The 72089-nt window shown below is 35.7% G+C and overlaps 1 pseudogene; it reads right to left on the bottom strand.

The window, feature by feature from the left end:
- Positions 1-23122: 23122 nt before the first annotated feature.
- Positions 23123-56523, bottom strand: LOC112854402 (nucleoside diphosphate kinase A pseudogene; annotated as a pseudogene).
- Positions 56524-72089: the final 15566 nt, after the last annotated feature.

The following is a 72089-nucleotide window of genomic DNA, read 5'->3' as shown; positions in this document are numbered from 1 at the left end:
ATGTTTATTGGGTTCAGTAAGATGGTGGAGAAATACTGCAGTTTACAACTTTCTCAACTGTACTTTTAACAGGTATGTCAAGTTGATGTGCAATAAAAGATTATTTCCAAACTGCAATGTTCAAAGAAAGGGTTTTCATTTTCTTTTTCTCTCTAGCCCATCTACAAGCACGAGGTAATATATATGCTGGCCATGACTTATTACGGTTTTAGAGATCACTGATTCTCCATTAAATCATACAAGAAGAATTTTTTCTTCCCCTGAACATTACCTCAGGCAGGAAAAGGCAGGGAAACTTTTATTACTCTGGTTGAGTATACTAGACTTCTGTCCTATATTCGGTGCAGTTGATTAGCATGAACACAGTACTAGAGATTGTCATGGTAGGAACATAGATAAGCACTGTGGAATATGCCAAAATAAATTATTTACACAAAGACTGAGGACCGTCTCATCCTTTGGTGCAAATGCAGATTGGCTTGGTTCTTCCCGCTGATAACTCAAATGTCATTTTCCTTAAGGTCTTCTTTGTGTTATCACATATGCATGAAGAAATAACACTGCATCCAGTACAAAGATAAATGTACCTGTGGTTGACACATCTATGTATAATATTATAGAATTTATATAGTTGTGCTACTTATGTGTCAATATCTATTATTTTAACTTTCCATTGCAGATATCCCAAATTTTTCTTGGGTATATTGACAGGGAAGTAATATAATGGATATTACATTGGACACACACACTCACACACACACACACACACACACACACACACACCCACACCTTGTGCAAATGACATATACAGCATATTTCTTTGATTAAAAATTAATTTTCATTTGACTTGAAATTATTCAGGATAAATTCAAATATTCATTTAAAACATATTTAGGAAAATATTTTATATACAATGTAATATTAGTGGTGCTTTCAAATGAGCTAACATAAGGAATAAAATTTTGATCTTTTAAAATAGCACAATTATTCTTTCTATAGACCTTTTATAGTTCATGCTTACACAAAAATAAAGAAAAAATGAAAGTGGTCAAGGAAGGAGATTTTTTATATTTTTGAAAGGCATACAGCTAACAATGAGTCTGTCTATGTTTGACATATTTGATGAGTTAAAAATTGTGAAGTTTAGATGTGCAAATCAGTGATGAAATAATAACATGGAGAACTCAAAAGTATATTTAAAGATGATCCTCTAGGAATGGTTTACACAAATATGGAAGGAATGTTGGGATATATGTTAGTAAAATACATTATTTTGAAAGGTCAAATAAGTAATGCAGTAATCTCCTTCTTAAAATTGTGATAAAATTCAATTCTCACATCATGTAATAATTAGAGAAAACAGAGGTGAACATTTTAGAGTGCTAAAAGACTTTTTTTGTAGCTACCATTCAATCTTAAAATTAAGATTCCTTCTACATCACCATTTACACTAATATCTTTTTAAATTTATGTATTCGAATTCAAGTTAGTTAATATACCATGTTCTCTGTATTTAAGAGTCTCTGATGGTTTGCCTCTCTGTTTTTATCTTATTTTTCCTTCCCTTCCCCTATGTTCATCAGTTTTGTTTCTTAAATTTCACATATAAATGAAATCATATGATATTTTCTTTCTCTGATTTACTTTCTTAACATGAAACACTCTAGTTCCATCTATATTTTTGCAAATGGCAAGATTCTGTTCTTTTTGATTGTCAAGTAGTATTCCATTGTATAAATACATACCACTTCTTTTTCCATTCATCAGTCAATGGACATATGGACTCTTTCCATAATTTGGCTATCGTTGATAGTGCTGCTATCAGGGTGCATATGCCCCTTCAAATCAGCATTTTGTATCCTTTGGTTAAATACTTAGTAGTGCAATTGCTGGGTCATAAGTTAATTTCATTTTTAATTTTTTGAGGAAACTCCATGCTGTTTTCCAGAGCAGCTGTACCAGTCTGAATTCCCAACAACAGTGTAAAAAGGGTTCCCCTTTCTCTGCATCCTAACCAACATCTGTTGTTCCTGAATTGCTCATTTTAGCCATTCTGACAGGTGTGAGTTGGAATCTCATTGTGGTTTTGATTTATATTTCTCTGTTGATGAGTGATATTGAGCATCTTTTCATGTGTCTGTTAGTCTTCTGGCTGCCTTTGAAAAAGTGATTATTCATGTCTTCTGCCCGTTTTTTAACTGGGTTATTTGGTTTTTGGGTGTTGAGTTTGATAAGTTCTTTGTAGATTTTGGATACTAACCCTTTACTGGATATGTCATTTGCAAATAGCTTCTCCTACTCTGTCGGTTGCCTTTTAGATTTGTTGATTGTTTCCCTCACTGTGCAGATTTTATCTTGACCATGTCCCAATAGTTCATTTTTGTTTTTATTTCCTTGACCTCTGGAGAAATAGCTAGTAAGAAGTTGCTGTGGCCAAATTCAAAGAGGTTGCTGGCCTGTGTTCTTCTCTAGGATTTTGATGGTTTGCTGTCCCACATTTGGGTCTTTCATCCATTTTGGATTTATTTTTGTGAATGGTGTAAGAAAGTGGTGCAGTTTCATTCTTCTGCATGTTTCTGTCCAGTTTTCCCAGCACCATTTGCTGAAGAGAGTGCCTTTTTTCCATTGGATACTCTTTTGTGCTTTGTCAAAGATTAGTTGGCTATACATTTGTGGGTCCATTTCTAAATTCTCTATTCTGTTCTATTGATTTATGTGTCTGTTTTTGTACCATACTGTCTTGATGATTAGAGCTTTGTAATACAGTTTGAAGTCTGGAATTGTGATGCCTCCAGATTTAGTTTTCTTTTTCAACATTACTTTGACTACCTGTGGTCTTTTCCAGTTCCAAAAAAAAATTAGGATTATTTGTTCTAGTTCTATGAAGAAGGCTGATGGTATTTTGATAGGGATTGCATTGAATGTGTAGATTGCATTGGATAGTATTGAAATTTTAATGATATTTATTTTTCTAATCCATGAGCATGGAATATTTTTCTATTTCTTTATGTCTTCAATTTGTTTCATAAGATTTCTGTAGTTTTCAGCGTACAGATCTTTTAATCTCTTTGGGTAGGTTTATTTGTAGGTATCTTATAGATTTTGGTGCAACTTGTAAATGGGATTGATTCCTTGATTTCTCTTTCTGATGCTTTATTATTGGTGTTTAGAAATGCAAATGATTTCTGTATATTGATTTTATACCCTGCAGCTTTGCTGAATTCACATATCAGTTCTAGCAGTTTTTTGGTAGAGTCTTATGGGTTTTCCATACAGAGTATCATGTCATCTGTGAAGAGTGCAAGTCTGAGTTCTTCTTTGCCAGTTTGCCTTTTATTTCTTTTTGTTGTCTGATTGTTGAGGCTAGGACTTCCAGTACTACGTTGAACAACAGTGGTGAGAGTGGCCATCCCTGTCAGGTTCCTGACCTTAGGGGGAGAGTTCTAACTTTTTCCCCACTGAGGATGATGAAGCAAATGAAAATGAAAATACAACAATTCCAAGAGGAAAGTACATTGCAGTTCAGGCTTATCTCAAGAAGCAAGAAAGGTCCCAAATATACAACCTAGCCTTACACCAAAAGGAGTTAGAAAAGGAGAAGCAAATAAGGCCTAAATGCATCAAAAGAAGGGAAATAGTAAACATTAGAGCAGAAATAAACCATATAGAAAAAAAAAAAAAAACAGATCGGTGAAACTAAAAGATGTGGTTTTTTTTTGAAAAATAAATAAAACTAATTAAACCCTAGCCAGAATTATCAAAAAGAAAAGATAGAGGGCCCAAATAGATAAAATTACAAATGAAAGAGGAGAGATCACAACCAATGCCACAGAAATACAAACAATTATAAGAGAATATTGTGAAAATTTTATGCCAACAAACTGGGAAATCTGGAAGAAGTGGGCAAATTCCTACACACTCACACACTACCAAAAGTTAAATAGAAAGAAATAGAAATTTTGAACCGACCAATAACCAGCAAAGATATTGAATCAGTTATCAAAAATCTCCCAACAGGGGCGCCTGGGTGGCTAAGTTAGTTAAGCATCCGACTTCAGCTCAGGTCATGATCTCACAGTTTATGAGTTAGATCCCCACATAGGGCTGCGTGCTGACAGCTCAGAGCCTGGAGCCTGCTTCGTATTCTGTGTCTCCCTCTTTCTCTGCCCCTTCCTTGCTGTCACTCTGTCTCTCAAAAATAAACATTGAAAAAAGTTTTAGATTCTCGCAACAAATAGGAGTCCTGAGCCAGATGGCTTCCCAGGGGAATTCTACCAGCCATTTAAAGAAGAGTTAATATCTATTCTCCTCAAACTGTTCCAAAACATAGAAATGGAAGTAAAGCTTCCAAACTCATTCTATGAAGCCACCATTACCTTAATTCAAAACCAAAGACCCCCAACTTACTAAAAGGAGAATTACAGGCCAATATCCCTGATGAATCTGGATGCAAAAATTCTCAACAAGATACTAGCAGGTAAAGTTCAACAGTACATTAAAAGAATTATTCACATGACCAAGTGGGCTTTATTCCTGGGCTGCAGGGTTGGTTCAATATTCACAAGTCAATCAATGTGATACACCACAATAATAAAAGAAAGGATAAGAACCATATGATCCTTTCAACAAATGCAGAAGAAACATTTGACAAAATACAGCATCCTTTCTTAGTAAAAACCCTCAAGAAAGTAGGATAGAAGGAACATTCCTCAGCATTAGAAATGAGAAAAAATGAAATATGGCCTTTTGTAGCAACGTGGATGGAACTGGAGAGTGTGATGCTAAGTGAAATAAGCCATACAGAGAAAGACAGATACCATATGGTTTCACTCTTATGTGGATCCTGAGAAACTTAACAGGAACTCATGGGGGAGGGGAAGAAAAAAAAAAAAAAAAGAGGTTAGAGCGGGAGAGAGCCAAAGCATAAGAGACTGTTGAGAACTGAGAGCAAACTGAGGGTTGATGGGGGGTGGGAGGGAGGAGAGGGTGGGTGATGGGTATTGAGGAGGGCACCTTTTGGGATGAGCACTGGGTGTTGTATGGAAACCAATTTGACAATAAATTTCATATATAAATAAAAAAAATAAAATAAAATAAAAAAGAAAGGTTAATACATTAACATTTATACATAACATTAGCATAGCATTAACGTAAATGTTAATACATTAACATTTTATGCATGTGTTCATTCATTTTTCCTTATTTCATTGATCTACAAATATGCATTGATACACTACTGTGTATTAGAGTCTGTTTTAAGTTCTACAAGTTCTTCCTGTTGTGTTTTGCATTCTACTGGGGAGAGAAATGTTATAGTAAGTGCTGTGAAGAATATGAAAGCCAGTGAGTGATAGGTTAGAGAGTGAGTGGGAAGATTCATTGGCCAAAGGGGTCTATGATTTCTGTCTCAGAAATTGAAAGTTAAGCAAACAGCTGGATAATGAGCAAATGTTGAAGAGTGGAGCATCTTATAAGTGAAGATGCTTACAGATGAGATTTCAGATTATGTCAACACCAGTGCAGGTAGCATTTTCTGATAATAAATAAATACAAGGTGAGCAAATGCCCACTGGTAATTTCATATCGGGATAAGATCTCCATCCAATGGAACCCTAAAACAATAAAGTTATCAATATTAGAAACAAACTAAGAAATAAGAAAACGTAGCAGAATTCCAATGCACAACATCAACTACAATTGTAACAAATGGAGGAACGAGCTCATTCTCTAAAGAAAATATCCTCGGCTTTCCTTCTCAGAGGAAGAATGACTAGACACACGGTGGCTGGAGTCAGCTTCTATACTTTCACGAAAGGACACAGACTGTACTATCCTCCCAGATAATTGGTAAAGTATATAGATTCCCTGTGATAAACAACATAAAACCAGACCAAAGATCGTGATTTCAAAATGTTTGATGTTAACTTTTGTTAAAGGTCAGGCTGAAAGAATTGATGTATTTATAAGGAAGGCAGCCTGCAATTTACAATTGAACTACCTCATATCTTCTTGTTATTTTCTCAAATCAAGCCAAATGACCAGAACTTTGGCCTTGTTATTTTCTCAAATCAAGCCAAATGACCAAAGCTAGGAACTTTGGCCACTTTGTTTTCCTCCCCATCCCAAATGGTGACAGTAAACCTATATTATAAGTACTTTAGCACCACCACATTGACTAATATTGAAGATAACTGTAAAAAGGAAATATAAAAAAACAACACTACATACAAACTCTTATTCTGTTTAGTGAATGAAAATCACTGCCAGCACTTTTCACATCATCAATTTTCCTCCATTATGAGATGCACATCTGAAATTTCTTCCTTAACAAAAGCCCAGAAAATGACTCTGCGAAATCATTATGTGTGGGTGTGATGGATGAGGTGAATCATAGCTGAAACTTTATCTATTCTATTTAATCCAGATTTGCAGTTCAACTTTAATCCTGTAGAACTTTGACTTAATATGTACAAACCTTATATTGCTACTCACCTTTGACCATGTCTTCTTTTCGTATTTTTTCCTGACTCTGATTTTTATCAAATTGGTTTTTTTTCTGCAAAATTGCTTTATTCCTTTCAAGATCGCTCATGTCTTAAGTGAAGTCAAGTGGACTATAATTGAATAAATAAGATAGAAAACTACTGCAAATGCCCTTTTAATTTTTCTTGCAGAAATAAGAATCTGTGAATAAAACCTCTCATGGGAAAATGCACATAAATATTACAGACAATATTTCTACTACTAAAGCTACTTTTGAAGAACCTGAATATTGTGTAGAATCCAAGTGTTACTCTGTGGAGAAGGACCTTGGAACATAGCATACTGATGCAGTCTCCAGTTAGCTCAGAAATTGACATTCTTACTAGTGTTTGTATAAAAAGAGGAGACAATATTTCCTCCCCTTGCAAATATTCAGTGTTCTTCTACTACCACTTTGCTGGGAAAATATGTAACATTCTTGTAACAGGAGCAGTAAGCATTGGACTGTGACCCTTGCATTTTGCTCATTAATATTTTGCAGGGCTCTCAGTCTGCTTCAACATTCAGTACAACATCTCGGTGCCTACTTGCTCCCCATGCCCAGGGTCCTGACTAGTGAAATCATGAGATGACTCCTAAAATTCCACAATTCCTGCATATTTAACTAACCTCGGACACTGAATGGTAACATTGAATAAATTAGAAATGCTGAATTCTATGCATTAGCAGTGATATTTAAAAATCTTAGAGCACAATGATGAAGAAATATTGACCAAGGTGGTTTTGACTGCTAATCCCTGGAGTTTCAGTGATAGGTCCATATTAGCTTCCTTAATTTGGGTTGAAACCACTCTTAGACAAATTTTACATCCTATCCATTAATGGATTTAATTCTACTAGGAACCCCAATAAAGTTTGTTTTGAATCTCAATCAAATTATTCTAAAGCTTATCAGGAAAAATAAGCAGACAAGACTAGCAAAAAGAATTTTACTCTAGAAGGTCAATGAGAGGGCACTAGCCATCCCAGACCTAATTTTAACCGAATAAAAAAATTGACATAAAATTAGAGGAACAGAGCAGTGAAACAGAATTGACAGCTAGGAACTAAGACCAGTTACATATCTGCCTATTTTAAGATAAAAGAAAAAGCACAAATCAAGTCAGAAAGGAATTTATATTAAATAGTGTTGAGATAATTGGTTAACTACTTGGAAAAATAATACAAGTAGAGCCCTATCTTACAACACATAGCAAAGTATTATAAATGAATAAAAATGGAATTGCTTTAGGTAGATTAATTTTTATTCAAACAATGGAAGATATTATTAAGCAGAAGGTGGGCACATTTTCACTTTATAAAAATTTAAAACTGGCATATCTAAAATAATAACCAAACTCTACCCGTCAAAAATAGGGAATACATTTATTTATATATTTATATTTTATTTAAAAAAAATTTTTTTTTTCAACGTTTATTTATTTTTGGGACAGAGAGACACAGAGCATGAACGGCGGAGGGGCAGAGAGAGAGGGAGACACAGAATACGAAACAGGCTCCAGGCTCTGAGCCATCAGCCCAGAGCCTGATGCGGGGCTCGAACTCCCGGACCGCAAGATCGTGACCTGGCTGAAGTCGGACGCTTAACCGACTGCGCCACCCAGGCGCCCCTATTTATATTTTATTAAACAAGGGTCACGTACACAGCAATAAGATGCAAACACTGTGACTCTGATTACAAAGTAAAGGCAATGAGCTGGTAATTCCTTAGGTACAGGTGTAACAGGCGGATATAAAAATTAGGAAAAAATTACCGAGGTTGGTAAGTGTTCATATGACCTTATTTTGAGGGTGGTACATAGATTTATCATTTTAAGTGTTATTTATTAAATTTGAAAGAGAGAGCAAGCAGGGGAAGAGCAGAGAGAGAGAGAGAGAGAGAGAGAGAGAGAGAGGACTCCAAGCAGACTCCACACTGTCAGCACAGAACCCGATGTGGGGCTTGAACTCACGAAACGGTGAGATCACGACCTGAGCTGAAATCAGGAGTTGGGTGCTTAACCAACTAAGCCACCCATATGCCCCCACAGATTTATCTTTTTATAAAGCAGTTTGTCAACATAAATCCATGTATCAAGGCATTTTAAAATGTTTCTGTGCCTATCCAAGAAATTATACAGCTGTTTACTCTAGAAATTATTAATTGGGAGCATTGATACACACAAAAATCTTAAATGTAGTGTTTTTATAAAGCAGAATTTAGGAATAGCTTACATTTCCAAACATAGGGGGAAAGTATGAATATGGTGATGAATCTACTTAATAAAACTGTATGCAGCCATTGAAAATGCTTATTGTGATTAGGTGACATTATGGAGTGCACCAGGAAAATGCTTATTAGTTGAAGGCATTAGGAATAAAAAGCAGATATAAAATCATATGTAATAGTTCAATTGTTTAACTATCACTATGGAAAAAAAAAACTTGACTACATACATCAGGAAGAGTAGACATGAGTGAATATTTATATTTCAGATAGAGTAGTTTTTAACATATATGTTTGCCTTTTAACGAATATTATAATGAAAAAGTTACTTTAAAAAGAATACATTATATATAATCTATAGTATTCCTACATTACCTCTGAATATTTCTCTAAAGCAATAATGCATTTTTCGGAATTTCACCTCCATTTTCTGCTACAATGTTTGCTATATCTGTGGTTTTATTCCATACAAGACCTGTTTTTAATGCTTTGAAAAGTACCAAGCTATTCTGCACATACTATTATAAAGATGATATGCCACAGCAATCAGGAGCACCAATTAGCATCAATTATAACCTATCTTACCTGTCACCCTGCATCCTTGTGAAAATAGCTACAGAACTTTGCTTCTTTATATGCCCTGGGATTGAGGGATTTCATTGTTATTTGAGCTTGAACCCAGTCATTCAGTGAACATAAAGGTTAAATGAGGGCTGAGCAAATTAAGACTTTTAACAGATCATGATGTTTTCTAAACTTCCTTTTACCACTAACTTTTCAACTTATGACATTGAAAAATATATGTGTGATATTACATTTGTGAGCACCTGTAAAGGTTTAGAAATGTGCCAGCTCTAATGGAAAGTGTAATTTAATGTTTTTTTTTTGATGTTGTTCTTTTAAGAGAATTTCTATAAAGTGCATTCTGACTGTATTTATACAGTTTTCTATAATGTATTCTCAATTGAACTGATGCTGCTTTGGGGAGAAAATGGACAAAGTCACTTTTTAATGCAAAGATACCATCTTTCATAAGATTTTTAACTTCTTTTTTTAAAAAAAGAAAATGATAGTAGTCATTTACTTTGAATTACGATATGATATCTATCCCTTTGCTTTGCTGAGACATTATTTTTTAATCTTTTTACTTTTGAAATTGGGGATAAATGAGTGAATACTGTAGGTACAGACACATTCAAAGGAGGAGAAACTAATTCCTTCAGGTCTAAAACAAAAAATAAAGTTAGACATATCAAATAAATCTAATTAAATAGCAATGACACCACCATCTGTGTATCCAGTATTATAGTCTCTCACACTTTGTAAAAACCATTTGATGTGTGTGTGTGTGTGTGTGTGTGTGTGTGTGTGTGAGACCAAACCTCTTGGACATGATTTCTTTCTATTTCCATCACATTTGGCAATGTCGATATTTCCTATTTTCCAGAACTTCTCTTTCCCCAATTATTGGACAGTATCTTCTATGGATGTTGTTCTGCATGCCTGACATGCATCATTTGAGATTCAGGGCACTTGGGCTGAAACACAGAGTAAGGCAGGAGTCAGTTTCCTGAAAACCATAAGCAAGTCTGCGAGAATCTAGACACAACACAATATGGAGTCAGGCTCACAGAGCTGACAGGTGCCAAAATTACCCAGCTCTTACCTTCCTGTCTCATCTAAGATGTGGAGAAGAGGGGAAAAAGGAGAGAGAAAAAGAGAGAGAGAGAGAGAGAGAGAGAGAGAGAGAGAGAAGTACTTGTGAAAGAGGAAAGAAAAGAAAAGTGACTTCTGAAGGTCACAGCCTTTGGAAAGAGGCCTACTAAAAGGCTGAGGTTTAATCATAACACTATAGAACACTTTCTTATACTCTGTGAAGTGCTCAGAGGGAAATTTATAGCTATAAATGCCTACATTAAAAAAGAAGAAAGATGTCAAATCAGTAATTTAGCTTTGTACCTCAAATAACTAGAAAAAGAAGAGCAAACTAAACTAAAGCTAGCAGGAGGAAAGATATAATAAAAACTGTAGTGGATATAGATTAAAAAGAGAATAAAAAGTGATAGAATCAATGAAATCAACAGATGGTTCTTTGGAAAAAGCAACAAAATTGACAAAATATTTAGGTAGGTTGACTATAAAAAAAAGAAAGAAGACAGAAATAACTGAAATCTGAAATGAACGTGGAGCTATGATTAATGATCCCACAAATTGAAAAGAAATATAAGAAAATACCATCAACAATGTATGCTAACAAGTTAGAAAAACTAGATAGAATGGACAAATTTCTAGAGACATATGAATTACTGAAATGAACTCAAGAATTAACAGAAAATCCAACCACTTATGGATTTATTAATAAAAATAAATGACGGATTCATTAATTTAAAAAAAAAAAAAACAACAACAAAGAAAAGACCAGGTCAAGGTTACTTCTCTGATTCTTTCTCTTTCTTTCTTTCTTTCTTTCTTTCTTTCTTTCTTTCTTTCTTATTTATTCATTTTGAAAGATAGAGTAGAGGATGGGCAGAGAGAGAGAGAGAGAGAGAGAGAGAGAGAGAGAAAGAGAGAATCCCAAGAAGATTCCACACTGTCAGTTTAGAACCTGACACAGGGACACAGGGCCAAACAGTGAGATCATGACCTGAGCCAAAGTCAAGAGTTGGATGCTTAACAGTTCCAGACCCCCAACTTCACTGGTGAATTCTATCAAAGATTGAAACAAAACAAAAGAAAACATCGATGCTTCTTGAATTCTTCCAAAAATTGAAAATTATTCTATAAGATTAACATTATGTCATCCCAAAGTAGACAAAGATACCACAAGAAAAGTAAACAGTAGACCACACATGAAGATAGGTGTGAAAATCCTCACCAAAGTAGTAACTTACTAAATTTATAGAATAATAAAAATACTCACCACGAATGGATTTTTTCATGATTGCAAGAGTGGTTTAACATATGAAAATCAAGATAATATACCACATTGACATAATGAAGGACGACTGAAATAATTGTATCAATTGACATGGAAAACACATTTGACAAAATCTGGTATCTGCTCATTATAAAAACAGAGAATAGTAGATATGTACAGAAATTTCATGAACATGATAAAGAGTGTTTATAAGTAACCCGCAACTGGGGGTGTCTGGGTGGCTCAGTCAGTTAAGCATCCAGCTTACGCTCAGGTCATCATCTTATGGTTCATGAGTATGAGCCCTGCATCAAGCTCTGTGCTGACAGCTTAGAGCCTGGAGTCTGCTTCAGATTCTGTTTCCCTCTCTCTCTGCCCCTCCCCTGCTCACGCTCTGTATCTCTTTCTCTTAAAAATAAATAAACATTAAAAAAATAAAATAAATAATAATAAATAACCGATACCTAACAAAACACTAAATATTGAAAGACTGAAAGTTTTACCCCTAAGATCAGGAACAAGACAAGCATCCCACTTTAACCACTGTTATTTAAAGTTATACTAGAAATTCAAGAGAAATAAGGCAAGAAAAAGAAATAAACAGCATTCAAATTGGAAAGAAAGAAGTAAAAAAAAATCCTATATACAGAAGGATTCAGGAAAGGTACTGAGTACAAGACCAAGATGAAAAATTTAGTTGTTATTTCTATACACTCTCGGTGGAAGTAAAAACAATTCCATTTGTAACAGCATCAGACACTATAAAATACTTAGGATACAGTTATCTGTGGAAGTACAAAAATAACACACCAAAAACTACAAAATACTATTGAAGGAAATGAAAGTAAATAAATGGAAATAAAGGGGTGTCTGTATTGATAGACTGAAAGACATAATATTTTTTTAATGTTTATTTAAAAATTTTTTCCATGTTTATTTATTTTTGAGAGACATAGATAGACAGAGTATGAGCAGGGAAGGGGCAGAGAGAGAGGGAGACACAGAATCTGAAGCAGGCTCCAGGCTTGGAGCTGCCAACACAGAGCCTGAACATGGGCCTCGAACCCACAAACGGAGAGATCATGACCTGAGCTAAAGTCGGATGCTTAACAGACTGAGCCACCCACGTGCCCCTATTTATTTATTTTGAGAGAGAGAGTGTGCATGTGCATGCAAGCAGGGGCAGAGCAGAGGACGAGGGGGACAGAGAATCCCAAGTAGGCTCTGTGTCGTAAGCACCGAGTAGTAGGGGAGATGGATCTCACAAACTTGAGCTCAAATCAAGAGTCAGATGCTGACTGACTGAGCCACCCAGGAGCCCCAGTAAACCGAAATAAATAAAAAGGAATCTCTATTAATAAACTGGAAGATGTAATATTGTTAAAATGCCAATACCACTCAAAGCTTTCTATACTTCCAATGAACTTGCCATCAAAATCTCAACAACCTTTTTTTCTTTTTTTCCAGGAATGGAAAAGACTACTTTAAAATCTGTGTAGAATTTTAAGTGTTTCTAACAGCCAAAACAATTTGCAAAATTTCCTATAAAGCTACAATAATCATGGCAGTTTGATGTTTGCATCACCCATATACATCAGTGAAAAAGAACTGAGTGTCTAGAAATAAACTCATACAGTTACAATCAAGCAAATCTGGAAAGGGTGTCAAGACTAGTCAGTGGGGAAAAAATTGTCTTATCAACAAATGGTGCTGAGATAAATGTGCATCCGCCTTCAAGAGAATGGTGCTGGATTCTTCAAACCATATATAAAAATTAAAATGGATCAAAGGCTTGAATATAATAGCTATAATAATAAACCACATAGAAGAAAACATCGGGGTAAATATTTGTAACTTTGGATTTGGCAATGATTAATTACACATGACAGCAAAAGCACAAGCAAAAAAATAAAAAGAAACATAATAGACTTCATTAAAATAAATATTTTTTGTGCCCTAAAGGGCATTACTAACAAAATAAAAGACAACCCAAAGTGGAAGAATGTATTTGCATTCTTGATAAGTGTATATCACTTATGTGATAAAGAATTAGCATCCAGAATACAAAAAGACTTACTACAATGCAACAACAAAAAGAAAAGCAAACTAATTAAAAAATGGACAAAACACCTGAATAAATATTTCTCCAGAGAAGATTTACAAATTAAAAAGAAGCACATGAAAACATTTTCAATACCATTAGCTATTAGGGAAATACAAATCAAACCACATTGAGATATCAATTCATACCCATTAAGATTTGTTATATCATAAGAAAAATAAAAAAGTGCTAACCAAAATTATGGAAAAATTGGAGGCCTTGCATACTACTGATGGGAATGCAAAATGGTATAACCACTTTGGAAAATAGGCCGTTCCTCAAAACTTAAACATAGAATTAGAGCCCCTGGGTGGCCCAGTCGGTTGAGCGTCCGACTTCAGCTCAGGTCATGATCTCACAGCTTGTGAGTTCAAGCCCCACGTCAGGCTCTGTGCTGACAGCTCGGAGCCTAGAGCCTGTTTCGGATTCTATGTCTCCATCTCCCCCTGCCCCCAACCCACTTGCATTGTCTCTGTCTCTCTCAAAAATAAATAAACATTAAAAAAATAAACATAGAATTACTGGATAGCCATAAATTATAAACATGTACTCAAACAAAACTTATATACAAGTGTTCATAGCAGCACTATTCCTAATAGTCAAAAGTAGGAAACAACTCAAATATCCATCAATTGATGAAATGATAAATATAATGCACTATTATTTGGTGATACAAATCAAAGAAATACACGTACATACTACTACATGAATAAAGTTTATAAACATGCTAAGTGAAAGAAGCCAGACACAAAAGTCACACATTACGTGATTTCATTTCTATGAAATGTCTGAATAGAATGAGCCATAGAAACAAACAGCAAAGTAGTGGCATCTGGGAGCAAGTAGGAGGGAGGAAGGGAAAGTGGCTACATAATGAATATGAGGCTCCCCTTGAGGTGATGAAACTGTTCTTGAACCTAGTGGGGTCCTTGTCATATGACATTGTGACTAAATATAGCTAATGATAAATTTTCTTTTGTGTATTTTACTAAACACAAAACAAAACAAACCCCAAAGCAAAAGAAACAAAATCAGCCAGTGAGCCAGAAGAATCTGTGTTTTTACAGAAGAAAAAAAAAAAAAAATATATATATATATATATATATGCAAACATGGAGGACATCTTACAACTTCAAAAACTTACAGGAAGTGATCTAAGCATTTTTATCTACCACCCATTGCTACTAATACCCTTAATGGGCCTAGTCATCTTATTAAAATATATTCTAATATTTTAGAAGCTCTAAAAATAAATTTAAATTATATGTTTTCATGTTTGAAGATGTTTTCATCCCTTGTCCCCCTTCTCTCCATTCTTACCTGCTCTTGCATTGCCCTAAAATATATGAAAAACCTGATTCAATTAGTGATATCCTAGAAAGTAGTGTTGCTTCGTGTTCTACTAAAGAAGCAACACTTACCAATAGGTTCCTAGCTTTGGGCCCATTATATTTACTGGACCATTTTAATTAGGATAGTTGCTTTCTCTGGCCATGGAATTTTCCATAACAGAATTTACTTGGATGTCTCCTAGTGTCCTGAACTAGTCAATGCACTGTACCTAAACAAATAGGTAATTTTGCTTCAACCATGTGCTCTTAGTTTTGCTCTAACAGGAAGTTTCCTTGAAATCTATTAAAATGTGTTCATGCTCACCATCTGAAGATAACAATTTTGTTGTTTTCTCATGTCATGAGTCTGTCCTTTATATATACAACAAGGTTCAGGGTTGGATTAGTTGGCAGAGCAATTCTGGGAAGCTTTAAGAATTACAACTATGTTTGAATTATGATCACTCGGGATATAGGTTCACTAACATTTTAGGCAGATCTCAATCTCTGGACAAAACTTGATGATAGAGAATCAAAAACAGTAAAATCATAGAAGATGATTCCTTAAACTGGATCAAAGTGGTCCATTTCAGAATCAAAAAGCTGAGACATCTCAAAAGTACAGTGGAATTTGCACTTCATTTGTGAACGCAAATTTTCAATATTTTTCAAACTGGAATTATTAAAACTTGGTCAAAATCACAGCTGCTTGCTCTGTAAACACACTATGTAGCTCTGCTTTCTCCAATTCGAAATTTTGGGCTGTGTTAAATCCTTTGAGAAAAATGGAGAAAATGTATCTCCTTCAAACTAGTCTTTATTGCCTTGCCTATGAAATAGCTCCATGAGAGAAAGGCAATTAGCTTGGAAAAAAAAAAAAAAAAAAAAAAAAAAAAAGACAAGGTTATCATCATGCTTCCTGCAACCTTAGACTTTCCTGGCTTAACTCCACTATCTTTCATTTATTTTAGGTCTTCTTTCTACCTTGAGGTCTATGTGAGGACATTCAAGAAGTCATTAGAGTATCCAGACTTGAGGCTGATAATATTGCACCAGACATTTTTAAAACCTGGATAAAGTCACAAGAGAACCTGGCTTATTGTCCAAGAGATTGCTAAGGTTTGGCTTCATCACGTAAGTTTCTGGTGCCATGATGGAGATTGTGAAAAACAAATACAATATTAAAAAAATAAGTTATTGGCAGTGGTGGATGATATCTAGAACAGATTTACCTAAACAGGTTCTGTTGTGTTTCATTCTGAAGACAGTGTTCTTTGGGGAAAATTCCAACACATAAAAGTGATATTCTTATTAAAGTCTCCAAGATGTAGTTTTGTTTTCTATATCTCCAGATATCGTTCCGTTATTGTTTTAAGCATCTGAATTTTTTATGAGTATTTACAGTTATTCTAATTTCCCTGTTCTAGAGCTCATATTAATAATATTTGTAGAATATAAAGGAACTTTATATCATCTACAAAGAATCTCAGAAAGCAAATAATGCTATATTAATATGTTTATATGTTTTTTCCTTGAGATAAGTAGTTTTTAAAATACCTTCTATATTTTAATGTAGCATAAGCACAAATACATAATTTTGAACTTACTAGTCTGAGGCAATACCTGCCATCACGTAGCCTCAGTAAAGACTTAATGTTTGTGCATAAGCATGTGTTTTAAGTGTGCATGTGACACATTGCATTATTGCACACGTGGTATGTTATTATGTGTGATTGACTAAATCTTTCTACAATCTAAATCTTTATAGGGGGTTATCTCCTGAGAACTCTAGCAGCAGTAAAAGAAAGAAAGAACCTGATTTTAGAGCCATGTAGTTGAGATCAAGTTACATCTTCAGGATGTCATTGTATTTTTATTTATAATGTAGTCAAGGACAGAAGTTGATAACAATTTTCTGCTGCCTTCAAATTAAGATTCTCTCTTTTGAATTGTGGTAACAGAATGTTTCCAGATCTCTGTGTGGCCACTTCAATGGTGTATTCCAGTGGATTCCGAACTCTAGTGTGTGCAGAACCACCGGGAGTCTCACTAAGACAGAGATTTCAGGGCCCCACATCTGAAGAGTCTGAGTTGCTAATTCCGAAGTGAAACCTGAGAACTAACAAGTTCCCAGATGACATTTAATCATTTTATCTATTTGAGATAGTTTCACACAGGTCGTGAGATGAGTCTCTCACTTGTGTTCTGCTCCCAGGAAGAACAGCCTTGCACCCGCACTCTCACTGCCTAGTTCTCCTACCTTCCCAAGAAATATTCCCTGAGTACCGTTACGTCTTCCTTCTAGGCCCCCAAGAACCTCTATTTACTACTCTATGCAGCACTTGCACAGGCTTAAATGAAACCCATATTTAAAAAAAATATTGGGGAACCTGAGTGGCTCAGTTGGTTAAATGTCTGACTTTAGCTCAGCTCATGATCTCATGATTTTGGGTTTGAGCCCCACGTGGGGCTCTGCACTGACAGCACAGAACCTGCTTGGGATTCTCTCTTACTCTTTCTCTGCCCCTCCCCCACTTGCTCGTGCACGTGCATGCGTGATCTCTTTAAACTTTAAAAAACATTAAACTTTAAAAAATTATTTTTTCCACATACTTTCAATACACCTTTCTCTAGTTAGTATCTTTTCTATTTCTCCCCCCTTTTAAAACTCTTACGAACTTTTCAGTTACCTGTTTATTCATCGTCTCACATTTCTCACCTCAACATATTCTCAACCTGTGTCTCTGGCTTCATATCTAAAAGTTCCTAAGAATAATTTTTAAACAACTTTTACTGCAATTCAGACACCATTTGATTTTTAAAAAATCCTCTTGAGTTTTCTTTTTCTAGTTTCTATACCGCCATAATCTCGTGTTTTCCTCTACTTCTTTGACAACTTCTTTTCCATCTGTTTTGCTTATTCTTCTTTCTTTGCATAATAATCAAGTGCTTGAGGTTCCGAATCCTCTAATTTCAATAAGTTCCTTTTCTCACTCTATATCACCCTTAAACAAATTCATTCACTCCGGTGATTTCCATTTTCAGCTATAGGCGAACAACTTCCAAGTTTTTAATTCCAGCTTTGATTAATTTTTGAGTAGCAGACCCACAATTAAACTGCATACTAGGTGCTCTGAATTTAACATACCTGATGCATAATATTCCCCTAAAATGGTTTGTCATTCCAATATTCTCTGTCTCATTGAGGGGTACCATCATCATTTACCCACTCATTCATTCCAGAAACACCTAAGTTATCCTCAACATCTCCTTTCTTTTCACCCAGCTTCATACAATTAGTCACTGAGCTTTGTCAATTTCACCTCTCCTATCCTCAAATTCTCCATCCACCCCAGTGATCCCAGGCTGACTTCATTCAATGTTTTTCCCACTAAAACCATTGCCTTCTTTAACTTCATCTCCTCATTCTAGAAAGAATCATTATTGAACAATGCAATCTAAACATGCTACATTTTCCCTACTTAAAACATGTTTGTCCCTTTCCATTGTTCTTAGGACAAAGCCCAGACTTTATGGCATGACTCACAAGACATTTTTTACCTGTTATTTTAGACCTGATATTTTACCACACTTGTTTACAATTTAAGCATATTGATTACCTTTAAAAATCAAATGATCTTTAAATAATAACTTTAATAAATATTGAATGTACTCTAAATATCATGCCATGCCATATACGACTTGGAAAACATTTCTAATTAGCAAAATTTGAACAATAGAAATATAATTGTAAAAGAGTTTAAAAAAGTGGAATAATAATTTGGGGCCACAAAAGCAGTGTTATATTTTTTAAAAGGAATATGTATAATTACACACTTTCACACACACATATGTGACTTTAGAGAATGACTGATTTGATACCACATGTATATTAAATTGTCTGCAGTTGAACATTGTGATTCTATTAGCTGTCAATTCCACAGAAATAGTCAAATTTGTTTTACAGTGATGAATAACCATAGTCATTCTTTTAAAGAGTTGCAGATCTTTAGAATTTTTTCCGATGGCTATTTCTGAATCTCTCTATTCAACCCAACCAGTAATAAATTGACATTTTTGCTAATGAAGTGATAGTTTGGTACATTTGACACACCTTGTTCATAGATGAAGCATTCATATTTCTCCCTTATCAAATAAGAATCTTTTTTTTAAATTTTATATACTTCTATTGATAGAGGGAAGGAGAGGAAGAGAGAGAGGGAGAAAGTGAATCCCAAGCAGGCTCTGCACTGTCAATGCAGAGCCTGACGTGGGGCACAAACTCACGAAACATGAGATCATGACCTGAACAGAGATCACAAGTTGGATGCTCAACTGACTGAGCTGCCAGGAGTCCGCCCAATAATAATCTTTAAGTTAAATTTATTTAAATCCAACAATATTTTATATTTCATGCATGAGCCTTTCAGAGGTCCTCATATAAGATGGAATGGTAATGACAGCCGTGCTTCTATGAATGTTCTGGCTCAAGAAAAGAAATGTCTTTAGGAAACCTATCATCAACGATTCAAGACCATCAAAGTTAGGATTTACCAAGTCATGCTCTTACTTTTACTATGCTGTCTTATGTATGCTTTTGGTCTCATGCAAGTAAAAAAAAATACTGTCCATAAACAGTATAATTTCTGTATCTTGCCTGTTCAAAAATAAAAGAAGTCAACTATATATTCAATTCTTTTTTATATCTTTTGCTTCAGGCTTTGTAAAGATGTTGCTCATTGACATAACATTATCTTAACCCTCACCATTTTTAATTTTAAAATTACCTCGTGTATGACATGAGTCTGACATATACATTGTAAACCAACAGTGAATCTGACAATATTAGTACTGGAGAATACATGTTTAAATACTTGAGTTTATAATTTATGATGAAGATAAGCTTCCAAATTTAAACATCGCCTGCATATGATTTATTAGCTTTATGTTTAAGTGTAACAAAGAGAACATCAATAGAAAAAGCCATAACTAGTCACTAGTAATAATTAAGCAATAGTTACTTTTCATCTATAAAGTATATTACTATAGACCATTACTCTCAATGAACATGAAATGACTTTGATCAAAGTCTGGGCATACTAAATAATAGTCACATTTTGTTATGTATTATTTCACAAAGGAAAGTGTGCAAATACGGAGAGGTTAGCAAAAAAGGAGAAATATGAATTTCTACAACACTTGATTTCATAATTGTTGGGAAATAATTCTGTGGGGGAGAAATCACCCTCAAAGTTACATTCTCAATATTTACTTACAGACAAAAGGAAGATTAGACAGACACAAAACAATATTAATGTGATCTGAGACAGTCTCCTTTGAGATTTCCATTGTTCATACAATTTTGCCTATGGCAATGACACAATTTATTTGATATACAGCATTAATATGCATGAATAAATAGACTTGATATGAGTATCAGAATAAGCAAGGCTACTGTGATAACATCCATATATAATCCTTAGGCAAACATAAGATAGTGTAAAGCAAACCATTGAAAAGTAGATTCATTAAGAGCTAGCATCATATTTATGTAATTGTTTTCCTTAAATCTACAAGGAAGTTCAACTTTTTTCACTCAAAGATAAAAAAAAAAATTCTGACAAAATCTAAGCTTTGGAAGTCAAAGTATGCTTCTTTTGGATAAAATCCTATTTCAGAATTTGAACTAACAACATAGTTTTTTACTTTATCTGGTTCTACTTAACTGTCAATTATTAATTAGGAATTATCTTGGCTCCCACCAATTATCTTTGAATGACATTAATTATTTCTCAGGTTTCAACAGATTTTTGCCACTCTTTATCTGATGAATTAGCACAATACATATTAATTTTTAAAATAGCATATGATTATTTTCTACTGCTTTCCCTTCACAATGTAAATGTAAATCTTATTAACTTTTCTCAGTTATCAACACAGAAAGCCAATTAAAGTAACAGTAAATGAGAGAGGAAAATAACAAACAAAAAAGAAGTAAGAAACAAAAAAAAAATAAATAGAAGAAAAGAAATTTTCATTGTGTGTTATTGCATATTGAAGCTGACCTAAATCTTGTAAGAATAAAGATAGTGCAATGTATTACCTAATGAAGACTTTTATTTATTTGTTTTGGTCATATATACCACTTTATTAATTATGCAATTGAGTTCTGTGCATAAAGCTAGCGTCAGTGTTCCTGTAATTTTCAGGGAAGGAAAACTCTGACAAATTGTGCGGCAAAGTAACAAGGGAGATGGACGGATTACTACAGAAACAAAATTACTTTAGACCCAGGGTTTTGATCCTTGGGTTTGCCATTCCAGAAAATGGATTTGATATCTCTGGAGCAAGCTTATACCAGCCCCAAATCATGAGATTCACAAGAGACTGACATATAAAGTACAAGTTCCATTTGTTGGTTACAAGGAGAAAAGTAATTCTGACAAACAGGTTGGGATCCTCATGACGGCAGGACTGATGCCTCCCCATAGTCACATCTACCTAGGAAGAAAACAGATAAGGTTGCTTCCAGAACATGAAATCAGAGAGGGAATATGAGTAGGTTATAATTCATAGAATCATTGATCCGTAATAGTCAATTCAGTCATTTTTTTTGCCCAAGAGTACCCCTGCTTATGAACTAAATTATGATTTTTTTTGCATTTAGATAAAAAGCATATCTCAAAAAAGTTCCAAAGTAATATCATGCAGAACATGTTAGAATAGATTTAAAAATTGTACAATATCCATCCAATGAAATATTTATGGCATTGAGAACGATCGAGTAGATATGTGTGAAATAACAGATAAATGTCAAAAAAAAAAAATCCAATGTTGGGCTGCTGGGTGGCTCAGTCAGTTACACAGCCGACTCTTGATTTTGGCTCAGGTCATAATCTTGTGGTTCATGAGATTGAGCCCTGCCCTGTGAGCATGGAGCCTGCTTGGAATCTCTCTCTCCCTCTCTCTCTGCCCCCCTCTCACATGCTCGCTTTCTCTAAAAATAAATAAAAAAATAAAACTTGAAAATAATTTTCAGTGTTGAGTGAAAAAAGCAAAAGGTAATAATCCATTTAGTATAATATTACTGATACAAAATTCAACACATACAAAATGTAACAGTATTATATTTAAAAACACTCATTTATCGTAATACTATTTTTAATACTTTTATCATTTATATTCATTTATGTTTTGAGAGATACAGAGACAGCATGAGCAGGGGAGGGGCAGAGAGAGTGAGACAGAGGGAGAGTGAACCCCAAGCGGGTCGATGTGGGGCTGAACTCACAAAACCATGAGATCATGACCTGAGCTGAAACCAAACGTTGACACTTGAACTGACTGAGCCACCCAGGGGCCCCAGTAATACTATTTTTAAAAGCAGAAGACTCATAAGCGCAAAATTTAGAAATGCACTTGATATTAGAGGAAAGACAGTAGGATTCAAAGGGCACTTGAGTATTGAGAGCTACTTTTTTAGCTCGTTTGATTTTCAGATGTGTTAGTTTTATATGTAGATATTTGTTGGTTATTAATATATCCACATATGAAACCATATATTATATCATATATCCAAGATGATTCTTGGTTGAGATTACATAGGTAGATAAATTCAAAAGGTGGCAAGTACAACTATAGTTCAGTTGACATTCTGGCCACTTGTATTACAATCAGGCTAGTTTTATTCAATGCCATAAACCACAAATTGGAAAAACAATAGCTTTCATCTTTGATTTTATTTTCTTCAGTAGTTTCATTTCAAACGGAGACTGATGAATTTCCTTTTCGTTCTCAATAATTTTTCTTGCCTTTTACTTATTTCCCATCTCCCAGAATGGAACCCTACTTTGTGAAAATTCAGAAACAAAATCTATCAAGCATTAGCTTTTTTTTTTTTTTTTTTTAACATTGGGATGAACATTTTAATCTGACAGTAGCACATAATACCACACAGGCAGTACTTCTAGCTCCAAGAGTCCCCTTCCAGTTTATAAGGAAGTTATCAAAAATAACCAGATTTGCTAGAGCCTGGTCCCCTGTCCCTGGAAGGGACAGGGAATGGAATGGGCAAAGCACTGAGGTCTGCTTTCTTGCCACTCATAGATCCAGTTCTGAGCTCAGCTTTTGTAATCTACCAGCTCCTCAGGCTGAAACCGCAAGCCACTCTCCTTCTCTGTAATCTCCATGGAATTGCTGCATGGATAAGCTTCTCCTGCCAGCTTGGATGCACAAGTTTCAACAGATGATACTAGGCATGGAGCCCACAGGATTGGTCTCCCTGAGCATCACTCAGCCTGCCTCTGCCACATCCAGTCCCTCTAAGATCATGGCAACCACAGGTCCTGATTGCATGGACTTCACCAGGCCAGCAAAGAATGGTCAGTTCTTTAGGTCAATGCAGTGTTCCTTAAAAAGCCTGAATTAATCTCATAGCAATGAAATGGAATCCTTTTTGCTGAAAACGCTTAATCTCCCCAACAAGGTTGTGCTGGACCCCATTGGGCTTGATGGTAATGAAGGTGTGTTCGCTGTTGGCCGTGACCCCTCTAGCTGCTCCGGCTGCAACCAATGGCAACACTTAATGTTAGCTTTTGATGCCACGTATCATTTTCATGTCCTCTACTGGACCATCAAAATAACTGAAAAATTGCAGGCTTTTAAGTGGCCACGTAATTAAGACCAAATATCACGGCTTTGATCTGCCTGGCCTCATGAATTCAGAACCGATGTGGACTTGGGTGCCTAGCCCATATCCACATGGGTAATGACGATAAAATGCCCTTTTTGTAATCTACTCCTACCATGAAGTACATATGAGCCCCGAGGAAAGGAGATATTGTGAGAGTGGATCCTTGGATACACACAAAAAATACCTCAAATAACTTAGATTAAATTACTTTCTTCTGGTGGAATAACAGCCTGAATTACAAATGAATTTAGTTAATCAAAATGAAAAAAAAAAAAAAAAAAAGAGAGAGAGAATGTCTCTTAAAAGCTGAGGTTTTGCTGGGTTCCTGGGTGGCTCAGTCGATTAAATGTCGGACTTCGGCACAGGTCATGATCCCACAGACTCTGAGTTCCAGCCCTGCTTCGGGCTCTGGCTGACAGCTCAGGGCCTGGAGCCTGCTTTGGATTGTCTCCCGCTGTCTCTGCCACTCCCCTACTCATGCTTGCTCACCCTCTCTCAAAAATAAATAAACATTAAACAACTTTTTTTTTTTTAAAGAACTGAGGTTTTGCTTAGGAAGATTTATGCCAAATAAAGATACTTGAGGCATAGAAAATTTGTTTGTAATGCTTTTCATCCATAAACAAAGCCTGATAATAATTTCCTTTTCCATTTGTTTTGAAGATTAATAAGAAAAACAAAATTCTAACTGTTCGGGCTAGCTAGTGACTTCTGCTTAATCCACACAGAGCCATTCACAGATAGAATATGACTATTGGATGTGTTTGCATTATAGGTTTTGCCATAACAAAATTGAGGGTGAGACCTGTGTGATATAGCTAATACCTCCAAAATTCTTGGGCTAAAGCATATTTCTGAGCTTCTCCTGTCCCTGATTATCAACTGGGCATATAGTCACTCCCAAATTCCATAGCATTTTTGTGATCAGTTTTTGACCCAGGGACTTTAGTTATTATCTGTTTACAAATTTGTTTCACATATAGTTCATGGAATACTGGAAAACAACAGTAGTATTATTTTAAATTAATACCAACATCAGTTTAAGATCTATAAATTTTGTGAAGTATTTTCTGATTAAAATGTACTGAAAGAGCTAGCTGGTTTATTCTCCTCCAAATTACTCTTGCCATAAGCACAGACATACTGAAAACTATGAAATTTCAACTGTATTTTGTATGGAAAGACATATACTTAGTTTGTCACTAGAATACAAAAAAGGCCAGAGTGACTATAGCAAAATGAGAGAAAGGAGAATTAGGTCCAAAAATGGGGCCAAAGTGGAGTGGTCATATCCCATGAAGATGTGTAACCTACGCATAGTTTAAATTGTAAAATGAGGTAAAACATGCTAGAATATTTACACTGAGAAATGTGATCAACTTATTCAAGGATCACCCTGGCTGCTAGGTGAAGAATTGAAAATGGAGTGCAGTGCAAATTGATGATGCTACTAAATTTATAATGCTGAATATTCTAGAAATATAAAATCTTCTACCAAAGAATTATGATTTGGTCTACCAATATGTTAAAAACAATATAGTATTGATACAAAAATTGATAGATGAGTTGATGATTTAAAGGTCCTTGGGGCAAAAGTTGACAGAGAAAATAGTGGAAAAGAATGACAGCTCAGAAATTGACCAATGTGTACATAATATATATATATATATATATATATGCATAAGTTTTAAAATACCCAAATTAATTACATTCAGTAATAGTCAAACATTGCTGAAAATTTGGGCCACCTGCATGGCTCAGTCTGTTGCACCATCCGGATCTTAATTTTGGCTCAGGTCATGATCCCAGGGCCATGGGATTAAACCCAAGTCAAGCTCCATGCTGAGCAGGGAGCCTTCTTAAGATTCTCTTCCTCTCCCTCTCTCTCTCTCCCTCTATACTTCTCTGTGGCTTATACTTTCTCTCTCTCTAAAATAAAATTTAAAAACAGCACAAAACATTGTCAAAAATTAAGAAATAATATAAAAAATGTCATTCACATCTTATATCTGAACTTATAGTTTAAAAAATATAAAGAAAAAGATGTGTCTATATATGGAATTTTGTGAAGGAAAGTATTTCCTAAACATATTAAAATTCTTTTAAAGCGACATAGATTTTTTTTTTTAATTTTTTTTTTCAACATTTATTTATTTTTGGGACAGAGAGAGACAGAGCATGAATGGGGGAGGGGCAGAGAGAGAGGGAGACACAGAATCAGAAACAGGCTCCAGGCTCTGAGCCATCAGCCCAGAGCCTGACGCGGGGCTCGAACTCACGGACCGCGAGATCGTGACCTGGCTGAAGTCGGACGCTTAACCGACTGCGCCACCCAGGCGCCCCAGATTTTTAAAGATTATAAAAACACAAAGTCAAAAGTAAAATTAAATGATATATGTACAATAGCAAAACAGTTAAAAAGAATTAGTATCTTTTTTAAGGAAAATTGTCTTATCAAACACAAATGCAAATGGTAATACATCTACAGAAAAGAAGTCCAAGATCATCAAAAGAAAGGAAGATCAGTAAGAATATAAAAATTCCAAATCGTTGTTTATTAAATGTATGCAGATGAAAACAAATACTATGTGCTCATGAGGTGTCAAATTGTCTCTTTTCTAAATATTTTTAAGACAGAGAGAAAGTGTGCACGTGTGTACACACACACACGTGCTGTGTGGGGGGGGGGCTGGGGGGGAGGGCTGGGGGGAGGGGACAGAGGATCTGAAGCAGGCTCTGTGCTGACAGCAGAGAGCCAGACGCGGGGCTGAACTCAGGAACAGTTACATCATGACCTGAGCCTAAGTTGGGCACTCAACCAACTGAGCCACCCAGAGGCTCCTCAAATTTTCGAAATGCTTGTTCTCTCATAAACTGCTAGTGAGAATACTGACTGATAAAAGATTCTTTAGAGAACAATTAGAATTTTAAAATTATGTATTTTTAACTGTAATTACATTTCTACAAATTACGCTGTAAAAATAGAGGATATGTTTAAGGATGTCCCCCAAACAATATTATATTGAGGCATTGGAAATAAACAAGTTATTTAAATAAAGTATGGCAGGACAGGATTAAATAATGTGTAACCAATATTATGGATATTTTCAAAAGGTATTCATGATGCAGACTACTTTCTTGAATGCAGTGTTACCTAAAATTCAGGATGTAAAATGATTGCAACCACATTAAAATCATGCATGTGCTTAGATGTGGCAATGAGGGCAGAGTGTCTATAATCATGGCATTAAAGGCATTTGCTCTGCCCTCAAATTAGGAAGGTCTGGATCAGGGTTCTGAAACCTGCCAGCTGTGTTACCTTAATTCACTCTCTGTGACCTTGGCAATATTAATATGTGCCTAAGCTTGGCTTTACAGAAAATGGAATAATAGTAATATATGGCACTTTGTGAAAATTTATTTCATGATATCATGAAAAGAGAGGAAAAGAGAGCCAATAGCAGTGTTTTACATTTTACATATGATTTCCATTTTGTACGTAAGAAACATTTCTGTTTCCACCAAAAAAAATTAAAAGAATTTGAATATTTACTGTATTTTGGAAGCTTTTTTCTACCCCTTTCATCATATCCCTTACAGTTGCTCCCTGCAAGCAGCTGTTCTCCTTAAATTCATGTCGAGCATTCTTTTGAGCTGTATTAACTGTCTGCTTTTGAACTTTATGCATTTGTGAAAATACCATAAAGTTTCAAACGTAATTCGCTTCCTTTTCTTAATATTACATTTTTAGGATTCATCATGGTTGACACGCATGGCTTGTTGATTTATTTTCACTGTGCATACTATTCATTGAATGAATGTATGACTACTAATATAATCATTCTGTTATTGATGACATTAGGCTGTTTCCACTTTTTTTAGATATTACAACAAACATTCTTTTTTTTTTTAATTTTTTTTTTCAACGTTTATTTATTTATTTTTTTGGGACAGAGAGAGACAGAGCATGAACGGGAGAGGGGCAGAGAGAGAGAGGGAGACACAGAATCAGAAACAGGCTCCAGGCTCTGAGCCATCAGCCCAGAGCCTGACGCGGGGCTCGAACTCACGGACCGCGAGATCGTGACCTGGCTGAAGTCGGACGCTTAACCGACTGCGCCACTCAGGCGCCCCACAACAAACATTCTTATATATGTCTTCTATGCACCCATGCCAGATTATCTATAGATATCTATAGAATTGAAATTGTTGGGTTGTGCGCACACAGAGACACACACACACACACACACACACACACACACACACCTTAAAGGAGAGGTGTACAAAACAATACGTGGCTCCTGACACTATTCAAAACAGAGATAGTTTTGTAGAGAGGGAGCTTTGTCTGTAATGCCGAGAACTTAAAATTAACACATCCCCACTAGAAAATGGTATGTTCTAACAATGCTTTTGTAGAACCCAAATGTTCTATCTGGCTGACACATTTCGCATTTGAGGTTACTGATGTGATAGTATCTCCTCTCGTGGGTACTATTTTCCCCGCCCATATCCATGCTTTAGGCATGAAGTGAAAGAAACAGTGATTTCTCAAATAGCAAATGTTTCAGGCAAGCCATTTTCTTTGTTTAAGCGTAACATCATCAATTCATTATCAGCATTATTGTTGACGATATATACTCTATTAGTTTATAAAACCTAACCAGGTATCAATAGCTCAACCACCATCAGCATTTCCTTGACTGCTTTATGCTATGGATTGAGTGGGCTGTGTATTAATTCCAGTTTTGTTTTAATGATACAGAGAGACGTGCTCGGGCTTTTAAATTACTGCAGCAATGCAGCTGGAAAAATTAAAGCAATTTCACCTCGAACCGAGGTAAACAAATCATTTTCACCCCGTTTTCAGCTTTCATTCCTTCAAAAAGGTATAGGACAGCAGCCTTTTTTTACAGCATATTACAACATTAATTATTCTCTGGATAAAAATAAGGAATAAAGAACACAGTGGGTGAGGTATTTTTAACTGGATTTGAACATGGATAATTAACAGGCAAGAAATGATGTTTCTGCTCGTAACTAATTTTTTATTATAATTTCTTTTGTTGGAAAATGTGCAAAACTTTGGTTTCTCTCAATCTCTGAATGGCTCCCATCTATTCTAAAGCTGAGAGAAAAATCTGTGAAATGTTTAGAAAAACTTCCTAAATATTAGTGTCTTTGGACACTAATGTGTTCATTGTGAAAAGAAGGGGGGGAATCACATAAAAGCGATTCCAACTAAAAATAGCTATGCTATATTGGTTTAGCTGAATTATAGCCAGGAGAAAATTTTAACAGGAGAAGGGATGAGAACAATAGTCATCATTCCAGACTCTAAAAAAAGGACAGAGGAGTATCCTGGTATAAGCTGTAAAAATTTGTATGATTTTTACAAATCTTTTTTTTTTTTTTTTCAAGTGGATACTGCTGAAATAAGTCTAGGTTTGCCTTGAACATGCAGGGGACACACTCTGAAGTCTTTCCCTTATTTACCAGGGTGACCATGGGTCACCATGACTTGGACTGTCTGAGACCATCCTAAGGGACAACCTTGGTGAGGATGGAGAAGGGATAATTGAGGACAATTGACCTAACTAAATAAGGTAACTAAAACAAGGCAAGGCACTTTTCTGTATTAGACATCAACCTGTCTGAATGTATGAGAAGATCTAAGTAATGATCGTATCTAAATTGATTTTAATTTTTCTCATGTAACAAGAACTGAAAAGTATTTCATCTGGGGCCAATATGGTGGTTTGAGAATGTGGTCAGTGACACAGTACTGTCAAAACTTCCACTCAGTCATCTTGGGATGCTGGTTTATATCCTCCATCTTGTCACCTCATGGTTACATAACAGCTGCTTTACCACCACCATCTTCATTTTAGGAAAAAGTGAAAGGTCATGCCAGTGAGAGGCCCTTCTCTTACAGAGGACTTTCCTAGGAGGCTCTTCCAATGACTTCTACTCTCATCTTATTTTTCACAAGATTATATTACAACAGACGTCTTTGTTCCCGCCTTTTGAAAGAACTATTACAATTGTGAAATAAGATGTACTGAATCATGTTGGTAAACAGATCTTTTTTCACGAATTAAAAAAAGTTATAACCAAACTCCTACATGCAGAGGGCACAATATAGTTGCCAACCTGGGGGTGGAGGAAAGGGGGATATGCTGGTCAAAGGGTAAAACATTTAGTTATAAGGTGAATAACTTTCAGGGATCTAATATAAAGTCAGATGACTATACTTAACCATACTGTATCATACACTCGCAAGTTGCTACAAGAGTAAATCTTAAATATATCATCATTAGAAAAAAGGTTATTGTGTGAGTTGATGCAAGGTGTTAGCTAATGCTATAGTTGTAATCATTTCACAACATTTAAGTGCATCAATTCAGCACATTTTGTACACTTTAAATTTATGCAATATTATATATCTCATAAACACTGAAAAAAAGGAAACTACTCAAAAACTGAGAGGGGCACGTGGGTGGCTCAGTCAGTTAAGCATCTGACACTTGATTTCCACTAAGGTCATGAAAGATCTCACGGTCCTGAGATTGAGGCTGGCATTGGGCTCTGTGTTGGGTGTGGAGCCTGCCTGAGATTCTCTCTCTTCTCCTTCTGCCCCTCCCCTCTCTCAAGAGAGAGAGAGAGAGAGAGAGAGAGAGCAAAGTTATGATTAACTTTATTTGTCCACCTGGTGGGTGTTTTTTGGATGACATTAATGTTTAATTCGGTGAACTCTGAGTACAGCAGATTGTTCTCCATAGTGTGGATGGGCCTCATCCAATCAGCTGAAGTCTTGCATGTAACAAAAAGGCCAGCCTCCCAATTCTCCAGAAAACAGCTGGTTGGCTTCATCAGTTCTCCTAGATCTCCAGTCTGCTCACTCACACTGTGTATTTTGTACTCATTAACTTGTGTAATCACATGATCCAATTACTTACAATAAATCTCCTATTTAGGCACGTATTGTATTGTTTCTATTTCTCTGGAGAACTGGAATAATATGAGAGTCCTATGAATGGAGTCAATGAATGGAGCTCCACATGCATGGAGCTTTATGTCTTCTCCAAGCTCTTCCATTCCTATGATGATATTTTTTCTTGCCCTTGATCAGTATTTTACATTCTTCTTCATACAGATTTTCTGCTTTTCTTCTTAAATTTATTCTTAAGTACTTGAAACTGTCTTGTTTTCCATCCATCATAACTCCTGATTATTATTTACAATCATGCAGGCTCTTTTTTTCTGCATATTAATTTCATACCTAGCCACTTCACAAAATCATCTCACTTTTTGTACTAATTTTACATATAATTATTTTTAGAATTTCAAGCGTACAAAAATATTGAAAACTAATGATAATTTTATGCCAACTTTTTAAAATGTTTACCCATTATGTTGTCTCTTTCTTAATTGCTTGACTAGTACCTGCGGTATAATAGCATCCTTGTCCTTGACATTAAAAGAAATATTTCTCAAATGTGATACAATATTTTAAAATAACAAGAAAAATAGTAAGCTTTTGCAGGTTGAAGCCACCTTTTGTCTTCATATTTCTAGCCTACCAAAATCACCACCATGACTACAAATATAATGGTATACAATAGGTATAAAAATATAACTTTTAGTGAAATAAATGACAAAAACCATGAGGTCCATTTAGCAACCCCTTTCTACCATCACACTTTATAATCTCATCAATATCCTCAAGACATTTGACTGCCAGTTACCTTGTTTCAAAGTGGGCAGAATTTCCTCTCTTGCTCATTTAGTGTTTTGAGTGTTTTTGCAGAGGAGATCTCAAAGATCACATCTTGTGCTCTCAAGGTCAGAGAGTATTTCCGTTAAATAGTTCTTTCTGTGATCATGTTATTACTTGCACATGTGCCAGGTGAATGGTGGAGGTTTAGACCTCTCAATATACCGCCACTATTCCCTGCATCACGAATTCCATCCTCTTCAACAACCAGCCACCCGAAGTGGCCTTATTGGCATATCTACTTCTTTCTCCCCGAAGAACATGTTCTTTTAGCAGCGGCTCCAAACCCTCCATTGCAAGGAAATTAGATGTACTACTGTTCTATTTTTCATAGTTTTATTGCACAATTATTGTGTCCCTCTGAAATTCATATGTTGAAGCACTAATCTCCAAAGTGGTGATATAGGATGTGGAGCCTTTGGGAAGTAATTAAGTTTTTATGCCATCACTAGGGTGGAGCCTTTAGAAAAAGAGAAGAAAATACCAGGATTTCCTTTCTCCAGCACGTGAGGCTATAAAAGAAGGTGACCGTCAGCATCCGCAATCTGGAAAGAGGGCCTTCACCGTGAGTCAAGTCTACTGGAACCTGGATGTCGAAACGCCTAGCCTCTGGAAGTGTGAGAAAAAATTGTGTATTGCTGAAGCCAGCCAGTCTATGGTATTTTGGTAACAGCAACCCAAACTGACAGACGCATATGTTCTCAGATTTTTCTGAAACCAGAGGTGAAGTTAAGCTAGGAAATCTTGCCAAAATACATACAGCATTCCATTTATTATATTTTTGTTACACAGATGGCACACAGATGCTCAGGGATTAAGTAAATTCTGAAAAATCAATCACCTAGCTGGTAAGTGTTAGAGCCGTGATTCATACCCAGAACTGTCTGAAGCCAAAGCACTTGTTCTTTCTGGTATACTACATTCTTTGTAAGAACTGGAATATAGCTGGGGCACCAGGGTGGCCTAGTTGGTTAAGCGATTGACTCTTGATTTTGGTTCAGGTCACGAACGCATGGTTTCATGGGTTCGAGCCCTGCCATTGGGCTCTGAACGCTGACCACACACAGAACCTGTTCGGGATTTTCTCTCTCTCTCCCTCTCTCTCTCTGCCTCTCCCCCACTTGCGCTCTTTCTCTCAAAAAATAACAAACTGGAATAGAGCCAAAAATATAAATAATGTTGCCATTAAATTGTATAAAATCAATAACAATGAATCAAATTACATGTCATCATAGAAAACTAGCACATTGGAGCTACACGCCTATCTACGGAGTTTGGCACTAGGGTGGACAGACTATCTTATCTTAAAGGAGAGAGAATACTGTAAGAAATATTTTGAGAGATTTCAAATACATAAAAATAGAGAAAGAATGCAATAGAGCCTTTCTTCTCCGTGGACACGTCATCCAGTTTCCACAACTACTATCCCATGGCCATCCCATACCATCTTCTCCCTGGCAAGGTATTATGTTCCAGTAGATCCTAGGCTTCCATTCCATTTCACCTGCGAATAGTTCAGTAGTATCAATAAAAGATTAGACTTTAACAACAACATAAAAATGATACCATAACCATACCCTTAAAAACACACTAAACAATTATCACTAACAGTCAGTGAAGATTCAAGTTTCCCCGGAAATCTCAAAAATGGATTCTTTGAATCAGGATCTAATCAAGATTTTCTCACTTTAAATATTTTTTAATCTCATTTTTACTCCCTACCTTTTTGTTTTCCCTGTACTTTTTTGTTGTTGTTGTCATTAAGAAACCATGTTGCCATTACATTACTTTGCTGGGGTTTACAAAATTGTGACATATTAATTCAACTATTTTTCTTAATTTATTATATGCATATTTTTTGTAAAAAAAAAAAAAATCTCCCTTAACTGTTTGAACACCCTGAGGTCAGAGGTCATACAACACAGATAGGGTAAAAATTCGACTTTTCCTCCCATAAGTACTATTTTTTAGGAAAGTAGCCAATGAGGTGTTTTTTTGTTTGTTTTTGTTTTTGTTTTTTGTTTTTTGTTTTGATCTGCAAACTATTACAAATACTTAGATTTAAATATATTTGATACAATTCACTCTAAGACTATTACTTTCACTGCTTCCTAAGTAGTCCTATTTTTGGCCAATAGTAGTCTCTTTACCTTTGTTCCTGGACCCTCAGTCAATTTTCATAACTACTTTGCATTCTGATCCACCATGTTATGGGAATCGGGCTTATCTTGCATGCTTCTCCCATTTTTGGAATCAGCCATTTTTTTCATACATCTTTGTATTTATTGGGAAGTAGTTTTTCAGATACCGTAGTCTGGTTTATGGGTGTTCTTTGCTACTATGTGTGTTTGTTTTGGAGAAAATATACCCTAATTCATACTTATATCTCAAGATTAAATTTGGGAGAATAGAGTTTTGTATTTGATATGTTTGATTTAGTTTGCATCTATTTTCTCTAATGATAATAATATTGCATCGAATTATGAAATTTATGATAATTAGTGAAACAATATATGACATAATAACTTAAACATTTAAAATTTAATTATGTAAAGAGATGTTAATAAAGTGAAAGATAAAGATAATATGAAATGTCATAAAAATCCCAACAGCAGTGTGTATTCCTGTGTGTGTGTATGCATGCGTGTGCATGTGCAATAATTAAAACATTTGTTTGGAAGTACAAACGATTTTAAATAGCTAAGCAAATGTTTAAGAAAGAAAAAAAACTTTTTTCCAGTTATCTGTTCTTAAAATAGTGCATAGTAGGAGGAGTACAAATTACTATTTTGTAAAATCATTTGAAATATTCTTTTCTGGGATTTTTTGCCATCTTGATACACAGGATATTTATTTCATTTTGGCTTTAATTTTAAAATTCAATTAATTTTTTGAAATATATGTTAATTTTTATATCTGTATTTGACTTTGAGGTCATAAATGTTCCACATAGTTTTATCTATCCATACATATATGTATTTACAAGTTATAAAGTCAACTTCACAAATTAAGGTATAGTTAGAGAAATATAGGCTCTCTTCGGCTTCTACTGTTTTTCCTATTTTTTTCCTTTCTCTTTTTTTTTTAATAACCATGGGCACAATATTTCTTTAAATTTTTTTAATGTTTTTTTTGAGAGAGAGGGAGACAGAGTGTCAGCGGGGGAGAAGCAGAGAGAGAGGCAGACACAGAATCTGAAGCAGACTCCAGGCTCTGAGCTGTCAGCTCAAACCCATGGGGCTCAAACCCATGAACCATGAGATCATGATCTGAGCCAAAGTTGGACATCTAACCGACTGAGCCACCCAGGCACACCTCTTTGGTTTTCTACAAAATATTTTGGAGATTACTCCATAGAATTTGGATAGCACTATGTTTACACTGTTTCTTACTGGCAAACATTTATGCTGCTTGTGGTCTTTTTGGTAGCACAGAAAAACTACAATGGAGAGCTTTTTGGAAAAGTCTTTCCAACTTTTTCTGGGTATATCTACAGGAGAGATTTCTTGTATGTGGGATCACTGTATCAAAGCTTGAATGTATAGGTAATTTTATTAGGTACTGTGTGATTCACTTCCATGGGTGCTGTGTGATTTTGCATTCCTCACAGCAATCTGTAGAGTGTCTATTCTCCATAGGAACATAAATATGTTTTCAAGTTTTGTGATTTCTGCCAATGTGATACATACATATCTCTTCATAGTTTATTTTGAAATTCTTTTCAAGCACAGTTGAGCATCTTTTATGTGATCAGGAGCCACTTCACTTATATTTATTTGTGACCACTCTGATTACATGTATGTAACATTTATAACTTTATTTATATTATTATATATATATATTATATATATTATATATAGTATATATATTATATATACTATATATAATATATAGTATATATAATATATATTATTATATAACTTATTTATATATACATATATATAAATATATATAAATATATAAATATATATAATATATATAAATATATATATATATAAATATATAGCTTAATTTATATTAAGTAGATGATAGAAAGTGATGAATGGATAAGTGGATAGATAGACAAAGAGTTATTAACTATTACAAATTTAATTATTTTTCTTTAGTTATTATTTTATTTGCTTATGATGCTCCTGTCTGCAATGCTTTTTTTTTCAGCATCACTAAGTCCAAATTATCACTTCTTTCTTTTTTGTATCTAAATTTTAACTCACAATTATAAAACTTTCTTTATATAAAAGTAATATAGCATTCAATTTATATTTTCTCTAGCATTTGTATGGATATAATTTATACCTATAAAATTGCACACTATTTTAAATGTATAATCTGATGAGTTTTGACAAATGAAACGCTTAACCACTATTCCACTTGACATTATAACCATTCCATCATTCCAGAAAGCTCCACTGCAGCATTTTACAATCTCTCAACCATTTTATACTATAGGCAACCACCTAACCACATTTTATCTAGACTGATGTCTTTGGTATTCATCAGTGATGAGAGTATCTGACATTCTTTTAAAATATTGTTGACGATAAACATTTCTATTCCCAACTAATGGCTATTGTAAATAAAGATTTATTGAAATTCACGTGAAATACTTGTATGAAAAATACTTTCTTTCTCTTGGGAAAACACCTGGGCGTGGAATTGGTAGCTCCCATGATAAGTGCTTTAGCTATGCACAACCTGCCAAACTTCATTTCCAAAGTGTTTGTACCATTTCATAGTTTGAGCAGCAATGCAAGAGAGTCTTAAATGTTTCACATCCTCACCAATACCTGATATTGTCAATCTTCCTAAATGTAGCCCATGCAGTGAGTTTTTAGTGATATATTAAAATGTTTGAAATCTCCACTTCTCTGATTACAAATTATGTTAAGCTTACTTCAAAGAGCTTATTGGATATTCATAAATCTTTAATGAAATGTCTTCTCAAGTCTTTTTCACTCGTCTGAAAGCTTGTTGATTTTACTATTGAGTTATTGGAGTTATTTATATATTATGTTTAAAATTCTATTGTTTGGTATATGAACTATGAATGTATTTTCCTAGTCTGTGACTTACTCTTTTTCTTTTTTATAGTATTTTTTGAGGAGTAGATTTAAATTTCAATGTAATTTACTTTTCTTTTAGGTCTACAATATATTCCAAGTGTTTGCTGCTGTTGTTGTTGTTTTTGAGTATGGTGTTAGGCAGGGGTCAAGCTTAGAGTCTTTCCATAGATATATATCCAGTTGTTCAGCGTCATGTATTGAAAATACTAAACATTAAATATTTAATGACATTTGTGCCTTTGTTGAAGATTAAATGACTACATATGTGTGGGTCTATTTCTTTATGTTCTGTTCTTTTGATCACATGTTTTTAATTACTCTATGTCTTGAAGTAAAGTAGTTTAAGTTCTCCATCTTTACTCTTCACTATTTTATATCCTTTGCATTTCCAAGTGCGTTTTTTAATTACCGCCCAAATTTTCAGATGTGTGCAAGTGCATGCACACCAACACACACGTGCACCTTTACACAACCACTGGGATTTTGATGGCACTTTCTTTGTATCCTTACTGAGGAGAATGCATCTCTCAAATCCTTGAGTTTTCTAATCACTGAACACATTATGTGTGTATATTTTATTTGGATCTTCCTCAAATTCTTTTAATAACATTTTGTTTTTCTTAGTGTAGGAATACTGAATATTCTTTATTAAATTTGTTCCTGAGTATCTTATGTTAAACATTTTTTTATTATTTTCCAATAATTGTATATCACCTCAATTTTTGCTGCTGACCCACGAAATATCATTGAATTTTGTAAATTACCTTATATCCTGAGGTTTTCTTTAATTTAGTTATTGTCCCATCAACTAAGTCAGTGAATTTCATCCCTGAGGAAATCTTCTCCTACATAGTTATGCCCATATATCTCAATTGCAGAAAAGATCCAGAGAGGAATATTGGTTGGATGGAAAATAATATTTAAGGAATTTGATTTATTTATTTTTCTTATCTGAGTATCATTGAAACACAATGTTACATTAGTTTCAGGTGTACAATATAGTGATTCAACTTCTCTATACATTAAGCTATGGTCACTACAAGTGCAGCTACCATCTGTCACCATACAATGCTATGATATTATCACTGCCCATATTCCTTGTGCTGTGCCTTTTATTCTTGTGTTGTGTTCATTTTGTAACCGGAAATCTTAGAAAAGAATACAGGCAGTAATTTCCCTGACATTGGCTATAGCAACGTTTTTCTGTATATGTCTCCTGAGGCAAGAGAAACAAAAACAAAAATAAACTCGTGGGACTACCTCAAAGTAAAAAGCTTTTGCATAACAAAGGAAACTATCAGCAAAACAAAAAGGCAACCTGCTGAATGGGAGAAGATATTTGCAAATGATGTATCTGGTAAGGCGTTAATATCCAAAATATATAAAGAACTTATACAACTCAACATACACACACACACACACACACACAAATACGATTAAAAAATGAGCAGAGGACCTGATAGACATTTTTCCAGAGAAGATATGCAGATGGCCAAACAGACACATGAAAAGATGCTCAACATTATTAATCATCATAGAAATGCAAATCAAAACCACAATGAAATATCACCTTATATCTGTAAGCATGACTAAAACCAGAACGACAAGAAATAATAAGTGTTGGTGAGGATTTGGAAAAAAGGAACCCTCATGCGCTGTTGATAGGAATGTAAGTTGTTATAGCCACTTTGGAAAACAGTAAAGAATTTTTTTTAAGTTTATTTATTTTGAAAGAGAAAGAGAGATGGGGGAGGGGCAGAGAGAGATTGAGAGGGAGAATCTTAGGCAGGATTCATGCCCACTGCAGAGCCCGACTCAGAGCTGAATGTGGGGCTCAATCTCACCACCATGAGAGCATGACCCGAGCTGAAATCAAGAGTCAGACACCCACTGATTGAGTCACCCAGGCACCTCAAAACTGTATGGAATTTTAAATAGGTTATTGTTTCAATATAAAATTGAGGTTATTAATAAAATGTCTATATATTTCCAAGGACATGAGTTGAAAAAAAATTTGATAGACATGAAGCTAGAAGAAATATTTGACATTGTATAACAGATAACATATTTTACTTATCATTGCTGGTATTACACTGAAAATTTTGGATCTACTCTTACGCATCATTTTATTTTTTAAGTACATTTAAATAGCTCCAAATTTTAGCCATTTTAAGAGAGTGAACGTTCTACATAGTATTCATTGCAAAATGGAGATATTTATTTGGTAACTCCTTTTTAATTTTTTTTTATTTCATTTTGGTAAGAACATTTAACATGAGATCTGCCCTTTTAGCACATTTTATAAATCTTTTCTTTTTAATGTTTATTTATTCAGAGAGAGAGCGAGAGTGGGGGAGGGGCAGAGAAAGAGGGGGACAGGATCCCAGGTGGGCCCTATGCTGACAGCAGAGAGCAGGATGCTGTTCTCAAACCCACAAACCATGAGATTATAACCTGAGCCAAAGTCAGATGTTTAACAGACTGAGCCACCCAGGTGCCCCTGCCCTTTACCACATTTTTAAGTATACAATAAGTGTTATTGACTGTAGGTACAATGTTGTACAGAAGATCTTTAGAGTTGATTTATCTTGTTATAACTGAAACTGTATACCTGTCATTAGCAACTTCCCACATCCCCCTGCCCCCACCTCTGGTAACTAACATCACACTATTTGAGTCTATGCATTTGTCTATGGTAGATACCTCTTACAAGGGGAATCCACATTATTTTTCTTTCTAAGACTGGCTGATTTCACCTAGAATAATGTTTTCATTTTTTTTTCTTTCAATGTTTGTTTATTTTTGAGAAACAGAGACAGAGCATGAGTCAGGGAGGGGCAGAGAGAGGGGGAGACACAGAATCTGAAGCAGCCTCCAGGCTCTGAGTTGTCAGCACAGAGCTCCATGTAGGACTCAAACCCACAAACCGCGAGATCATGACCTGAGCCACCCAGGTGCCCCTAACATAATGTTTTCAAGATGGCTCCATACTGTCACAATGGTAGGATTTCCTTTTTATTTTTTTAGGTTGAATAATGTTCTATTATATGTATATGCTGCATTTTCTTTCTCCTTTCATCCATTGATGGATATTTAGGTTGTTTCCACATCTTGGCCATTGTGAATAGTACTACAGTGAACATGGAAGTGCTAATATCTCTTTAAATTGTTTGGATAAATGCCCAGAAGTAGGATTATTGAATCATATGGTAGCTTTATTTTTTATTTTTTTGAGGAAGCTCCATATTGTTTTCCTTAGTGACTATACCATTTTGGATTCCTACCAATAAGGTGTAGAGGATTCCAATTTCCTTACATTCTAGTGCACACTTGTCTTTCATGTTTTTTTTTTTAACGTTTATTTATTTTTGAGACAGAGAGAGACAGAGCATGAATGGGGGAGGGTCAGAGAAAGGGGGACACAGAATCCGAAACAGGCTCCAGGCTCTGAGCTGTCAGCACAGAGCCCGACGCAGGGCTCGAACTCACAGACCATGAGATCATGACCTGAGCCGTAGTCGGCCCCTTAACCGACTGAGCCACCCAGGCGCCCCTTGTCTTTCATGTTTTTTTGTTTGATAGTAGCCCTCCTAACAGGGTGAGGTGATATCTCATTGTGGTTTTGATATCCATTTCCTTGATGATTATGTTGAGCAGATTTTCTTATACCTGTTTGTTTTCTATGGAGAAATACCTATTCAAATTCCTTGCCCATTTTAAAATCAGGTTAGTAGGGTTTTTTTGTTGTTGTTGTTCTTGTTTGTTTTGTGTGTGTATGTGTGAGCATGTTGTTTTTTGTTTTTTGTGGGGTTTTTTTGCCATGGAGTTTATTTGATAACTCAGATTTTTTTTCTTTTTTTTCATTTTTGCATATATATTTTGCATAAAGTAATCATATACACTGTTGTTTTTATCATTAAGATTCTTCCCAATTTTCTTTCTTGGATTTTTACTCTCTAAAGAGAGACTGATGCTTTTTTTTTTTTTTTTTTTGAGAGACTGACACATTCATAACTTCAGTCTTTTAGTAAGTGCATAAACTTCATAAACCCTGGGTATAGCATTGAAAACCTGCCTAAGGGATCACTGGGGAGGTAGGAAGGATTTCTGAATTCTCTTAATGCTAACAGATTTTACGCACTTTATCACCATATACTGTGATGTTTTCTACAAGAAAATAAAATAGTTTTAAATCATGTTTTGAAAAGATTACCAACTCACATTTTGGAGAGCATGCTCTGATTCCTTCAGTAAGTCATCTGGGCATCTGTGAAATAAAGAATTTGGACTGAATGATTGAGAATTCATCTGTACAGTTTTGTGATTGCTTAACTTCTTTCAGAGATAGAAATTTAAAAGCTGCTGTTATCTTATTGTAATTAACAAAACAGAATACGGTGGAGTCAGCCATTCCACACAGTGGATTACCATCACACATCACTTGGGTCAACTAACCAAGGCTTTATTTTGCTTTTTAAATGCTATCTCATTGGGTAAATAAACTTGAAATTACAAAATGTTTTTATAATTAAAGGATCTTAGCCAATTCAAAAATAAGCAAGTCCCAATATATGACTTTACACAATTTCTATGTGTTTTTAAATTATTTGGTTTCATGCATATATTTATGCTATTCTATATTAATCTTTATTTTTCCAGTTCTGGGACTTAAATCTGCACCTCTTACTGTTCTCCCTTTTCTGTTATTACTATCACATATATCCCAGGCATCACTGAAGAAAACTTTACTCCAATTTTACCTTCTTTTTTCAAAAAAAATTTTTAACGCTTTTTAGTATTTACTTTTGAGAGAGAGAGAGAGAGAAAGAGCATGAGCAGGGGAGGGGTAGAGAGAGAGAGAGAGACACAGAATCTGAAGCAGGGTCCAGGCTCTGAGCTGTCAGCACAGAGTCCGACGTGGGGCTTGAACCCGCAAACCATAGGATCATGACCTGAGCCAAAGTCAGACGCTCAACCGACTGAGCCATTCAGGTGCTCCAATTTTACCTTCTTTTAATGCACATCCAGTTAATCATGATATCCTAGAGCTTCCGCTACTAGAAGCTGATACCATCCAGTTTTTATCTTTATTAAATGAAATTTAAAATAATTATGATAGCATGATCAGCTCAGATCTATGTAAATTTACCTTTACAACTTTCTTCAAAACACTCTCTCCTGATTTGCCACACATACCTAATTTCTCTTCCTTAATGTGTCTTTCTCTCTACCCATCACATGCCCACCTGCATTTATTCAGATATTTTCTTTTATACTTGATATATATTCCATTGTTTTCTATTTAAAACAGTCAGTAAAGGGATACCCACTTCTTACACCACCTCCTTCTTTATTGACATCCATTAGTTAAAGATAATTTTCTCTCTTCTGAGGTCTTTGACACTTTGTTTGCTATTTATTCACTAGTTAATTTTTTCATGTATTTATTTGTTGACTTGTGCTTGTTTTGTCCATTTGGGACATAGAAACATGACACATTTTTCCTCTACCTGTGTAATTTCATTATCTCACTTAAGTTGCTCAGTGATATTGAAAAATTGGTCCTATTATTATCGTTTAGAAGATTATCTAAATGAGGCTTGGGAAAGTTAACTAAATTGTGAATGGTGATATCGCTAATATAACCACAATGGTGAGAACTTAAAGTCAAGTCCTGTGCATTCTGCACATTGTTTCTGTTGCTGTAATTTCCAACAATGCTTCATTATAAAGAAGCCTTTTCATTGAGATTGTTTTTTTCTAAATGAAATTCCTCAAGAATTGTGATCCCCAGGAAAGCCTCACGAGCTGCGCCTTGAGGAGGATTCATCTCATCAGTCTACCAAATATCCAGCATAATACTATGTCCTTGGGAAGATGTAAGAGCCGCATTTTAGAATTTTCAATTTAACTAGGAATATTTGACAAACACTGATAGAAACGAAACATATCACATCTATCCCTCAGTCCAACGATTCTGATATTTTCTTCTGCCAATAGATAAAGGCCATTAATAGAAATATATTGAATAAAAATCATTAATAGAAATATACTTTTATTAATTTTATGGAAAAATAGAATACATCTCATCCTAAACAAAAAATAAGTCAAACAATTATTACAAATAAAAAATATCAGCAGAACTAAAAACAGTAAGTATGTATAAGTAAAGAGCCATTTGAACATGAACATATAGTTTGTGCATAATATGGAATATGATAGCATTATGCTATAATCACCAGCAGGAAGAAAGAAGCTGACAGTGTGTGATGGGTGGTGGACAAGAGATATGAAAGAATCATTTGTAAGAAAGTGCAATCATATTTTTTCTCAAGTTCATTAATTTTTTCAATAATTTAGGACCTTTGTTTATACGTAATATGTACTTAATATGCCCCTTTGAAACAGCACACCTGTATCCCTTGGATAAATACCTAGTAGTGCATGCTAGGAATTAACCCAAGGGATACAGGAGTTCTGATGCACAGGGGCACTTGTACCTCAATGTTTATAACAGCACTCTCAACAATAGCCAAATGATGGAAAGAGCCTAAATGTCCATCAACTGATGAATGGATAAAGAAATTGTGGTTTATATACACAATGGAGTACTACGTGGCAATGAGAAAGAATGAAATATGGCCCTTTGTAGCAACATGGATGGAACTGGAGAGTGTTATGCTAAGTGAAATAAGCCATACAGAGAAAGACAGACACCATATCTTTTCACTCTTATGTGGATCCTGAGAAACTTAACAGAAGTCCATGGGGGAGGGGAAGGAAAAAAAAGAGGTTAGAGTGGGAGAGAACCAAAGCATAAGAGACTCTTAAAAAATGAGAATAAACTGAGGGCTGATGGGGGGTGGGAGGGAGGGGAAGGTGGGTGATGGGTATTGAGGAAGGCACCTGTTGGGATGAGCACTGGGTGTTGTATGGAAACCAATTAGACAATAAATTTCATATATTTAAAAAAAATACCTAGTAGTGCAATTACTGGGTCACCGGGTAGTTCTACTTTTAACTTTTTGAGAAACCTCCATACTGTTTTCCAGAGCGGCTGCACCAGTTTGCTTTCCCATCAACAGTGTAAGAGGATTCCCCTTTCTTCACATCCTTGTCAACATCTATTTTTTACTGTGTTGTTAATAAAAATGACATTTTAAAAAAATTAAAAGTTTAGAGATTGAGTTAACAAAAGAAAAATTTACTTAAATATTTCTGGGTATACTTTCATTAAATCACATTATTTTTAATATTATTAAAATTATTTTCACTAACAGGCTGCAGTGAAAAAGGTATAAAGAGATTCCATTACCTAAATGTCCCCAAACATTATAACATGGAAGTGTAATTGTGAGGGGTCCTTTGAACCAGTAGGGTGCTTTTACTTGTGAAGTTATCATTAGTATGAAAACAACAATGTCAATTTTCCTTTTGATTCTTTTATTTTCTCTTATTTCCAAACCTTCTTTAAAGGCAAAGATTTATATGACACATATCGTGAGTTACCTCACAATTTTCTTATGAACTAACATGGACAATTGCCAATTCTATAAAGAAACATCAACCAAAAAACCTTAAGGTAACATTTTAAATAATTAAATTACTACCTACTCCCTCACAAATTAAACTGAAGTTAATTTTCTTGCAAACTGTGTCCCACTGATGATTCAGTGAAAAATGTTTTGTTAAAAACAAAAAAAGAAAAAGGCTCACACACCAGATAAGTTTTAATTTTTTTTTCCTTTCTCCTTTTGCTCTATGGTCCATTTCATTATATTAAAAGTTCCTGCACATTCTCCTCCAGAGAAACCTGTTATGCTTTTTTAATTCGATACTTCCCAAATTCACCATGAAACTATCACAAACTTACCACAAAACTACTTAACGATATTTCACAGAAATACTATGCTCTTCAGAAAAAGCTTGGGTAAAGAGGAACGAGGGACTGTCTTTCCTTAAAAAAAAAAAAAAGCCCTAAGAATAATTTTGTTCATGGTAGATTATCTGGCAATTTGCACATTAAAATTTCAGAATAACTTTTATGTATCAAAACTGTAGAATTCTGATAGTCCATCAGGAGTCAAAACACAGATCATGCAGCCACCATTGGTTTTGCAAATAAAGTTCTCCTGGAACACAGACACGCATTTGTTTGTGTATTTCACAGTACAACTCTAGAGATGAATAACACAAAACGTACAAAATGTACTAACTAGTGCTTTACAGGAAAAGTTTGCCCACCATCGATCCTAAATTTTTAACAATCAATTGACTGGAAGACGAGTTTGTGATGATACTTTAAAAGTTAAGACACACACTTAAAGCATGGGCCATGCAAGTTCTGCAGAGGTGGACCCAAAGAGATTTTTACGTAGACCCAAGATACGACCCAGAAGAAAAGTTCTGAGACCTAACATCTTCACCACTCTCGATCACAGATAATTACACACAGCCGTGATAATTTTCAAATGGGGAAATTTCAGATGCAAGTATCATCAATTGTCCCCAGCGGCCATTAAAAATTTCCAGTAATGCAATTGTAAAATATCTAATTTAAATTGTAGTGGGTGTTACTCTTACTGAGCAATATCATCATCCATCCTGACCTTTTCAAATACAAATGTCATTTGTGTGGCTGTAAATCATGACAAATGAGATGTAACATTAGCTATATCGCTTAGGCATCTTGGTAGGAGATTGTTAGCCTTGTTTCAAAAGGTCATCTTGTATTTTTTTCTAAAAATATGACATTTGTTTGTTCTTTATGACATAAGTCTAAATAAATGTTTATTAAGTCTATCTATCAAGAAGCCTATTATGAAATAGCTTCTTAGCTCATCCAATCAGATTATATTTTTCCTGGAAAGGAAACTGCACAGATTTCTAAGGGAAATGAGACAATGGATAAAAATATAAAGATAAGCTCTTCTAATATAACAGTGGCCCCCAAATAAGCTATTAGATGTCTAATAGGAGGGCTTTCCCACATACAAACCATGCCATATACAACAGGGACAAAGTTATATATGCCACATTTTTTAAAAAAATAAATATTCCTCAAAGCCTTTTCTACTTTTCCACAACACAATAGCTTGACAAATTACATACAAAAGTCTTTTTGTTTCTTATCACGCACTTAAGTTTTCACCACTATATTTAAATCCTCTCAAATTATCATAACATTCCTTTTAAGAACAATATGAATAATACGACATTTCTTGTGACTCAAATGGAATTCGTAAACATGTTAAGTTCTTTTTCTGAGATGGGATATTATTTACAGAGCCTGGAGGACTCTCAGAGAGAAAGTAAACCTGGATTTTTGTCCAGACTCTATGTAGTTCTAGATCACACACAACTTCCATTCAGTCTCAGTTTGTCTACCTGAAAAATAGATATAATATTAATCTTATGTGCAACAACTTTAATGTAAAGATTGAATGATACCTTTCAAGTAAATATTACTCTCTGAAAAAATTTTAAAAGATCAAGATGGAATAGTGAGCCTATATACTCTGTTTTCGAACAGATGATTGGCAGGCCTGTTGCCCCTGTTTTATTGAGGTATAATTGATGAACAAATTTGTGTGCATTTAAGGTGCACACATGATGTTTCGATATAATGTTTGACATACATATATAATGTGAACTGATCACCACAATCAAATTAAATATCCACCATTTCATATACTTTTTAAAGTTAGCTTTGTTTCCTTTGGTGAGAAGAATTAAGATTTATTCTCTTATTCTGCAAATTTCAGGTGTACAATTCAATATCATTAACTGTAGTCACTACACTGTGCGTTCGATCTCCAGAACTTATTCACCTTGCGTATCTGAACTTGTAATCTTTGACCAATATTTCACTATTTTCCCCACCCCAAGCCCTTGGCAGTGCCTATTCTACTCTCTTCTTCTATGAGTGGGAAAAAGACCTGAATAAACATTTTTCCAAAGAAGACATAAAGATGGCCAGCAGGTCTATGAAAAGGTACCCAGTATCGCCAATCATGAGGGAAATGCAAAACTGACACCAAAATGTGATATCACCTCACATCTGTTAGAATGGCTACTATCAAAAAGACAAAAAAAAAAAAAAAATGACAGGTGTTGGTGAGGAGGTAGAGGAAAGAGAATCCTTACACACTGTCGGGGGGAATGAAAGTGGCACAGCCATGATGGAAAACAGTATGGGGGTTTCTCAAAAAATGAAAATAGAGCTATCATATGACACATCAATCCCACTTCTGTGTATGTCTTCGTCTGTTTGGGCTGCTATAACAAAATGTCACCAACTGGATGATTTACAAACAGCGTTTATTTCTTACAATCCCAGAAGCCAGAAGTCTGAGATCAGGATGCCATTATGGAGTGACTTCTTCCAGGTAGCACTCCTCTCGATTTATCCTCACATAAAATGAAGGAGCTAAGGGTCTCTTTTATAAAGCCACTAATCCCATTCACGAGTGCCCCATGCTCATGACCTTATTACCCCCAGTGATCCCACCTCCAAATATCATCACGCTAATGGCTAGGATCTCAACATGTGTGTTTGGGGGAGGAAACAAACATTCAGCCCACAGTGAAGTATATATCCAAGTAAAATGAAATCACTATCTCAGGGAGACATCTGCACGCTCATACGGATTATAGCATTAGGAGCCTGTGGTAACATGGATGAACTTGGAGAGCAATAGAAGTGAAATAAGCCAGTCACAGACCAACAAATACTGCATGATCTCATTTACATGTGATTGGCTTTTCATGAGGGCAAAATGTAATATCTAGGCATTTCCTGGCAAAAAGACAATGCACAAAATGTAAAAAGCAAAACCCTTGTTCATCATGTTAATAATTTGTTAAACAGCTCTGGAGGCAGACACAGTTCAGGGGCTATGATTAGACAGCCTAAGTGGGCTTAGTCAGCTGCTTCTTAGGGAAGCAGCCAGTCCACAGGGAGCACGAGGAGACACCAGTATATGTGACACATTGAAAAGTAAGGTCTTAACTCTGAGATTTATATCTGGGGTACTCAGGCAGGGAAAAATTCCAGCAGGTAATACCAGATAACCGATAATGCAGAGTAAGTCTAATCTAACAAAGAGGGGGGAAATAGTAGCTGTCCTCTCACTCTGCATTTATTTCCGTGTAAAGCAGGAAAACCCAAGTTACCAAGTGACTGTGTGGGGAAACTGCATCCCGGGAAAGATCAGAAGTCCACAGGGGTTCCACTAGCAAGGAGAATTATATTCACATGTGTTCTCTCCTATTTTTCTGATTCAGTCAAAATACATTTACTTTACACTTATGCTGAGCCAGATACCGATAAAGTCCTGGGGATATACGTTGATACAAATAGGATTACTCTTCTCCAAGAGTTTTCAGTTAGAAGAAGACACAAGCCAGCATACAAAAATTCAAAATAATGTGATAAATAGTATTATTTACAGGGTTCTTTAAGCAGGTGGAAAATGGGTACCCAGTGCAGCCTTGGGAGTTAGGTCAGAGAACGCACTGGAAGTCTCACCACCTCTAACAGGGCCCACTGATTCAATGCAAGGAATATAGAGCACATTTTTTGGAGGATATTATGCACATATTCATTCAGCCTAAACAGTTGAAATATTTTTGAGTGAATATGTTAATTACAGTGTGGTGTTTGCAACCCAGCTGCCTATACATACTGAAATAATAGTGTAGGATTTGGGTTCCTCTGTTTGGCGCATTACCTATGTATTGAATTACCTTATCCTATGGTGCCAAAGCGAATTTGTAGGGTATTAGTCAGGTCTATAAAAAATAACATTCCAATTAACTTTCTCAGAAGACCATCAACTAAAACTCAGACTTACAAAGGAAGAGTGTTGGAAATGCCCGTGTGATATGCTTGAAGGGACTGAGGAAGAGCACAGTTCTCACTTCCCAGTAGTGCTCCACACCTACTTACTTAATAGGTGAGATCAGCGGATTAAGCTTTGACCCTTTATTATTTTTTTTTTTTATTTTTGAAAGAGAGAGAGAGAGAGTGAGAGAGAGAGAGAGAGAAAGCTCATGAGAGCACATGGAAACAGGAGAGGGGCAGGAGGAGAGGAAGAGAGAGAATGTTAAGCAGGCTGCATGCCCAGTGCAGAAGAGCCTGATGCAGGGCTTGGTCTCATGACCATGAGATCATGAACCTGAGCTGAAATCAAGAGTCAGATGCTTAATCAACTGAGCCACCCAGGCATCCCAAGCTTTGATCTTTTAGAGTTATCTCTAAATCTATTTATTTCAAAGGCATTCATGGAGCACAGTACCAAGTTTTTCAGTGTCCTTGCAAGCCCCATTCAAAATATCATCTGTGTGCTTAGACTCAATTGACTGAGACCATCCAGGATGATGTTAAAGATCTTGGCAGACCAAAATCTCAACCTTGGAGAACTCAGTGCACAGCAGGATATTAAGCTTTCCTCAGTAACTAGTGTAGGTTTTGAGCAGTAATGATTTTTGTTGCAAGTGGAATTTTAGAACACATCATATTACAGCATCTGCTTGTGCCCATGTTATGTGTGTTCCTGCCCCGTTCAGGTTCAGTGTGCCAATTTTACTCCCCTGTCAAACTAGGACTGTTTTATCCCTGATGGTGCGGCTGCCTTATTAAAATGTTTCTGTGGTTGGCCAGGCTCAGTTGCCAAGGTAACCATCCTGTTGTGTGTTGCCTTTAGGAGTTTATCATTAGATACATGAAAACCTTGACTGCATGTAAATAATAAAAGCTATCAAGGTAATGTGCCTTTGTGTTTCACGTGGTATTTTCCAGAGACTCACAAAAATATGTGATAATGCTGAACTTCTATTCATACGTTTAGTCAGTGATTATCAAAGGTCTTGATAGGACTATATTAATCTTTCCTTACATTTTTAAAAGTTTTAGTTTATAAATAGGGAGCCCAACTTAAAATATTTTATTTATATTATTTTATGTCAAACTTCACACAAAAGTAATTTGATGGAGTTTTGACATTGGTTGCGGCAACTTCGAAGGAAAACAGTTGTGAAATTCTTTTAGGCCTCTAAACTTCATTTCTCCTTCTTTCTAGCCTACCTCTGCTCTCAGCCACTGGGTAAACTAGTAATTGTATCAGCATTATTTCCTCTTCTCAAATTTTATCCTTTTCCTCCACCCCTTGCTCAAAAGCCAGAATCATAGGCTTTGGAATTCAGATATATATATTTGGCTTATGTCTTTGCTTTGCTATACTCTTCATTCATTCATTCATTTTCTTTTGAGCCTCAGTTTCCTTATCTATATAAAGTTACAGATTGATCCATGAATGGATTAGTGATAATGAATATACATAATTTAATAAAGTATCTGACACATTGTTGGTTTTAAAATAATTATATATATTATCAAAAATGAACCATTTGTCTTTTCATAGGGATTTATTTGATGTTTCTTTCTGTTTGTATTGATAAAATGGTTGATAAAGAATGAACAGTGGGGTACCTGGGTAGCTCAGTCAGTTAAGGATTGGACTCTTGACTTATGCTCATCTCATGATCTTGTGGTTTGAGCCCCACATTGGGTTCTGTGCTAACAGCACAGAGCCTGATTGATATTCTTCCTCTCTCTCTCTCTCTCTCTCTCTCTGCTCCACCCAGCTTGCTCTGTATCTCAAAATAAGTAAAAATAAACCTAAAAAAAAATAGAATGAGTGGCCTCCTAAGGGAGTGTTAAAATGATTCTAGGGAAACTTTCCTGCCCTCCAAACATTTGCAAAGATTTCTAGCCTACCAAGCTATGAGGATCTTTGTATTTTAGAATGCTTGTTTTGGGTAAGTCTTTGTGTTTTCAGGAGTGTCGACTGAGAGAAAGTCAATGGCAAAGTAGGTGAATAAATGCTTTATTCCTTGTCTTACTGAGGACTACAGCCTGGGAGACAGTCTTTCAGCTTGCTTTGAAGAACTGCTCTGAAGTACAGGGTATTCTATATGAAAAATGGGAAAACAGTATATGTACTTGTGTGCAGTTCTCCAAATACTTGTGAGTCACAAGGTCAAAATTAAGGTTTTTATTTGTTTGTTTTGTTTTGTTTTTCACATAGACTTGAGAAAGACTCTTAAGTCATCTTAATACATTATATTTCTATTGCCTCTGATTATTCAAAAATATTGTCTCTGTGCCTCTGCTTACCTGGTTTTCTGGTTCCTCCTGTTTTTGATATATCCTTGAGGTCACTAGGGACAGGTTGCTGTCCTTTCTGCAGGAGATCTGGGTGGCTCACACCCCTGTCCATCACACTTAGATTAACCAGCTGTATTTGAAAAGAAGTGAATTGGGCTTAGGTTCTATGAGATAATGATATACACACACTGCTGGGGGACTTGACGCAGATTCTGTTTCTGGTGAGTTACATCACATGTTTGTGCTACTTCCCTACCAGAGAAACCTAAACCATGAATTCATTGACAGTGAGGACAATTAGAGAAAAGAGAAAACCCCAAAACAAAAAGATGAATGAAGCTTGTGACAGATCAACATACCCATTGATTTACGTAGAAAGCATCAACCAAGTTTTTAATTATTTTATCTTCCCCTGTGTAAGTTGCATCTTGTCTCACCAGACTTCCCCTTATATTTATATTTGTATTTTTTGTATTTATATTTATTTATATTTATATTTATTATTTACATTTACATTTATATTGCTTACTTATATTCATATTAATTCCTTCACTTTTTTAACCTCATCATTTTCACTCTTACAAGGAAAGAAACATCTTTCTGTTGCTTGCTCTGTTTAGTTTTCTAGAATTAAGGAAATCACCATTCAAGTACATTGAGCACAACCAAATGAGTCATCACTGTAGAGCTTCATGGCAGATGGGAAGGTGTTGGTTACATTTCCCATTCTTTCCCCATAGATTCCCCAGTGCTTTGTGGGTGCTTATATGACCCCACATAGAGCAACTTCTTTTAGTCTCTTCCTCTTTGAAAAAAGAGAAGAGAAGACAAAGAAGAGAAGAGAAGAGAAGAGAAGAGAAGAGAAGAGAAGAGAAGAGAAGAAGAGAAGTAGAGAAGAGAAAATGATGCACTATTATTCTCCACCCCAAATCTCTTCTTCTAAGAAATTTAAGCTTATGCAATGGTGATGCAGAATGACTTACAATGGAGCATTAGGTACCAATAAACTCAAGGGAATGAAAAGCACACTACTATGAGTTATAGTGCCCTGATGGGCCATTATATAGGCATCAGCAAGCTTTAAAAAATCACCATGGTTAGACAAAATAATTTGCATTGCCCAATATCTTGTAAAAACAGCTGAATGTTTTATTTCACAAATTTCTTTCTCTGGTTATGCCTCAATGATTTTCACTTACTAAGTAGCATCACTGAGCCATGAAAATATTCTCCCCAGGCACACAGAGCTCACTAGAATTTTTGTTCACAAAATATTGATTTCATGATTAAACTTTCCGTTGGATAAAAACTCAAGGTCTGAGCTTTAGACTTTTCATACTGGGTTGCATTTATGATTTGAAAATCCTTGAAAATTGTCTATTTCCATTAATAAAATATAGAGATAATGTTCTACATGGAGAAGATTAGATTTATTCCCAAATCCCTATTGCTCACAAGAGGCTACTATTCTGTCAATTTTATGATGATATTTAAATACTTAAACTTTATTATGTGGGCCACATGCCATTATTTTTACACCTGTGAAGTAAGACTGGAAGTTATCAGGAAACAAAATTGATGCATGGCTACTTAGAAGAATGCACACTGATATCTCTTGAACTACTTTTGATTATTGCCTTTTCTTCCACTAACAAAGCTGCTTACAAAAGAATGAATTTTCTAAATTCCATTTATAATGGCCACAGGATTTAAGTGGCAATGTGAGTTACTTAAACAAACTATGATAGGTTCTACATATAGTCCCTCTACTAATCAGAAACTTTGAAATACTTGATTTCCTTTCTAACTTCCTCCATTATTTGGTTGGCAAACACTTAGGTGATCCTTAAAATTGCAATACATTAGGTCTTTAATGGAGTGATTCAAAGTTACCTTAAACACTCCAACATTGATTTTAAATTTAGCAAGACTTTAACTTGAAGTCTAAGCTCCCGCTTCTACATTTGAAATTGGAGTTACATATCGAAAACATTTTTCTAAAGATCACATTGTCCTAAACAGTCAAAATATCAATATAAATGTACAAGCTTAGATTTTCCAATCTGATATAATAATATAGAGTCAATTACATTTTGTGTGATTCTAAACTTTCATAAAATTTTAAAATGCTTACCACTGACACCGCAATTATACCAACCTACACAACTTGGAGGGCTGCTTTCCTAAAGCAATATTTTTGGAACTGCCCTTTTGATTTCCTGAGTATTTAAGAACTAGGACTATTGGTTAGGATGAAGCTGAGCCCTTGAATGCAATACTAAGGATACATATGAACGCTATTTAAAATTGTTGGTGACTCTATCACAAAAAGATGGAGCGGTGAAGTTAAACATGCCCCTTAGATTTGGGACCCATGTTTAGTGCCTGATGGCTCTGGCTCTTTGTTAGGATATTGTTTCTGTTGCTCTTATGTAATTGACTCTCTTCTGCAACTCTAAAGATACTGGACCTTGATGAAATCCTGCATCCTTATAAGACACATCTTCTTTTAGAACCAAGTAGTACTTTCAAGTATGAAAATGATGTCCAGTTGAAATTTTCATGTCTCTCAGGGCTTCTGCTTATTTGGTGTTATCAAAATGTGTTATTTTTAGCAATGAATTGCTTCATCCTCTAAAGAGATTGGATTATTCTAGGTTATTTCTAATATGTATGAGAGAATCTCCAAGTTTGAAACATGTTTTAAAGTACATCTAGCCCACTTATTCATCAGACAGAAAAGAATTGCTTTTTAAAAAATTTTTTTTTAATGTTTATTTATTTTTGAGACAGAGAGAGACAGAGCATGAATGGGGGAGGGTCAGAGAGAGGGAGACACAGAATCTGAAACGGGCTCCAGGCTCTGAGCTGTCAGCACAGAGCCCGACGTGGGGCTCGAACTCATGGGCCGCGAGATCGTGACCTGAGCTGAAGTCGGCCGCTTAACCGACCGAGCCACCCAGGCGCCCCAAGAATTGCTTTTTAAAAAAAAAAATCACATTTTAATTTTTTTTTAAGTTTATTTATTTTGAGAGAGAGAGAGATCACGTGGAAGTGGTGGGAGGCAGAGAGAAAGGGACAGGAAGAATCCCAAGCAGGCTCCATCCTTCCAGTGTGGAGCCCAACGTGGACTCCATTTCACCAGGGGCTCAATCAGACCGTGAGCTAAAATCAAGAGTCGGATGCTTATCTGACCAATCCACCCAGGGGCCCCAAAAATCACTTTTTAAAAATAAATCTGTAGTATATTGTAAACTTGTATGTTAATGTTAACTATTTGTTGTCCTCCTCATCATCTACTCATATCATTATACTCAACTTTTTTATTAGGGTGGCCGTAAAATTTTATCATCCAAACCGGGCAACCTTTGAAATTAAATTAGGGAGTGATTACTACTGAAGGAATCAGGCCTGTTCTGGGAAAACTAGGCCATTTTGCCACTCTAGCTATGCTCAACTACAGTCACCTGAAATGCCTAGAACATTTCCATTCACAAGGAATTCTCTAGAGCAGCAGTTTTTACATTCTATGCTCCCTTAGGGATTTTTTAGTCAGCTAAATTTAAATACCACTATGGTATGTAAAAATATTCAAGTAGGGTCACACTGATTAAATAGGTGACAGAAGACCCACAACTCTATACCTTTAGCATCCCCTCAGAGCTATGATCCCTCAGGCACTACTTTGGAAATATGGAACTCCATAGGATTATTTGGAAACTATTGCATTAATGGAGAGAAAATAACATTTATCAAATATCCATGAGATGCCCAACCATATACATGTAATTCGCTGGGAACAAAAGAGCTGAGATTTAAATCCACATCTAATTGATTGCCCGGCCTTATTCTCATTCCTCTGAAGAAAGTGCGTTGCATTTTTGTATAATTCTTGTTTTAGAAAGTTCCTCATTGTATCAGTCAGGTCATCCTAACTTACACTATACCAATTGCAAATACTGTCCAAATTTCAGAGGCTTAAAAATAGGGAGGAAAGTAGGCCTTTAAAAATTTTTTTTTAATGTTTATTTATTTTTGAGACAGAGAGAGAGACAGAGCATGAATGGGGGAGGGGCAGAGAGAGAGGGAGACACAGAATTGGAAGCAGGCTCCAGGCTCTGAGCCACCAGCCCAGAGCCTGACGCGGGGCTCGAACTCACGAACTGTGAGATCGTGACCTGAGCTGAAGTCGGACGCTCAACCGACTGAGCCACCCAGGCGCCCCGAAAGTAGGCCTTTAAAACGAAAACATTTCTTGTTCACCCTATGTACCCATTGCAGGATGACAAGACACTGCTTATGACATTCCCTGAGGTATATAGGTTGTGAGAAGTTCTATCTTGGCATATGCTACCATGCTCCCAGAAGCAAGGATGGAAAAAAATGGTGAAATATTCACTACTTCTTAAAGTTTAGAAATAACAAATGTCTTTTTCCTCCACATCTCGTTAGCCAGAACAAGTTATAGGGCCATAAGTTAAACAGAATGAGGGTGTATAATTTTTCCATAGACAGGGTCACCAAATAATACAGTCAGTTAACCATGATCTTACCTTAACAAAATCTATGTTTTTGAACTGATCATTAATATCCCTTCTTTACTAAGGGATCCTTCATCTCATGAGAGCCCTTATATATTTAAATTTTTAAAGTGGTTTGACTCACTCTTCAGTATCCAACTCAAACTTGTTCTTTTCCAAGTTAAATACTTCCAGTGTTTCAACTGTTCCTGAAAAGGCATGGTATACAACAATGTTTCTAAAACTTGAATGTGCATTGACATCTTCTGGAGATATCAAAATGCAGATTGTGATTCAGTAGGACTGGATGAGGCCTGTAATATGATTTTTTGTTTGTTTGTTTTAAATATGTTTTGACCTAGTTCTGAGGTCCTAGCTAGAAGCCAGCCAGTTTCTCTAGTTAAGTCTACACTCCAACCACCTGCATTCATAGGCTTTCACACTCTCGGTCATTATGTACCTGAGCTCATTGACCTAGGGCCAGGTGTCAGACGACTAGGGACAGCCTTGACACCCAGAAACTGAAAATTTATTCAAACAAACCAATTCAGAAGAGGCAGAGGAAACCTAGCCACCCCACCCCACTTATCGTACATAAGCTGCCGCTTACAGCTCCACCTTTCTCTTACCCCATCCCCAGGCACACCCTCTGTATGACCCTGACTGACACCATTTTCTCATTTGGAGATGTCTATAATAGAGTCCTGCTTGTCATTTATCTTGGTGTCAGTGTCGTGTCCTGCCATCAAAAACTTAATCTGTGTCTATTGGTGGTTTCCATGTCTCTCTTTACCCAAATGTCCTTGGTGATGGAATATTCAAAATACTGACTAAACTCAGGGGACTGGCTGCATACCAGCCAAGGTGAGGTCCTCCCTTAGGGCAGTAGGAATGATGAATCACTTGAGCTGCAATTCTGGGGGCAGTTTTCCAGTATCTTCCTGGTCATTTCCTACATTTAGCAGAGGCTTATTTCAGGGTCTTGTCACTTCTTCAACACCAGTGCTGTTTTGTTTTTGTTTTTTTAATTGTTATTTGAGGCAGAATTCTGGTTTATCCATGCACTTCTGGTGACTCCTGTGGAAGAAGATATCGACCAGACTTCCTCAGAGTAGGAGGAATGACACTCTGTTTTTGTTGATGTTGCTTAGATGGCCCATCTTCTGTGCTGCTACACACCTTGCTGTTGTCAACTAACTTCATGTTGTCCAGATCCTGAGGGGTATTGTGGGTTGCATCTAGGTCAGTGGCCCAATGTTTAGACCTGAGTTGAATATCTTACCTCTGTCCTCCCGCAGCTGCCAAAGTTACCCAATTGCATAAATAATGAAAAAAAAAAAAAAAAAAAGCATTGTCCAGTGTACTTGTGCTTTACGAAGTGCCACACCATGTCAACATGTGGATTGACTGACACTTTGGATAAGGGGCTGTGTTGTCCCAAGGAGAGCCAGCTACACCTCTCTAAGTGTAGACCCCAGTCCCTGGGAGATGGACTGGGAAGGGTGAGAACAAAAGATGGCTGCCTATGAGGTAGGCTACCATTCTCCTTCCCCTTTCTTATAATCACACAGAAAGTCCTCACTATGACGTAGCAGACAGACACAGAAACTGAACACTGTGGCTTTAGGCTGCTAGAAGTTCAAAACAGGAAAAAAAAAATAGGGGAGAGGGATTAAATAGAACCAAAACCTAAGATACTTGGGGGAACTAACTACAGAATACACATGCACAAAATTCATTAAAATAAAAATCCATAATGTGAGCCAATTAAAAATCCAAAATTTATTTTAAAAATGTATATAGCAATAATATATAAGAATAGGAAGTGGTTTTTGTGTTTCTACTACATAGATTCTAGATTAACTGCATTTGCTAAAATGCACCAATGACAAGGATTCATGGACTTAATCAATACTGGGCCTTAAATTATAATTATACCTGGGATCCCACTAAATTTAAACATGGTATCCCAAATAATCTTGGGAAAATAACTAAATATAAATTAGACAAAAAAATAGCCATGGCTCATTTTAATTACAACCTTGGCTAAATTTCCCATAGTCATAGTACCCTTTGCCCTGAAATAGCTCATCTTAGACATAAACACTCTGACATATTGAGTAATAAATTTAAATTAAATTAAGTCTTTGACACTTACAAATTGGCTTGATAAAATGGGACCCCATGAGCCCCTAGTTAGAATGGTTAATACATCCCCAAATAAATCAAAATGGGGTCTTCAAGGATCAGAATTTATTATATAAGACCTAATTAATGAATGGGTGATTATCTCCATTGCTTCTTTATTTGACAGCCTCGTTTTGCCTGTTCTTAAACAAGGAAAGATTAAATGGCTTGTCATGGTAAACTACCACAACCTTAAGGCTGTGGTCATATCCATTAAGTCCCCAACACCCAATAGTATTGGAATTACTAACTCTATTCATCAGTAGCCAGTAAATATTTTGCTATTACATACTGGGCTAATATGTTTTATGTTCTACTACATCCTTACTTAATAACCTCTCAGCAGCAGTTAACCTTCACCTCCAGAGGACACACACACCTTTACTAGCCTCCCTATAATGTATGTGCACACCATCTTTGCAGACAAGATCTTAACTGCATCCACTTTTCTTCAGGAGCACAGGTATGACGTCACATCGATGATATCCTCCACTGAGGAAATGCATTTGTCACATTCATTAAAAACTCTTTGTGAGTACTGAAAACACTATACTCCTCATTTACAGATGTTACTTAATTTCACTAATGGTGCTACTTACAAATCAACCTACCTTGAAAAATAGGCTCTAGAATCCATCCAAATCAAAATCAAAGGCACTCCCATTAGTGCTCTCAGAGACTCTTCACTGTAAAGACGTTAGCAACCTCCTTGTCTGCCTCCTAGAGTCTCTGGACCACCTATGATGGTCATAAATTGCGTATGGGGTCCTGAGGCAAAAAAACAAAAACAAAAACAAGAAAAAAACAAAAGAAAAAAAACAAACAAAAATCAACTGCCCTTGTTGGCACCATTAGAGTGCAGATTGCTGGCAACAGTCTGGGCTCTCCTGAAAAGAGAGGCTGACACACACTCTGAGACTGTAACCCTTCTTACCTAGTTTTCCATCATTATTCCTTGGGTCATGAAAACTGCACCTTACAAGCTTGGCAAGGTTAACAACACCTTCTTAAATAGGACAGAGCCAAATCTGAAGCTACTGGTATATTCCACCTGTAGGATGGAGTGGCTTTCCCTGTCCTCAGTCCCTTGCCAAATATCATGGTGCTGGAGATCATTTTTCCCCACACCCCTTAGCTACTTGGGAAGCCCCTTAGAACAAACTGAGTGAACAGCAATCAGTCGATATACTGTACCAATGATATTTCTGCCATCATAATTTATATAGTTCAGTAGAATATTGCAGCTTACCATCCCTTAACTGGGATGTCCCTGATAGAGGATGGGACCCTAGATCGGCACATCTGGTGAAAATTTGGGAATTCTTCTTAAGACTGAAGGCTTTTGTGAGCAAATGGTACAATCTGCACATTTGTACAAACTCTTGACTATAGCTTAAGAGAAGAGGTGTCCCCTTCAGGTTAACGAATTCTGGGAATCTCTTGTCTCACAATGCCCAAAATAGAAATCAAAGTCACAAATGTCTCCACATATGGTCAGATGACAATACAAGGATTCACTAGGACTCTACCTATCTCCTTCAGCATTTCAGACATCAATGAACTTTAGTGCCCATGCACACATTTCACTTCTCAAAATACACAATGCTGCGCTCTTGGAAAAGGCATTCAATAGAACTTTTATTTCTCCAGTAGGTCCCACGCATCCAGTTTGATTGAGATGCCTACTTGACTTCCCAACAACTTAGAAAAAAGACAAAAAAACAAAAATACAAAGAAACAAACAAAATAACCCACCAACTGGGTCTTAATCTCTCTTAATCCAAAACTGCTTCTTCTAAGACACTGACAAATTTGGACACAAGACATTTACTGCATTTACTGCTTCTCTTCTTTTGATATCAGGGATTATGTTTCTTGAGCTCATTGTTTGCTTAGCCCATGAACCTTGCACTCTTCCAGAACATATACCCCTACACTCTGCCCCATGCCTAAGCGAAGAATCTTACACAGGTTGCCACTACCTGAGCCATTCTAAAATTAAGTGGAATTAAGCCATTCTAAAATTAAGTGGAAATTATTGCTTTCCTGAGTCAACAATCTCTTCATATAGGCATATCTCTCAGCCTCTTGAGGAGAGGACCTCCCATTGCTTTGTGCCTTCTTCTACTCCCCTCCTGCTTGCTATCAAGAGGTTCTGCCTATTTCCTACATGTGCCCCTTACTCTTGGTTATGAATACAACTAGCTTTTACATATACTTTACTGAACTGTTAGTTCATGCCTTCTAAAAATGAAGCTGTAAGACCTCCAACCTCAATCTAAGGAATACACCAATATGTTATTATCATAAATGTGTAACTCCTACTTTAAACACATTACAACTCCATCAAGATACTGTTTGAGTCCATCAAAATTTAAATCTGGTATTTATTTATTTTTGGCTAGTGTTGTATAAATGTTTCCATGGCAACGGGTTGGCCTACAAAGACTCTTTATACTTCTACATGTTGTGTTCTTCCTTTTTACTTTCAAAATAAGATGTTCTCCATGGTGTTTAAGGCAAATTCTACCTTATTCTCTAAAAGTCTCCTGTCTTATTTTGGCCACTCAAATATCCCAAATATTCAAGCTAAAATTCGATTTCAAGACATCAAGGATTCAACTGCAGTGTAACTTGGTTTGTTTGTTTTGTTTTTAATACTGGCTTGACTCCGTGTTGAGCCACTGGCTAGAGGCAGATGTTTTCCCCTTCTTGGGTAGCTAGTTTGGTCCATATTCCAAGCATTTCCATTAATGAACTCTCACATTCTGGGCCATTGTGCCTTAACCACCTTGGGACCACATTTCAGACAACTATGGCTAGCCTGAATGCTCTGGAGCTTGTGAATATTATTCAAATAAGCCAATCCACTGGGAACCCAGCTAGCTTTACCCTACTGGGTCTACATAAACTGCCCCTGACTTACCCATTTTCCAAGCCTCGGGCATTTTTTGTTTGTTTCTCTTCCTAATTGGAAACATAAAGGAAAGAGAATTAATCTAAGAAACGTAATTCAGCCTAGTCTAGTGAATATATGACAAAGTCACTGCAGTACACCCATTATCAAATTTGTACTCATACATTTATGTTTAGAATATGTTTTATTTCCAAAGAAAGACAACAAAGTCATGCTTACATCTAACATGATTCAATTACCATGTGGAAATGATAACAACTCCCTGAGAAATGTATACAAAGTCCTTGTTTTGTGGATGGGTGATGTTCATTCATTCTTTTAGTTGATTCACATTTCCTCTTTGATATTTGTAACATAAATACTGATATATAAACAAATGCCATTTAAAAAATTCAATGTTAGGGGCAACTGGGTGGCTCAGTCGGCTGAGCGGCCGACTTCGGCTCAGGTCATGATCTCACGGTCCGTGAGTTCGAGCCCCACGTCGGGCTCTGTGCTGACAGCTCAGAGCCTGGAGCCTGTTTCGGATTCTGTGTCTCCCTCTCTCTGACCCTCCCCCATTCATGCTCTGTCTCTCTCTGTCTCAAAAATAAATAAATGTTAAAAAAAATTAAAAAACAAAAATTCAATGTTAGAGGGGCGCCTGGGTGGCGCAGTCGGTTAAGCGTCTGACTTCAGCCAGGTCACGATCTCGCGGTCGTGAGTTCGAGCCCCGCGTCAGGCTCTGGGCTGATGGCTCAGAGCCTGGAGCCTGTTTCCGATTCTGTGTCTCCCTCTCTCTCTGCCCCTCCCCCGTTCATGCTCTGTCTCTCTCTGTCCCAAAAATAAAATAAAAAAACGTTGAAAAAAAATTAAAAAAAAATTAAAAAAATAAAAAATTCAATGTTAGGTAGGAGGACAATGGGAGAGAAGAAAAAAATATTTGGTTAATAAATATATAAACATACTTAAATCAGAACTACTATAGTCCACCTTTCTGTAACTCATGACATGGTCATAGGTGGTATTTATAACTGGTATTTATAAGTACTTTCTTCTACTCATTGCATATCTTCTTTGGCATGATAGAATAAACGAAAGGTAGAGAAATACATTTCTGTGTTTGCAATTTTTTTCTTGTGTATTCATCTAGAAGTTATGAAGGATCATGTACAGTGTTTTCTGCATCACACTGCCATTTCCAGGGTACAACAGAGAGAAACAGATGTTCCAAGACAATTTCATCTACGATATAACAGGGATTATATCTTCTAATAGTTGGCATGACCATCTCCTCCGTGGATCTAATAATATACAATAATCTTATTGTACTTGACCAATCTCCAGAATTCTGTTACGACATCTCCCGGGATAAGGGGAGTGAACAATAAGATAGGAATTTGAGTTAGGTAGGTAATTTGTTTATTTTTTATTATTGTTTATTTTCCATTTGATTTTGTTCATTGTTTTGTATGTTTGTTTACTTAATCCACCCTTTGCTTTTCCCTTTCCATAAAATGTCTGGGTGCATAGGAAATTTCAAACTAGGATTCATACCTGAAAATTTGATCATTATTCTATCCACAATACTTTACCCATAGTATTTATTAAAACATGTACATTGTGGGAAAAAAAGACAGGCTTCTTTTGCTCTTTTTAGATTTGAGATCTCTCTTTTAGATACTTATTGAGATGGCCACATATGTACTTCTTATGGCAAATATTTGTCTGTTGTTTCCATAAAGATATCAGGATTTCATTGAAACTTTAGAAATTAGTTTCCAGTCCCACATTTTACACCTCAATCTTTTCATTGTCAATGATGATCAATGACACAGACGATGATTTCAAAAATGAATTTTAAAATATTTCTCCTAGCTTTTCCTACAGACTACAGCTTTTTTATTTTTACCATAATAGCTCCTATACATATAATATTTATAGTAAACCACCAAAAATAATTTGTAAGAGATAACAGAGTAAAGAAAGTTCTTTGAATTATATTTACTCAGAGAAAAAAATGGGTACTTAACGCATTTCTTGTGTCCATATTCAGTACAATCATTCCAAATGAATCAGAGCCATGTGAGATGCTGTTTAACTTAAAATACAACATAATATCTTGTCTTCTAAAAGAGAAAGTGTCTCTGAAACATAAAGGAAAGATATTCAGTAGTGCAAAATATTAGATAGCTCCTCTCCATGGTAATTAAAATCTATGATTTATAAAAATCTGTGCCGGTATTATTAAAGTGGGTAGCTAACAATGCGAAGGTTTATTTGCCAATTAACCTTTGTTTGTTCTTCATAAGTATAAATTAAGATCAATGGTTCATTATTTAATTGGAAAGAAGAAGATATGATACTGATATGTACATGTATGATAGTGTTTTCATTAAGATTTTAAAAACATATATCCTCCTTCCCAAGAATATTTCCTTGACTTTCTTGCCAAATTACCACGTTTACATTGGTGATCACTGGAGAAAGGGTTGAAATCCTCTAAAAAATCGTGCCAGAGAAGTATAATGTTTGAATCCAGTCCTTAAAAATCATGTATGTCATATTATGGGGCGCCTGGGTGGCTCAGTCCGTTAAGCATCCTATTTTAGCTCAGGTCACGATCTCCCAGTACGTGAGTTCGAGCCCCGCGTTGGGCGCTTGGCTGATGGCTCAGAGCCTGGAGCCTGCTTCCGATTCTGTGTCACCCTCTCTCTCTTCCCCTCCCCCATTCATGCTCTGTCTCTCTCTGCCTCAAAAACAAAAAAAATCATGTCATATTATCGTTTTTCTTTTCCATGCACAGAATAGGAGATACAGAATCGACAAGTACTTACAAGGTGGGAAGGACCTGATTCAGGAATTATTTCTGTAGAGCGACACACTAAAGCTATCACTGTAGTGAAGAGTCTAAGCAGTCAGGAGTAGCATGAAGGGAGGGAAAAAATGCTTGCCACATAATGATTTTGCAGAGTATTTACTCTTATGTGTGTGTGTAATGTCAGAAGAATAGTAGGGAAAATATAAAATAACATATTTTTGTTTATTTTTCTTTATACTATGTGCATGTGTTTTTTTTTTTTAAACTGAAGTATAGTTGACATACAGTATTATATTATTTCAGGTGTATAACATAGTGATTCAACATTTATATACGTCATGAAATGTTCACCACTTCAACTATAGTTACCATCTGTCGCCATACAGGGTTATTGCAATATATTTTTTTAAAACAAGGAAAAAGACGTTTGCCTCTGGACACAAGTCTACTAGTCCTAAGAACAAGACACCTATAGGACCTATAAATTGTCTTTCTGCCTGAATGCATTCCTTCAGTACTAAAATGAAACCAAAAGTTAAACCCCAGATAATTGAATAGTTCAAGTCCTGTTCTCAAATACAGATATCTTTACAGTTAATACCCATTGAGCAGAATAAGTGATGCCCACTATTTTCTTTTTGTAGTTTCAAAACAAGACATTGATGGCCAATGTCACATTTACTTGAAACACAGAAACAAGTAAAGTAAATGATTCTGCCTGTTCTTTAGAATGCCGTATTATCTGGCTTAGGATGACTATTGACTGCTTCTTACTGTGCTAATAGTTTTTATGTCTCGAAAAATTAATTCTCTGTGACAGAGAATGGTTCAAAAAATTGTGTCTCTTTATTCATGCATATTTGTTCTTTGAGTGAAGAACTTAATAACGCTATATTAGAACGAATTAACACTTTGAAAACAATTCATTTAATACTTGGGCTCTTTACAATCACAAATACTCTTGACTAATGTTGTTGGTTTTTTGCACATACAAAATTGGAGACAAAGTGAATCTATATAAATTCATTGGTTGCTGACCTAGTAAAAATTTGGAAGAGTTCACTGACGCTTCTATATTAAAAAATTAAACTTTTTATGATGTTCATGAATAAAAGCAGCTCATAGATGAAATAATTTGTATGAATGCGAAGTATTTTATAAAATACAATTACATGTAGAATTTAAAATGGGCACTTAAGTAGCTAAATTCAGATCCACGTTACAGTTCACAAGGCCCCTTTCTCGTATACTACCACATTTATCATCATACCATCGTAACAACATATTTAAGCATCATTATCCTTTTCGTGTAGATGAGATAAATGAGCCCATGTTATATTGCTTACAGTGGCAGAACTGGATTTGAATGCACGTGCCTTAAGTTCAAGTAACTCTTCTGAACTGCTAACCAAACACATTTAACACAGTTGTATTGAGCATGCCCATTCTTTGTGCAGCATCACTCTATATTTGTAGCACAGCAATACAGCTGCCCATGGGATAATTGCAGAAGCATCTTGTAAAAAATGAAATAAAATAAATGGCACAAGTAGCAAAGAAGCATGAGGTCTATTAGCAGCCCCATACATTGGTCTCAAAAGAAGAATCCTGTCTGTTGTGTGAAGTGGTAATTTTTTTCCCATATAACTAAGGGTGGTTGATGGAACATTGCTCAATATACCCATTCAAAGGGCAGATTGAGAACACTGCTGTATTATCTCTGAGGGTCTAGTAGTATCCAGTTTGAAAGAACAAGAGACTTGATAAGCTGTAATGGTGGAAGTCATAAGGAACATAAAGAATTGGTTTGAACTCCTTTATTAGTATTTATTATAGTATTCATTCTGTCAGAGGAAAGCCACAAAAGGCACATCTGTCTGTTCCACTAGTATGAGGCTGTAACATCTAATAGGAGGGAAAAGTTGTGCCACTTTCCCCAGATTCAGTATAGAAAACCCTGACATGCCCTTATTCACAGTGTGGAAGTAACAATTTGCTTCAACTATGAATCCACTTAAGAATTTAGACTCCATGGTTATTTGGTTTTGTGCTATAACATAAGATTTATTCCTCCAATCTTTGTAAAATCAAACCTATATTCCATGACACATATCCAAATTGGTTTTCCTATTTATTTAAATTACAGACCTATGTCTATTGCACCTGCCTTATTACATTATTCTATTTATAGGCACTGAGTGTTTATTACACAAAGCTTTGTATTTCTTTGCATCTGATATTACTAAAGAAAAACAGAAATAATGTGTTCCCTACTGATATTTGCCTTTATGTTATTGAGTGTAACCCCTACAACCTGTATTCTACAATTACCATTTTTGAATCAAAGTCTTCTACTTCCATTGCATTATGCAATATGGATTAGTCTGTAATTTAAGTAAGAGACTAACTGGTCATGCACCATATACCACATTATCTTAGAAAGACCAATACCTGTCTCACACTGTAATCTAAGTTGCTTAGAAATTGTGGTGCTCACTCTCTCATTTTCCTCTAAGAAGCAACACATAAATATATCCAGACTACATAAGTAGTATCCTAAATACAAATTGTAGCCATTGAGAGAAAAAATATGCATATAATTTCAGTTAATTATATTCATTATACCTCATTCCTAACAAGTTGAACACAATTTCAAGTAAATAGCTGCACATAATTTGTATAGTAGAACAACAACAACAACAAAAAAAAGTAGAAGAATTTTTATGTGCACACAAGATTTCAAAATGGAAAGCTAAGGAATATAGTTTGGCACAGTTTGGAAACTAAAATAATGTATGCACTTTGTGTGGTAGCTAAAAAACAATTTTGGTGAAATTATTTCCTCAAAATCTTTTTTATTGTGAACAAAAGTAAACACATGAAAATAATGCACTGTTTTACACATAAGCAGGACCTCTCAGCTGCTGAAGTGATTTAGAAAATATGGTTTATGAAGCAATTTGAGCCACCCATTATGATTAGAATATTAAAAAAAAAGAAAATCCATGAGCATTTTAATAAAGGATAGTCTTGGGCTCATTTAAGAAACAAATTTACAAGAACTTGTTGATATGTGTTCACATAAATAATACTCCTTCCAATCTATTGGCAAACCTTACAGAATTTGAAACCAAGTTTTAATTAGGTAGAGTTGGTCTGTGGCAGTGGATGAGCTATAGGCTGAGAGCTGTGAGTCCAAACATGCTTTCTCTAAGTCAGCTTGATTATACACTCATTTGTTACAAATGTTTGAGCCACCTGTGTTTTGAATCAGCCATTAACACACCAGCAATTAAAATATTGGGGTTATTGTCACATATTTCTAAAATGCAAAGTGTCACTTCCAATAGTTTTCCTTAAAATGTATGTGAGCCTTAAGTAAGTGGAGCTTAGGAAAATCGTTGAAACACTTAGTGTTTTTTTGTTTGTTTGTTATAACGTTTATTTATTTTGGAAAGACAGAGAGAGACAGAGAGCAAGCGTGGGAGGGGCAGAGAGAGGAGGAGGAGACACAGAATCTGAAGCAGGCTCCAGGCTCTGAGCTGTCAGTACAGAGCCCCACGCAGGGCTTGAACTCAGGAACCGCGAGATCATGACCTGAGTTGAAGTCGGATGCTTAACTGAACCACCCAGGCACCCCGAAACACTTAGTCTTAAGCCAAAGCAAAACAAAACAAAATATTCATGGAACTGTTAATATGTTTCATAAGTTTCACACCCTACTCTTATTATATCAATCAATAAATCTTGGGCGATGGGGTAATTTGGTCCATTTTAATAGTAAATATCTGACTCTGCTATTATCTTCTCTTCCTGCTGATAGTGGGGTCTTTTGTTTCTGGTTAGGATGTAGAAAACATCAAGAAATCAACACTGTCTTATTTACCTTTTCATTCAGTCAATATACAACTTATCCCCTTACACACTGTAGGAATTAAATTATTTCATGTTTAAAAAAAATATTTTTAACCAAGTTTTAAAGTAGTTGAAGTGAGTTGGTAGGCAATGTTGAAATAGAAATAACTTTTGGATTTGTGACCTAACAGTTTATGAAAGCAATCCAGCTAGATGCATACATGCATAGATGCATAAAGTGGTAGGAGGCCAGATTCTGAATCCTTTTTCCCAGGGTCAAATATTGGCTCTGCCACTTATTGATCTCAAATTTACTGGATAATTCTTTTGTGGCTCAGATTCCTTAAGTGGACAATGAAAACAACAATAGTATATATCCTGCGGCGTTCTTGTGAGAGTGCCTGACTAAATATATGTTAAATACTCAGAGCAGTGCCTGCATATATAATCACTGCTTTGTGTTAACTATTGTTATTAACCCTAAGTAGGTATAGTGGACAGGACGACGTTTTATCCAGAGTTCAATGTTGTGATTTATCAAAGTTTTTTATTCACTGTCATTTTGGGGATAAATGACAAAGTGTGATTTTTGAGATTCTGATTTTTGAGACTTTTATCTGTACTCCTATAATTCAGTTTACATATCGGCAAAGTGGGGATTCTACCAGTAGCCTATGTCAGATGTTTTTATATAGCAAGAGCTAAGAAAATATATAAGACACTTTCCAAATAAAGAAATATATGTCTTCCAGTGAATCAGTAGAGAATTGCATTTAAACATGTGTAACATCATTCATCTGAGTATCTTAAAATTGCCTTATGGACAAGTATGATTCTATTTAAGAGCCAGAGAAAATGAGATCTGAAATTACTTTTTCAAAAGGTCAAAAGGCAGAAAGCTAGTAACAAAATTGAGGTTTCTGAATTTCCTACTACAGCGGCCTAATCAGTAAGCCTACCTGAGTCTTCCCAAGTCATTCTAATGACCTAGATGGTGAACAGTTAATTTTCCACATGAGTGCATTAGACATAGGGGCACTTTACTCCTTCACTCTCTCTGGCTCTTCACTGTCTTTCCACACTGATTTCCAAAAAGCCTGGGCCTCTCTTTGATGAGAAAGATTCTTGTAAAGCAAAAATAAGCTGGACAACTTTTAATATATGGTAGAGCCGGCCAGGTTTTTGCACAGGCACATGTCTATTTAGTAAAACCACTCAACAAATAGTTAATGAGCATTCATATGTACTGGTTGCTAGGACAGACAAAAAGAAGTAAAATGAGGGATAATATTTGCTTAATTAATGTCTTGCAGCAAACATCTCCACCAATAGACATGTTTTCATGTGCCAAAGAGTTAATAGTCTTGGTAAATCTCCACTGTTGCATTAGCCCACAGTTACAGTTGGAATTTGTTGACTTGGCCCAACATACAGAAACAGAAAAGTGATTGCATATGCTTACCTTTCACTACCCTTCGATAGCTTCCCTCTTACACACAAACATCCCCAAACCTGTCCATCTCCTCTGCTGGGCATCCACGGTGGACCCCTCTTTCTTTATATATCCATTCCTTTTTTTAAAATGTTTATTTATTTTTGAGACAGAGCATGAGTGGGGAAGGGTTAGAGAGAGAGGGAGACACAGAATCTGAAGCAGGCTCCAGGCTCTGAGGTGTCAGCACACAGCCTGATGCGGGGCTTGAACCCATGCACTGTGAGATCATGACCTGAGCCGAAGTCAGATGTTTAACCCAGGCACCCTTTTGTATCTCCATTCGGAACAAGGTACTGGTATGTCTTTTTTCACTTACCTTAAACCTTTCCACAATATTGTCTGTACTTGCTATATCTTCACATCCCTTAGCTCGTTTGTAAGACTTTAGTTCCCTCTTTTAAAGACAGTATCAACTCCACTCTGGTCTCAAATTGACTTTGCATTGAATTTCCAAGTATCTTATGCAATATCTGCATTTTTCTGTAATTTTAAGCAAAAAAAAAAAAAAAAAAAAAAAAAAAAAAAAAAAAAAACTGGAGCCTTCTAAGCCAGAATCAGATGTATTCCATTGGAAGAACTCTAGAAATCAAGAGATTTCACAACAATATTTAAGGTTGAGCTCGTGGACCCCTACATGACTTCTAGATGGATTTGAGATGTGATATAGGTTATGAACTCCCATGAAATTGGGTGCAAAAAGTTATGTATGTGTGCTTGTACAAATATATATACATATATATATAACATACATATATACATATATATCTCACATATATATCATATATACATGTTTTTGATACATTTTTCCAAAAAAATATTTCACAGCTTTCATCAAGTTGTCAACAAAAACTAAGACTCAAGAGAATAAAATGTTTATTTTATTTTTAAATTTTTTTAATGTTTATTTATTTTTGAGAGAGAGAGAGAGAGAGAGAGAGAGAGAGAGAGAGAGCATGAGCAGGGGAGGCACAGAAAGAGAGGGAGACACAAAATCTGAAGCAGGCTCCAGGCTCTGAGCTGTCAGCACAGAGCAAGACTTGGGACTCGAACTCACAAACTACGAGATCATGACCTGAGTTGAAGTTGGATGCTTAACCAACTGAGCCGCCCAGGCCGCTCCAAGGAATGAAAGTTTTAAAAGTTATAATGTAGAGAAATAGGTAAATGTATATGGGAAGAGAAACTATCCAAATAGAGAGAGACTTTTAAGACTGCAAAGAATGTAATATTAATAATACAAACACTGCGGGTTAATCAGATAGGTATTCACTAAAGAAGCTGAAAACATTTGTGTGAGTGGAGAGGCATGGCAGAGCATTCAAGGTAACCATTTCTATATCAACATGAGCATAGAAGAAAGTTTTGAAAAAAGATGTGTTTATGGGATAACAATGCTAATAAGTTCCATCTTTATGATGACTACATCACCAGCCTGTGCAAAGCAGTTTACATGGATGATTTAGTGTTCACTACAACTTTATGAAACAGGTACAAGAGTGCATTTCATTATCTTATTTCCGTATAAGAAAATCCATGCTCAGTGAGGATAAATAACTTGATGTTGTAGGCTCTAAGTCTAAAGTTCTCTCTTGGCCAACAAAAGAGTGGACGCAGGATGAAAAACAAGTGATGGCTAAAGTCCGGGAAAAGACAAGAGCCCCGAATAAGGATCCTTGCTCCGTATTTATTAAGATCAGAAGGCTTATAAACGGTGGGCATGCACAAAGAGGCAATGAATATGTGAACATTAACTCATGGGCATGAGGGAAAGGGGGTTTTGAAGATATACAGTGTTTGGGGTTTGGGTCAATATAAAACAAAATCCTGGTGCCAGTCGGATGGGCAGATGGTTGTTAACAGCAGACAGGAGGCTCCAATGTCTGCTTCATTTAGCTAGCCTAGGGGATGAGACAGACAGGGGGAATAACCTCAGGGTTAACAAGGCACCTTTTCTTTTGTAAATCATCTCTACTGTGGGCAGCTTCACCTGCAGCACTGTGGTCTATAGCCTTATTCACCTGTTCACTTAACTTGGTCCTTCCCTCCTGTAAAAGCAGCTTTCTGCTATAGTACTAAATGGGGGGGGGGGGGCACTTTTGCCCTGAATACCTAATCTTGCTTACTTCATATACCTTTGTATTGGAGACCTTTGCCCCCTCTCTATTCTGGGGGCTTTAGCCGCCCCCCTCAATCCTTATTCACCTAGTCTTATTTACCCAAACTTGGATGTGAGCAACCTATGGCTTTGTACTTCTTTATGCCTTGTTAACCCATTGGTGTAAGCCCAGGAAATTTCTAAATTTATTCCCCACAACTTGATAAGATCTTGTGGCCAGAAAGGGTCTGATCTAAGATCTAAATCTTAACCTCTGAACACTAACCAGTGCTTGCTGGAGCATATGGTTGGTGTTGAGATAAAAATAGAAATGAGATTTTGTATCCCATTCAAAAAAAAAGCAATATATGAATAAAATTTTTATTAATCTCTCAATCAAATTTAGGTAGAGTTTGCTAATAAGAGTCCACATTTTTAATAACTTCTTGGTCTGCTACAACTATAACCATAGCCATTTAATAACCTATTTTAAGCCTTTTCCACTTTCAGATGTTGAAAAGAATTCTTCAATAATGGGGATTCTTGCTAACTATTGTCTGCCTTACCATGCAGTGGCTTTATAAGATATTCTCATTCAAATGCCAATTAAAGTTCTGATGGAAGATGAAAACTGCTGTAATCCATTTTGGGTAAGAATAGATATTAACACCTTTCATTTTGTGATTACGCACCTTGTCCTTACTAAATAATATAAAGCTCCCTTCTTTCCCTCTCATATTTAATGAAATGAATTAGAGACAAGTTGCTGACCTTTCAAAATGAATCTCACTAGAACATTGAGTTAGAAAGCAAATTGAATAAGTAAGCAATTACTAGGGATTATTCTTTGCTTTGGACTTTGATCAATGAGAATGGAATTTGCAGTTGCCACAGATATAGAAGGAGGTGAAATGAGGAATTTGTATTGCTAGTGACTTTACAGAACGTTTATGTGTTGGGTGAACATACTGGTAGTCTTAATAGAAACTCTCTAAGAGATAAACCAGATTGTTGAATGGCTAAATATGGAATACTTAAAAAGCAAAAAACAAAAAAACAAAACAATGATCTGTTCAAGATTCTGGTCATATACTAATAAATTCAGAATAGAAAATCATAGTGTCCCTCCTCACTGTAAATACCTGTATCTTCTTTGTGATAAACAAACAAATGAGCAAACAAACAAACAAAAGAATCCCCAGAATTTCACAATAGAAGGAGACCTCATTTTACATACTATTATTTTGTGGAAACATTCCTGATACTGATCAAAAGCACTTTTCTGCAGAAAATCATCTCGGGATTTTTCAAACCAGAGTCGAGTTCAAAGCATGGGAAATCTCAAGTCACTTCTGGCTTTGCTTAAATCAAATGAACACAGCAGATTAACCACAATTAATGGGTAATAACGGGATTTATA

This window comes from Puma concolor, chromosome D2, assembly GCF_028749965.1.
Source record: "Puma concolor isolate L17-30 chromosome D2, mPumCon1.1.hap2, whole genome shotgun sequence".
Classification (NCBI taxonomy): Eukaryota; Metazoa; Chordata; class Mammalia; order Carnivora; family Felidae; genus Puma; species Puma concolor.
The sequence above is the reverse complement of the archived record's forward strand: the minus strand, read 5'-3'. Positions and strand labels throughout refer to the sequence as shown.